At 45.1% G+C, this 72,089-nt stretch overlaps 1 protein-coding gene and 1 pseudogene across 1 annotated transcript; both read left to right on the top strand.

The window, feature by feature from the left end:
• Positions 1 to 29,746: 29,746 nt before the first annotated feature.
• LOC133885594 (ubiquitin-like-conjugating enzyme ATG10) lies at positions 29,747 to 33,657 on the top strand (annotated as a pseudogene).
• A 31,122-nt stretch (positions 33,658 to 64,779) lies between these two features.
• Positions 64,780 to 66,149, top strand: LOC133884903 (expansin-A33-like). The gene is made up of 3 exons (XM_062324495.1): positions 64,780 to 64,950; positions 65,061 to 65,379; positions 65,517 to 66,149. The coding sequence occupies exons 1-3, from the start codon at positions 64,821 to 64,823 to the stop codon at positions 65,824 to 65,826; spliced, it is 759 nt and encodes a 252-aa protein (XP_062180479.1). The 5' UTR covers positions 64,780 to 64,820; the 3' UTR covers positions 65,827 to 66,149.
• The last annotated feature ends 5,940 nt before the right edge of the window (positions 66,150 to 72,089 follow it).

Raw genomic sequence — 72,089 nt, 5'->3', positions numbered from 1 at the left:
ATTTAATTATCTCTATATCTTGTTGAACTTCGCCTGCTCTTTCTAAAGACATAACCTTTTGAATCTCTTTTTAAGCGACTTGCTGCGGTACCTTGTGTACTGGTTCGCGCCCAAGTGTCTCATGCACCATCTTGTCTCCACATCAAGCCATGCAATAGAGTACTTTGTGCTATCATATAGCACGTCCAACACATGCAGAAGCCCCTTGTTGTGGTCTGAGATGATGCAAACTTGTTCCCTATTTCCCATGACATGTGTCCTCACCAAGGTGAGGAACAACAACCAGCTATCATTGTTCTCACTCTCAACCATTGCAAAGGCGAGAGGAATGATCTGATTACTTGCATCCACCACCTTCGCTATCATAAGGGTACCATGGAACTTGCCGCTCAGAAATGTAGCATCCACGCATACAACTGGCCTAAAAAGCCTTAATGCTTTGATGCATTGTACAAAGGACCAGAATACCTAATGAGGAATCAGTTAGTGGTACTGTAAGACCCATCATCTAGCTTGATCGGCTCATCTTCCATGGCCCATTGAGTCCCTGAATTCATCATGGCAATCTTCTACACCAACCTCGGAGCATAGTTGTAAGACTCTTTGAAGCTTCCAAATAGCATCTTCAATGCTTTCTGCTTCACTCACCACATGGTGTGGTAATTGATCAGCATACCAGTCTTAGTTTGCACCTCTCCCATAATCGATTTTGGCAAAAAACAAATATCCGTAACAACAAGGGTGATGAGGAGTTGGGCTATGAACCTCGCATCAACGACATGGCTCATATTCCTAATAGCCTCTTCACTACATGTATGTGGGGTGTGTATACTGATCACAAAATAGTTCTCATATTTTGGCTTATGTGTTCATACGAAGTAAGGACAATTCGGGTGTTTGGTACATCTGACCTCATACTCTATAGGGTTAGACCGGGCGCACTTGTGGTCCCTTCTTGTCATTATAACATAGTTGCTAATAAAGTGGATGACCTCCCCCCATTCACGAAACTATTGCCTGACCTGGATGTCGCTATTCTGGTATCCCTAGATAGATAAGGTGTTTATACTCAACGACGGCACAATCCAACAGCCCAGCACCATAAAAGTATTAGATTGTCGGTACTAGGTCATCATTGTCAACATCTTCTTCATCCCCACTACCACCGGCTTCATCATCCATACATCCTGCATCTACCTCAGAAGGGTCCACTTTAGCTTCTTCTCTATCGGAACTACCCTCCCCGACATGCCCTCCATCCTCTTCATGCATCACCTGCTGGCCTGAGGCGTCCATGGTAGTAATTGTATCACTTTGCACCAGTCGTGGCACTATGTTCATGTACACCCCTATATCAAAGTTCTCCTTCAATCTCATTTGTTGTTCCTACTCATCTCGAACAACGTATGGACAACGGCCAAGCTGTTTGGAACAAGCTGTGGCCGTATACCCTCCAGGATAACAGTATGAGATTGCTGGTTCACACAAAAAATGCTCATAACATGTGATTTCAGGCCATCTAGGTTAATAGGCACCTTAATCGAACTCTCTATGTGCTAGCAATTTTGAATTGTTACGAGCATCCGTTGCAAAACTAGAAGACATTCTGCATAATAAATATGGAAAGTCATACCATATATGGTAAACAAATGTACATGTAATAAAATAACTATTTAGATATATGTATGATACACAACTAATTATGCCCCGCGATAAATAATAAGAAAATTAACAATGCTAATTAAATAGTACAATACTTAACAATGCTACATCTTTAAGTAATTAACAATGCTAATTAAATCATAAATATTGAATTCAAATGTAATAATTAATTTTTAAGATCAAATTATATTATTAATTAATCAATACCTAGGAACTATTATACAACTATTGTGATTAAATATTTAATACGTACTAATGCTTTTTGCTAGATTTCACTTTGCAAAATTTTAATTTGACATTTTTTCACACCATGCAGCTGCTAAGGTAAGCAATACATCATTTCCTTGCTACAAAGATGATACTCAATTTACTATCGCTTTATTAAGTCAATTTTATACATCTCTTCCTTTTTTCCTTTCTTTTTCTCCATTTACTCTCATTGCATCGACACCCTACTTACATCTATAAAGAGTATGCATGCACTAGGCTATAACTCTATGCCACTGACTTGCACAAAGTGCCACCATGAGGGGAGGTGCTGATGGGCATGTGGGGCCACCACCATGCATCTATACTAGTGCACACCATGCATTGACTCTACTTCACGGTTCCACTAAACCTAAGTAATTAAGATAATTAATCAAATTACTTCAATAAAACTAATTAATACGATTAATCTAATAACTCTAATTAAATTATGTAATTACTATAATTATACTAGTTAATGATATTCAAATAATTATACTAACGAAATAATCTAATTACACTGATGAATAAATTCATGTTTTAAACTAAGTAAATAATTTAGTTACACTGACTATAAAAATTCATATAATCTAACTGAGCAAATAATATAAGTACTATAATTTATCAAATTAGTATACTTCAACAAATATAATTGAATGGATTAAACAATCTACTTTGAAGGAACTAATCTACTTCTGAACGGACCAACCAAATAATCTAATTACTCTAGTATTACTAACCTAAGTATTAACTATGTAATATAAGTACTTACCTGAAGGAAAGTGGGTACTCTTGAAGTGTTCAACTTGTGCTTTTGCTGCACGTGTTGCTCCTCTCCTACTGCTTCCTCTACTCGAGCTGCTGCTACTCGTGTTGCTCCTCCGCTGATGCTACTTGTGTTCCTCCTCCGCTGATGCTACTCGTGTTCCTCCTCTGCTGCTCCCTTCTCTCCTCTCCTTCTTGCTTCTCCTGAGCCAGCAAGCTCATTTTATTCGGTACAAAAGTAACACCAGACCCCGCACATGTCATAACTGCACCGAAAGCACGGACAAGATGAGACATGACGCGATGAAAGGAGCACGCGTGACTCAGCCGGTGTGATTTTGCTAGCTCAGGTGCCGAATATGACACTGTACGCTGTATTCGATAGCTCAGTTGCCGAATACAAAGAGCTTTCAGCACCTGAGGTGTCGAATACAATGAACAGTACCGTATTCGGCACCTGAGTTGCCAAAATCTTTGGGCCTGGGCTGCTTTCGGAATTTGAGGGACCAAAATTGGGTTTTTGGATTTTGAGGTGCCGAATATAGGAGCTAGATTTCTAAATACGACGATATGTTGTCTATTTTTCTATTTTTGCCATACATTTTGTACAATCATTTCACTAAAAGGTAATAGTTTATGCTAGGAATAATGAAGTGTTAATATATTAGCTCGGGTGGCAAGGTACCACGATGGTATCGAGCTAGCCGTGGTTTGAACCCCAGTCTCGCATGGGGCTAAACATTTGCTCGGTTGGTCAAACCTCAAGTAGAGATGGAGCCGACTGGTCAGGATTCGAGCATTTGAGTAGACCTTGATTCGTCTCTAATTATGTGGCCTCCAGGTGAGGCCGAGAGGAATTATACTTCCTACCCCTTTATTATCCTCAAAATAAAAGGTAAAACTTGTGACCTTCATTCTCAGCTCTGTTAACAGAGCTAGGCCAGACCTAGCTGAGCATTTTCATGAGCAAGTTGATGGGTCAGCCACAATTTGAACAGGTCTGACGGGGCTATTGGCCACCGTATGGCTGGTGGGAAGCCGCACAACCTCCTATAGCTTCCCTGGCATGGCCCACCAAGCGTTCCCCACCACTCGTGCCAGCCCACTTGAGATATGAAGTACACTGTAACACTCCGGCCCTAAAATCCGCTTACAACCTAATCCCCACATGGAGCGGATCCAAGCATGCATAGCACATTTCTTATATTTTCGTCCTCACTTGTTAATCCAAATATGCTATGTTTGTTGCGCAACACTTATATACTGATCCTCACCCACCTAAACACCAGAGGAGCTAATCCTACCATACTAACACTTGGGTCACATGGGCTAACACAACTACTACTATGCTGCTGCTAACAACCTAGGGTGTTACACATGCCTGGATCGATCCGAAGGCCAATGCTTCTTGACTGCTTTTTAACAATTAGGATAGCTATATCTCAATCACATCCATGTGGGCCTTGTTGGGGCCGATTTAACAGATATTACAAGGACACCATAAAAAACCTAAAAGGTTTTAGGCCCTATTTGTTTCTGCTTATAGTAGCTTTTGCTTATTAGAAAAATTAATAAGCTGAAACAAACACCAAACTTATTGCTTGCTTATGGATTTTCTAATAAGCTGGCTTATGGTGAAATGAACTAAAAAGCTGATAAGCTAGCTGAGTCTAGCTTTTCTGAAAAGCTGGTGTGATGAGATCCAAAAAATTAAACCATAAACTAACAGCTTTTCTAAAAGCCATTAAGCAACTTTTTAGATAAGCAGCTTTTCAGAAAAACATATAAAACAAGGCCTTAATCATTTGTGCCAAAGACAATAAATTTTAAGCAGCAACCATTCAAAGTATTCCCTAAAAAATATTCAAAGTATTCCACAAGAACCATTTGAAATAATAAATCACAAGAACATTTACAGGTATGAGAGGAACAATCCAATTGTACTACTAGAATAGTGCAAAAGTAGCACAGGAAACACCAAAAAAGATATACCATGAAAATATTTCAAAAATACTAAAATAAAATATATCAGAAAAGTGAACAATTTTTCATAAAAAATGCAAGAACTACATAATAAAGAAAAGAAGAACAAAAATATGAAAGTATTCATAGTATTCTAAGAGAATCATTAAAATACATCACGAGAACCACAACTACAAAAACTATTTTTCGAGCCATCTACATTTTATTTTCACAGGCGGTTCATATAACAATCTACCTGAGTAGTAGGCTGCAGCCCCGTGCGGTTGTGGACTGCCTGTAGAAATTCCATAGGCGGTTCCTTATGTGAACCATATTTCTACATGTGGTTTTTTATGTTAACCGCTTGTGATAATGGAGTCCATTTTCACAAACAATTTGTAAAAGGAACCACCTGTAAAAATACAATATTTCCATAGGTAATTCCTTATGTAAACTGCCTATACAAATTGAGAATATACATAGGCGGTTCACATAATGAGCCTCCTCTAAAAATTTGTTTTCATAGATGATTTCTTATGTAAACCGTATGTAATAATATCTCCATAAACAGTAGCTATCCGCGGGGGAGCTTCATTCAGACAGAGCTTGCTGTCCGAACAGAGCAGGTCAGAGGCGGTAGCGAGATTTGAAAACAGAGGGGAAAAAGGTTTTGTTTTTGAATTCTTTAGAGGAGCCATCTAAGGTAAGGATATCTGATCCCTAGCTAGCATCGTTTTGAAGTCTAGATTTAGATTTAAGGTTTAATTAGGGTTTGGATGTGATCTAGAGATGTTCATGATTCTAGCCATGTAGATCCTCGAATTAGCTAAAATTTGTGGCCAATGTGGATTAAATTGTGTAGATTCACATGATTCGAGCATTATATTTCAAAAATGTAGCTTAAATTGTATGGTTTATATACTCTAGGAGGTTTTATCATGAATAGGGATTTTTTGGATAGATCTAGATGTAGCGGGATAGAGAGAGAGTAATGAATCCATATTGTTTTGAGTCAATTTTTCCCATTGTAGATTCAATTCCTTAGACATATTATAATCATAACAAGTCCAAATTTTCCTTTTTAATTTTTTTATTATGATTTTATTATTAATTAATTTATGTATCTAATTTTGTGGTTGATGTTAAAGATGGACAGAGCATGGATGTACGATGCACCAAGATATGGAGAAATAAACATCAAAAGACTCTCTGCTTTTATTGAATCTGCCGAGAAGGATGCTTTGACTAAGAAGACAAAGAAAATGTATTATCTATGTTTTGACTGCAAGACCCAGAAATTATGGGACAAATCAAGTATAATCAACTCACACTTGATCTTGAGAGGTTTTGTCGAGGATTACACATGTTTGTCCAAACAGGTCAAACAACGTACATGTGAACCAAACAATGACATCGCTACTGATAAAGTGGATGGTGATGATGAGGGTGTCGAAGGTGACACTGATGTTATGATGGATGATGATGATGATTTTGATATGGAGGAAATGTTGTGTCATGCAAAACCGCTTGTTTTAAGGGATATGAGGGATTTAGATAATTTTGAGGCGTTACAGAAAGCATCAAAGGAACTTTTGTATGAAGAATTGGAGGGTTGTGATAAGGAGTTCATGGTGTTACACTCGGTGCTTGAACTTCTAAGGTCTAAGGCCAGCAATGGATTGTCCAACAAGAATTTTTCGAATTTATTGAGTCTCTTGGTAAACATGCTTCCTGTCAAAGATTAGTTCCCAATAATATGTCCGTAAATTTACTAGGTACCTTTGAGTGCAGGGATTAATCATGAAATGAGACACATAATGTATACATATTCAGGCCTCTGATTGGTGTAATACCCTACATCCTATGGGGGTATTCCTGTTGTATATTGATGATCTCGAGTACAAGCGATGTAGCTAAGACTATTACAAGGAGTAGATCGAATTTAATCTAAGCTAGAGCTAAAGTTGCCGAATAGCTCCTCTGCTGCGGTCTTGATGCTTGCCTCTCTTCTCCTCTTCGTCCCCCCCCCCCCCGCCTCCGCAGCCTTTCCGCAATATATAGAGGTGAGGTACCGACTCCTATCCAGTTGCGGTCGATAGGGAATTGTCTTCCTTGACATCCAAATAGATTTATCTGTTTTGGATACTGATCGTTCCGAGTTGGGTAACCAATCTAAACCTTCCTAGTATGTACTTTCTTGATTCCGGGTGTATCAGGTACCTCTGATTTGGTTTCGTGATATCTGGAGCTGCCTAATATGTGTTGTACATACCCTCTGTATGTATGATATACTCCTTATGCGCATATACCCCATAGTTAGATATTCGACACTAGCCCCCTAACTCTACCCAGGAGGAAGGGTTTCCATAAGTGCCCACTTCAGTGTCACCAAGATTAAGCTTGGTCGAGTAAAGTGGATCAAACTTATAGTCGAAAGAATTGAGTATGGATGGATCCTTCCTCGAGTATCGAGTGGAAGCTCAGTTGGGTACAGCGCCCTACGGCTAACCGCACTCGAGACTTGAACAAAAAGATGAAAGAACTCAACTGATCGACACCTGACTCCAAGTAGAGTTAAAAAACCTTTCAAGATTTGAAACAACGGGCATAGACGCATTTAATGCGAGAAGAAGGGCATGCAGAGACTTGTACATCATCATCATTCCTCTTCCACGCCGGTCGAAGCGTTGTAAAGATGGGAGTGGTCGAAGAGATGGTAATTTTTTATTATTTACCCGTATGACCCAGACTTGTAGCGGCCATTCCTCGCCACTGCCACCAGTCTTCCTGCACAAGCCCCTCGACTTTCTCCGCCCCAGCACGCACCACTACCAAAAGAAATTCAAATACACGGATCCTAGTTCTTCTTCGAAGATCTCAGCTCCCTCTTCGCTGGAGAAGCGATCACACGCAGAAGCTGCCGGTGTCTCAGTGGTGCAAGAGTCTCGGCTGGCAGAACTTGAAGCAGAAGGAGTGGTGCCGCCATGCAGCCTAGTTCAATGGAGGATGGCATCCAGTGAGAGATTCCCTTCCTGCAAGATCAAGCACGAGTTTGTAGTTTTTGAATCATTCTTCCGTTGCGGATTCAACATCCCTCCTTCCAAATTTCTTCTCAATGTGCTCGATCGGTACCAAATTGAGCTTCACCACCTGAACTCCAACTCTATCACCATGCTGAGTGTCTTTGTCCATCTGTGTTAGGCTTTCCTTAGCATCGAGCCAAGTTTAAATCTTTTTTAGTACTTTTATAAACTAAAGAGGATTACAGTGAATAAATGTGTTGGGGGTGTGGTTTCCAATTTAGGAATGGAATGAAGAATTCCTGTATCTTGGTTCCCTAACCTCGTCCTGGTCGAAGTATTGGAAAAAACTTTTGTTTTACGTCTCTAATCCCGACCCAATTGGTTTTCCTTTAGTGTATAGAGGCCTTTTCCCCATCCAAAATCTATCTTGGGCACAAGAGCACCGAGAGTCCAACCACACCACCTATTACGCCAACAAAATTGGCATGCTGAGGCAATTTGTCCTAACCGGCTAGCGTGTGGCCATAGATTTTATTAGTAAGAGATTGAGCCCCTTGAAGGCACGGACATGCTTGGCTTGGGAATACAATGGGGATGAGGATGCCTCTAGGGACGTGGCCGGATGTAAGGCTTAGTTAGCACTTTGCCCTTTTCTTTTTGCTATGACCGTCGAGCTTTATCGAATAATCTTTCTTCTTTTTTCAGCCCTGATTGCACAGGATGTCACAGCCCGGTTGAACAAGCTCTTCTCTTCCAAAGCACCGGAATGTGGAATTCTGCCTTATTCCTTCCTAAATCTTCGACCAGATGTAAGGATCTTCTTAATGGAAACGCAGGACCAATCATTGTTTATTTGATCTGACATGTCTATATGACTGTAGGCTCTAGTCTTCCGCTAAGAGCACATCCTTTCGAGTGAGGTCTTTGATCTCGACGGCACTTCTTATGCTGATGCTGTCGACAAGGGGAAAAGATCAGCCAATGAGGAGGCTGAGGGGTCCCTTCAATCGAAAAGATCGTCCTCATCATCTCACCAACTGCATGACCTAAGCCCTCTCAAGCGCAAGCGAAGGAGCCCATGGGTAGTGAAATCAAAATTCTCATTATCTTCTTATTTCCTTTCAAATTATCAAGTGGATACTTGAATACGTTCGGTTTTGATGGGTGACCTTTTGTTAGGGGACGACCAGCGTACCCCCCGATCACCTCCTCGAGCAACCGCCACACTCGACAACTCAGCCGAAAAGGTAAATCTTCTCGAGTTATTGATTTTCTCTCGGTCATTCTACTAATGACAAATCTGCGTGGGTGGCTTTTCTAGGTGACGTCTAGCTCATCCTCACAATCACCAACTCAAGAGATCATCATGCCTGATGACTTGACCAAAGAGGTAATTTCAATTGAATTATCGCTCTTTAGTTGGTCATACTTTCACTCGATAAACTTAAGATAATAATAAATTTTTATCATCTGGTTCTTTGTAGGCTACAGATGCCTTGACTTTGCCTAACCCATGTGTAACTCCTCCATCGGCTCCATCTGTCGGTCCAAGAACAAAGAAGGTGACCACCAAAAGGCCAAAGTCAAGCATCATTGTGCACTTCCTAATTTCAAAGAGGTTTTACCTCGATCCTAATCTCGACTGGCAGTTTTTTCTTTTCCTCTTCCCTTATTCTATTGATTGCAGACTATCAACATAGGCGAAAACTAAGGCTGCCAGCGTCTCGACCAGTCATCCTGGACTGACTTCCCCGGTTGACTCAGCCTTGACTCCAACTCCTCAGACTAAAGATCCTACCTCGAGCACGCCCAAAGAAGACCTGCAGCTCAAGGGAAATGAAACCTCAATATCAATCCCAACCAATGACCCACCAAGGCCAACCACCAAAAGAAGCTTAAAGTCACGAGAGAGAAAATAGAACGTAAGTCTATCCATGATCACAAGTGCGTGATTCGATTATTGGGTGACTAACAAAAGTTACTTTTTGGTTTACCTTCTTCAGGCCTTGAGTCCACTTGTAACAACAAGGAAAAACTTCTTTCTGACGCAATGAAGAAAATCAACAATGATGCCAAGTATCAGGAGAAACTTAGGGATCAAGTGAAACTGCGAGAGCCAAAAGGAGGGCCATGATGACTAAACGAGATCCTGCCATTGCTCAACGGGATGCTGTGGTTCTTGCTCTTCAAGAGCTGAAGGAGCAGACATTCGACCTCATGTCCCAATCAGCCTCTGCAAGCGCCGCCACATTGCTCGGTATCCTCAAGAGTTACAATCCCGCGCTTGATACCTCATTGGTGACAGTCGGGTTCAACTGTACTAGCGAGGAGGCCTCAAAGCTTGTTTAAAGCATTCAGCCGGTGGTCCTAGCCTTCGTCGAGTCATTAAGGCCTAGCCTACATAATGATGATAGTGAGGGGAGTCCCTTGCACTGATGATCCATTCAGCTCTGACACTTTTCAAACATATTTTATGATCTACATTTTACCAGTCTATTATGCTTTTGTCTACTTTTCTTTGTCAATGAAATAGGATTAGCATAAGTAGATGCAATAACTGATAGGTACATGTTGTCATCATTCTCAATACCATACGGTCACACATCTGTCAAGACCTAAAATCTTGACTAGATAGGCCATTAGATGTGCGGCCCTCGAATACTAGAGAAGACTGTAATAATGAGGAAAAGACTAATACAGAACTAGAAAAAGGAAGAGCATATCCAATTTTCTGCGAACTTTTATCAACTTGCACATTCGATCAGCATACGAACATGAACTCGATACAGAGCACACGCAACACAGACTAGAACTTCTGAACCCTTTTGGCTGTTAGGCGTGAGATGTCTGACAATCTCTGTACCGTTATGGCTCCTGAGGTATAGTTGTCCGTCATCGACCCAACACATGTCTCTGTTGGTTCTATTCAATGTGATTGACGCAGAGCCCGATAAAATTTTGCAAAAAACATATAAAAGAACTATTGTATTGCGATGTAGCCCCAGACTCTATGGTCGAGGAAGAAATTACTCTATCGGAGTGTAAAAAAGGACATACATGTACCATTGATTGGAGAGTAGTGTTATAGCTCTCGACTATGTACTCGATGATGGAGTTGGACAAAGAGTAAAACTCATTCTTGACTAAATACTTGAGAGTGCAAGCCCCCGAGCGTTATCGAGTAAACTCGAACAGTCGGGTAGGTAGGAATTAAAAAATCCCACTCCCATTTGTGCTCATTTTCACCACAACCTTGATTTGACGCGTCGTAATGGCCACCCATCCCTCTTTGCAGAGATGAGACAAGCCATAATGCCATCATGATGTCTCAACTTCCATTGCATGTGCTACGCGCCCGAGGTGATGCCATCATTTCGGATCTTGACGGCTACGCTTACACAGTACGACCCATTTCCCCTGCTATAAATAGAGGGGACTCAAAGCCGTTCACCGTCTCCTTTGTTTTCTTTACCCATTGCCTCCTAGGACTCGTAGAGCTTGAAGCCATGGCCTCCACTCAATTTCGGTCTCTTGATCCAATCCCAGAAGTCCTCTCCCCTAGGCCTCTCGCCATGGTACTTCCTGAGGTCATCATCGTCACTTCCTCCGATGACGAGGACTCGAGTGGCAGGCCTAAGGGAACAAACACCCACCGTAGATCATTACATCAAGACCTATGCTACAGGACAAACGGTGCAACGTTCCACACTGGAGAGGAATGAGGATGGTGGTGATCTCGACTGGATCATCAACCAAGCTGCCATCGAGGTCTTTGATGGTGGAGCCCCCGAGTCATTGCCGGCTAAGGAGGTGTGGTCGCCTTCTCCATCGACAACCACCAGATCACCTTTGTGCCACGCAGAAGACCACTCGGCATCACCGGTGCCGGTCAACAGCTCCAGCAAAGTCTTCGCCTCGGTCACTTTTTCTGGCCCTTATGCTAGTCGACGGCCAGTTCCTAGAGTGATCAGTTGCCACCCGAGGGAGGAGTATAAAAGGTTCCTCAACTCTTTCAAGGGCAAATGATGGTCCATACGCTTCCAAACTTTTGGAGGTTGTGGATCTTCATTATTTGCAAGAGCTAGACGGATCCTTTCTGCCAATTTTGTAGTAGCCAAACGGATTAGAGGGAAAAAGAAAAGATTATGTAATCGAGTAGCTAACCAAGTTGAATGTGATAGACTTACCTATAACCTAGCTTTTCTATGAAAAAAACTTTCGGAGTTCGTCGATGTTCCATGAGTGCTTGAGTATCTCACTGTTTGGAGTAGATACCCATATTGATCTAGGTCAAGTGACTTCGACTACTATGTAAGGTCCTTCCCACTTAGGTAATAACTTGTGGTGTTGGGCCTGTTTCTGCACCTTTCGTAGGACGAGATCCCCAGCAGCGAGTTTCCTGGGCTGGATTCTCTGGCTTTGATATCTACGCAACACCTGCTAATACTTAGCTGCTCAAATAGATGCTCAATCTCAGTTTTCCTTGAGTTAATTTATGTTGTCCACTCGTAATTGCTCCTTCCCTTCTTTAGAGTAATTTTCCACTCAAGGTGATCTGAACTACAACTCAGTTAGGAGCACCACGTCCGCTCCATAAACCAAGAAGAATGGAGTTTCACCGGTGGCCCTATTGGTTGAAGTACGAATGACCCATAGTACCAAGGGAAGTTCTTTTACCTAGCATTTCGAGTAGGCTTTTAGCCTATCAAAGACCCGAGTTTTGATGCCCTGTAAGACTTAACCATTAGCACGCTCAACTTGACCGTTACTCTGCGGGTGAGCTACTGAAGAGAAACATTTTTTGAAATCAAATTCATCGCAGAACACAATAAAGGTCCCACTTCTGAACTGGCTACCGTTATCCATAATTATCCAATGCGAAATACCAAAATGAGTAATTATACTCCTCATGTACTTCTCGGCCACTTCTACGATTATTTTTCCTACAGGTTCGGCCTCTATCCACTTGGTGAACGTGTCGATAGCCATGAATAGGAACTTGTAACCACCTTGATCCCTAGGGAACGGTCCCAGGATATCCAAGCCCGGACGGAGAAAGGCCAAGAAAGAGGAACTATTTACAGAGCTTGGGCTGGTCGAGTAGTCTACCTTCCAAAAAATTGGCAACTCTCACACTTTTTGACTAGCTCGTAAGCATCCTAGAGGGCAGTCAGCCAATTGAATCCCTGGCGGAAAACTTTTCCGACCAAGGTGTGAGAAGACATATGATTACCACACATGCCTTCATGGATATTGAGCAATATTTTACTGCCCTCTTCCTGAGTCATGCACTTCATCAAGATCTCGTTACTCCTCTTTCAGTAGAGCTTGTCGTTTACCAAAATGTAGAGCTTGGATTTATGAGCAATTTTCTCTGCAAACGCATCATCATCAGGGATGTCTCGACCCTCGAGATAGGCTTGATATGGAGTCATCCAAGTTGGGTTGCGTTCGAGTAGTGCAGCATCCATGTCTGCGGGTTCTACGTCACTGACTTGGCCAAATTTTTGGTTGGGTTGGGCAGCATCTGCTCACCGAACTACTGGGATAGATGGTTTAAGGATTTTCTCAACGAAGAACCCTATGGGTACCGGTGCTCGATAATTATCACTCCTTCTAATGTGCATTATTTCTAGCCCTTTGAACTTCTGCTCGAGCTTTCGTACATCAAGTAAGTAAGCTGTCATGTTGTCGTCCAAGCACTGGTACTCCTTTTGAACTTAGTTTACGACTAGAGGTGAGTCCCCTTTCACAAGAAGTCATTTAATCCAAGCGATGTAGCTATGCGGAGCCCGTTTACCAGTCCTTCATATTCTGCAACATTGTTGGAAGCTTTAAAGTCTAATTGAACAAGGTACCTAAGTTCATCACCCATTGGAGATTTGAGTACAATGCTAGCTCCTGAGCCCTGGAGCGTGAGCAATACATCAAAGAAGAGCATCCAATGATCTTTGACCATGTTTGGCCTTATTTCTTCAATGCTTGTCCAATCGGCGATGAAATCTGCTAACACTCCAGATTTCACGCTTGTGCGTGGTGCGTAGTTTACATTGAACTCATTTAGCTGTACTGCCCATTGCGCGATTCGTCCAGTAGCTTTCTGATTGCGTATTACATCCTTCAGCGGGTACGTCATCATGACAGTGATCCTATGCGCTTGAAAGTAGTGCCGTAATTTCTGGGAAGACATCAAGACTGCATATATGAGCTTCTGTACTTGCTCATATAGTAAACAGGTTTCTAGACCTTGGCCTTTTTCTCACGACATTCATGTTCAACCGCTAGAACCGTTCTTACAACTTGTTGGGTAGCTACAATATACAAAAAGAGCTCCTCTTTTTTGTTAGGCGGCGTAAGGATTAACGGAGATGATAACTACCTTTTTAAGTCCTGGAATGCGCGCTCCACTTCTTCTGTCCACTCGAACCAGTCTTGTTTCTTCAATAGCTTGAAGAAAGGCATCCCTTGCTCGCCCATCCTGGAAATGAATTAACTAAAAGAAACAATGCAACATGTCAGTTTCTGGACCTCCTTCTGGGTTCGAGGCAACCGCGTTTGGTCGAGAGCCTCAATTTTGCGTGGGTTGGCCTCAATTCCGCGACTTGACACAAGGAAGCCGAGAAGCTTGCCAGACGGCACACCAAACATGAAATTTTTAGGGTTGAGCATCATGTGATACTTCCTCAGGTTATCGAACGTTTCCTTGAGATTGTCAACAAATGTGTTTTTTGGTTTTTGATTTGACTACAACATCATCAACGTATGCTTCTACATTGCGTCCGATTTGGGGTTGCAAACAGTTTTGAATACACCTTTGATACATAACACTAGCATTTTTTAAACCAAAAGGCATCTTTACATAGCAAAATACATTGAAGGGAGTAGTAAAATCCGTTTTATCCTCATCCTCTAATCCCATGCTAATTTGGTGATACCCTGCATAGGCATCTAGTAAACATAGCAACGCGCATCCTACCATAGAGTTGACGATCTGGTCGATGTGCGGGATAGGAAAAGGATACTTGGGACAAGCCTTGTTGAGGTCAGTGAAGTTGACGCACATTCTCCATCTACCATTGGCTTTCTTGACGAGGATGGGATTTGTGAGCCATGTAGGATGATGCACTTCTCGGATGAAGCCCACCTTTAGGAGCTTATCGACTTCGTCCTGGATGACCTGCTTCCTATCTTCCGTAAATCTTTGCTGCTTCTGCACCACAGGTTTAGCATCGGGTTTAATAGCTACTCGATGCTCAATCACCTCCCTAGGGACCCCAGGCATATCAGACGGTTACCATGCGAACACATCTTGGTTTGCCTAGAGGAAAGTGATAAGCTTAAGTTCCTATTTGGAGTCAAGATTGGCCCCAATTTTGACGATCTTGGATGGTTCAGACGGGTTGAGGTGCACTTCCTTGATGCAACCATCAGTCTTTTTGTTACTGGCGCGTCATTGGTCTTGCCTTTGGTGTCGTCAGATTTAGAAGTGCCAGCAGGACTTACAATCCTGGAATCTTTGGCCTCGATGACACCTTGGTGCCTTTGACGCTTAGAATTTGCGTCCTTAGGAGTGGTAGCCGCTTGACTGAAGTGTTCGACAATATCCAGGCATTGCTTGTCGCATTTGACTATTGTCTGCTGATCTCCTTTAACCATAATGGCCCCATTGGGTCCCAGGATCTTGAGTGTTTGGTAGGTATAGTGAACCACCGCCATGAACTTGCTTAGCATTGGGCAGCCTAGGATCACATTGTACGTCATCTCAAAGTTCGCGACATCAAAGGTCAGCTTTGGTGTACAGAAGTTGTCAGGCGCGCAAAATTTGACCGGTAGCTCGATCTGGCCGAGAGGCATGGCCGATGAGTTTGGAGTTATGCTGTGGAAAGTCTCAACTCCTGTCCTAAGCTCTGATCACTAAATTCTCATCTTGTCTAAGGTTTTGGAGAAGATGAGGTTGAGTGAATTACCATCATCGACCAGAGTTCTAGAAACTTTGATGTTGAGTATAGTCGGTTGAACCACGACCAGGTATCGACCAGGATGTGGTACCACGGCTGAATGGTCGGTTTGATCAAAGGTAATCGGCTATTCCGACCACTTGAGATACCGAGTGGGCCCAGTTAGGGCCAGGTTGACTTCTCGTTCGACCGCCTTGTACTACCTTTCGGACTCATACATGGTAGATCCTCCGAAGATATGCGCCAAGCTATGGTCAGCCTCGTGGAACAGGGGCTCATCACCCTCAACATTTTGGTCAACGTGCTTATTGCCATGCTCAGGATTTACCTTGATCTTTTCATAAAGTTTCTTCTTGAACACATAGCACTCGTCGAAGTCATGCTGGTTGCTCCGATGAATGGGACACCACTTTCCACCACCTCAACTGAGGCCTTTGTTGTCACAAATGTTGCATGATTTGCTCCTATCGATCGCAGCTATAATCGTATCGGGACCCTTGCGCTTGTCATCGGATTTATTCTTCTTTCCTCCGCTCTTCAAGGACTCGGGTTTGTCTTTGACAGATTGAAGGTTTTTAGCATGCACCTAAGCTTCTGCTCATTTTGCGCACTTATCGGCCAACTTGAAAAGCTCTTTGATCGTATGAATCTTCCAAGTAGCCATCTTTCCATGCAGATCTTGAACACCTCATTGGAAGGCAATGATTACCGACTCATTAGAGATGTCTGGGATCGTGTTATGCTTATCACTGAACCGGTGGATAAAATCTTGAAGGGATTTGTTGTCACCTTGGTGTAGCTTATGGAGGTCGTTCTCCGTTCTTGGGCGCTCAATGTGCCATGAAAATTGGCTATGAACTGAGCCTTAAGTTCTGCAAATGAACGAATCGAGTTGGGCGGCAAGTTTAGCAACCAGGACCTTGTGGGTCCATCAAGGGTGGTTAACAGGTAGTTGGCCATTACTTGGTTGTCACCACCGGCTGCTCGAATGACAGTGGTGTAGATCTGCAACCACTCATTGGGATTGATCTTCCCATCGTACTTTTGGATTGGGCCTGCTTTGAACTTCTCGGGCCACAAAATTGACCGAAGTTCACGTACAAAAGCCTCGCAGCCCCCGTCGAACTCTTCAGGAGGAGGTGGGGGGGGGGACTATCACGCCTATCTCTTTGAGCAGGGGAGTCATGTCGACCATCTTGTCCTGTAGATGTGCGGACGTAGTAGTGGCGATCGTCTTCACGGGATTCCTCATGGCGGTTTTTGATCACCATACATAAATCATGCCGTTTGTGAGGATACGGTTCCTTATGTCTTCATGATTTCTGTGCCTATGGATAGAGCAGCTACAGTTTGGCCCATAGTGTCATGTTGGGACTCGACCACCTGAGCTTCCCATCTGAGATTCCTCTACTCGAGAGCATTACTACCAGTGGCTCCTCGAGCCAGGACAGTACTGACTGAGGGGCCTAGAGTTGCGGGGATTGTTTGCTCGAACAACTTGGATCTAAGCTACACGAGTATGATCTTGACTTGATTGACCATAAGAGTTAGCGGATTCACTGGATCCAATTCTGGAAGGGATCTAAGAATCAGATGAGCTCCTTGCACATTAGTATCTGGAGCACTGAATACATCACTACTGAGGCTCAGTTGCAGTCGAGCTGTCATGATGACTATTCAGAGGGAGCTTGTCCCTTGAGCCGTGGGCTGTCACAGGTAGAGGGCTATGTCAAGTGCAGGTAAGGCTCCAGCTACGAATTTTTTGGGTGGTAACTCGGTGTTGGTACTGTTGGCAGCGATGGCAGTCGCCGGATCTTCAAGAATTTCCACGTGTTGCCATTGGGTTAGCTGGTGGGGGGTCATCGTGAATTGATCTGTTTGGCCGCTTTGGCTAGTGTTGGAGTCACTGTCACCACCCTTGTCGCTGTCGATGTTCATGCAGTGGAGAACATTAGGTTTCGCAGGGTCCCACTCGAGATGCCCCACCTCGCGATACGCATCCAATGGTCTAGACTCGAGGGTACCGGTGTGGATCAGTCCACCTTGATCGTCCCAAGGGAAATCCATAGTTCTGAGATGATCTCAGAGTCAACGGGAGGGGACTCAAAAATGTCCGCAGTTGACTTGAAGTGGTCGTAGAAGCCGGTGTTGGAGAATCCGATGCAAAAGTGAGCCTGAGACATGATTAAACCTATAAAACAGAACAAGGCCCCTACCTGGCGCGCAAACTGTCGAAGATTAGTTCCTGGCAATATGTCTGTAAATTGATTGGGTACATTCGATTGCAGGGATTAATCACAAAATGAGACACACGATGTATACAGGTTCGGGCCTTCGATTGGAGTAATACTCTACGTCATGTGGGGGTATTGCTATTGTATATTGATGATCTCGAGTACAAGCAATGTGGCTAAGACTATTACAAGGAGTAGATCGGATCTAATCTAACCTAGGGCTAAAGTTGCCGAGTAGCTCCTCTACTGGGGTCTTGATGCTTGCCTCTCTTCTCCTCATCCTTCCCCCCAGCCTTTCCGCCTTATATAGGGGTGAGGCACCGACTCCTATCTAGCCATAGTTGATGGGAGTTGTCTTCCTTAACGTCCAAGTAGATAGATCTGTTTTGGATACTGATCGTTCCAAGTCGGGTAACCAATCTAGACCTTCCTAGTGTGTACTTCCTTGATTCTGGGTGTATCAGGTACCGCTGGTTTGGTTCCGTTATATCTGGAGCTGCCTAATATGTGTTGTACAACCCTGTTTGTGTATGATATACCCCTTTTGCGCATATATCCCATAGTTAGATATTTGACACTTTCAAAGCCTAACTCCTTGTCCACCACCACTTATCAGTCGAAGAAGCTTATTTGCCCATTGTCATTGGATGTGCAAAAAATAAACGTGTTTCTGAACCATTGTATCCTACACGATAAAGATTACGAAGCCTTGGATAGATGTCCAGTGTGCAATGCAAGTTGATACGAGAGGAATGTTGATTGTGAGGATTAAGATGCTTCCGCCAATGTGAAGAAGAAGAAGAGTAATGCTAGTCATGACAAAGAATACACTTCATCCAACACGAAAAAGAAGAGAAAAAGTCCTGCCATGGTGATATGGTACATGCCAATGATCTCCCATTTGCAGCGTTTGTACTCGAACCCTAGGGACTCTGAACTGATGCATTGGCATTCTGATAAGCTCAAGAAGGATGGAACTAAGCTTTGACACCCCACTGATGCTAGCCAATGGAGAAATTTCGATGCCATGTATCTAGATTTCGTTGAAGAATCAAGGAATGTAAGGTTTGCGTTGAGTACCAATGGAATGAATCCTTTTGGTGACACGAGCACCTCACATAGCAGTTGGCCAGTGGTCCTAGCCATCTACAATCTTCCTTTATGGTTATGCATGAAGCAGAAGTATCTTATTCTATCCATTCTTATCGATGGACTGAAATAACCTGGCACCAATATAGATGTGTTTCTGGAACCATTGATGGAAGATATGGTGAAACTGTGGAACAATGGGGTCCGGGTGTGGGATGAGTTCCGATGATAGTACTTCACACTGAAAGCCATGATTTTTGTTACCATCAGTGATTATTTCGCCCTTTTTTCCCTATCGAGACAGGTTAAAGGGAAGTAAGGATGTGTAATGTGCTTGGATGAAACAACATCTGTGTACCTTTTGTACTCATAGAAGGTAGCGTACACATGACATTGATGGTTCTTACTCAAAACTCACAAATACCACAAGATGAAGAAACATTTTGACAACACGATTGAGCAAGGTACTAGCCCAAAACCTAGCGGTGGGGCACTAGTGTTTGAAATGGTCAAAAGCATCAAGATTGTTTTTGGGAAGCCGCCGAAGGGTAAAAAGAGGAAGAAAAGTAAGACATCGACCGGCATGCTATGGGAGAAGATGCTGATTTTCTTTAAGTACTTACCCTACTGGAAGGACTTGGATATTCGCCATAGCATCGATGTCATGCGCGTTGAAGAAAATGTGTGTGATAGCATTATTGGCCTCTTATTGGACATACTGGGCAAGACAAAAGATAGAATCAAGTCACGTAAGGACTTGGTGCATTTAAAAATCACGCCAGAGCTACACCCTAAAGACAGACCAAATGAGAAATATTATCTTCCCCCGGCTATCTATTCTCTGATACCTGAGGAAAAAAACACTGTGCAAGTGCTTACATGGGGTGAGTGTACCGACTGGTTACTCATCCAACATCAACAAACTAGTCTCGATGGAAGATTTGAAGCTAATCGGTATGAAGTCTCAAGATTGTCATGTGATGACAACGCAGATGCTTCCTATTGCAATCAGAGGTATCAAACCAGGATACATAAAGGTGGTCATCACATGGTATTGTCACTTCTTCAACGCAATTGCTCAAAAGGTGATCGATGCTGAAAAACTAGGTGCTCTACATAGTTATTTGGTAGAGACTCTGTGCCAACTTGAGATGTGCTTCCCTCCATCCTTTTTCTATGTCATGGTACACCTCTTGGTTCACATCATGAATAAGATAATTGCACTGGACCCTATATTCTTACATCAAATGTATGTGTTTCAGTGCTACATGGGCATTCTCAAGGGCTATGTATGGAATCGTGCTCACCTAGAGAGTTTCATGATTGAGGGCTAGACTACCGAGGAAGTCTTTGAGTGTTGCATCGATTACATAAAAGATGCTAAAATGATTGGTGTACCTGTATCTCGACATAAGTTGACGTTGTTTGGGAGAGGGACCAAAGGAAAGAAAAGATTCATCGATCATGATTACAAAGTAGTTTAAGAAGCACATTTCACCATCTTGCAATAGCTCCAGATAGTAGCGTCATACAACGACCAACACCTGAATGGGCTTCGCACAGAAAATCAAGGCTGCTCATATGATTGGATCATGAAAGCGCACAAGCGTTGCTTCACCCCATGGTGCAAGAACCAAAACCTTCCAGAAGGTGAATCCATAGATAAAAAAATGTGAAAATGTTGGCTTGTAGACCATCAAGTTTAGTTACGTCATGGCAAGCGTATGACATTAATGTGTACACATTTTATACCAAAGCAAAGGACAAGAAGCACACGGCTCAAAACAACGGCATTCGGATAGAAGCCTATGACACAACAGAGGAAAAGATCACCTATTATGGGTTCATAGATGAAATATGAGAACTCGACTATGGAGTGAATCTGCATATCCCTATCTTTGGGTGCAAATGGGTCAAACACCCAAATGGCATGGCTATGGACAACTATGGGTTCACAACTGTCGAGCTTAGCATTGTAGGCTACAAAGATGACCCGTGGGTACTCGCTGATCACATCGCACGAATTTTCTATATAATCGATCCCGTGAATGAAAAGAAGCATGTAGTTGTTCCTAGAAAACAAAGAATTGTCAAAGTTGAGAATGTGGAGGATGAGGAAGAATACAATCAGTTCGTTGATGTGCCGCCTTTTGGAGATCTATAAAATATCAAACTTGTAGAAGAAACCCTCGATAGATCTGTGATGGTATAGGAATAACAGTTCAAGGAAAATAGTGCCATGTCATGTAACTTAGTTTCCAATATGACATTCATGTTATGTAAATTAATTTCCAATGTGACATTTCATGTTATGTAACTTAATTTCCAATGTGCTTATTGATTCCCAAAAGTGACAAACAAATGATAACGTCCAATAGACCTGTCAAAAACACATTTAAAATGACTGTATACGCATTGCCATGTAACAGAATTAAGCTATACAACAATATGATATATTGTTTTATATATATGCATATAGAATTTGTAATAGAATAATATTTCTAGTGAAATAATAAAAATAAAAATAAAAAGTAAATGCATTTTCACAGGCGGTTTATTACATCAACTGCCTGTGGAAATGAACTTTCATATATAGCACGCGTGATCCCCCCAGAACCCTAGACTCCACTGACTGCCTCTCCTTCGCGCCATCAGGCTGCCTCTTCTCCATGCCAGCGAAGCCCTGACTCCGGCCGCGCTCCTCCTCGACCAGTGCTCCTCCCTGGCTGTCGAAGCCCCTACCCCGGCCCTCACTTCTCCCAACTCTGGCCACCTCCTTTATGGCCCACTCAAATCCCCAGCCCACGCTCCGTCATGTCTCCGGCTGCCTCCTCCCTGACTCTGGCTACCTCCCCCCTCCTCAGCCACCAAAGCCCTGACTTCAGCCACCTCCTCCCCAACAACGACAGCCAAAGCCGTGGTGAGTAGCGCCATCTCCCTCCCAACCGAACCATCGTAGCCAGTGCTCCGGCTGAGTCGTTTGATGTCCCTTCCTTCTTGTATATGTGAAGTTGGCCATGGTGCCATTGTGATTCCCGACCATCATGTCGTTGTGATGCCCGACCATCATGCCGCTGTGATGTTGTTGTAACAATTTAGTGGCAAAATTTGTTAGAACATCCAAACCAATTTTACATGTGCAATGCGAGCCCGAACCTTAGATAATTGTCATGTAATGTGTAATACATCATTGCCGACTATCTCTTAGAGCTAGCATGTCTTTGTTATTCTCATATTGTAGGTTTAGACTAATTTTGTGAAACAAAGAGAGTTAATAATTATGTCACGCATATACAAGATCGACTCGGTTTTAAGCTTTAAGTTAGCAAGGCATTTTCCATATGATTAGGTTGCACTTTTTCATGCGAGGTCATCATATAACTCTTGCAATGTTTTGAATAAGATAGAGAGATTATACACATTATTGTTGAGTCCTATATATTTCTTTGTATGCAGACATAAACTTTCATCACAAATATAATTGGTTATCCACATATATGAAGAGAGAAGGTGGATGTGGGGATAACAAGAACACAAGCTTCTGGCACACATGAATGCTAGCACATATAGTAGTTAACTCACTATATATCCAAGAGCTAGCTAGTAATATACATGATCCTTGCTACTCAATCCAAAGTTCCAATTTTCCATGCATGCATGCAGATATTATTACAGTTTTGCAGGAGCGACCAATCGAGAGCACCTAGATCCACATTTTCTTAATTATTATTCTCAGACCTGTACCTATATATCTATAGTATAGTTTGCCTACATATATTATACTCCTTCCGTTTACTTTTACTTATCACTGTCTTTTTACTGTAGCAAATTTGATCATAAGTTTTTTCTAAAAAAGATTCATGAATACTTAAAACTGCATTTTGACGTACAGTGCTTGTCGGTGTATCAGGAACCGGGGGTCCCTGAGTCCCGAGGCCAGGCCAGCTGTTCGCCACGTGTCACCACCCCGCGAGGTCCTTCCTGTGAGGTGAGGAAAGTCTAAGTTCCAGGAGAAGGTGCTCGGGGCCACAGTCCCTGGTCCCCGAGCACCCCAGTTCCCCGATGACCTGCAGAGTCTAAGTACCGGGAAGAAAGTGCTCGGGGAGGTGCCCGGTCACCCCCGAGCACCCTAGTCCCCCGACGATCAAATGAGCTAAGTTCCGGGAGAGAGTGCTCGGGGACTACGCGCAGCAGTCCCCGAGCGCACGGTTCCCCGAGGGCCAGTGTGAGAATGCTCGGGAGAGAGTGCTCGGGGCTGCGCGTGGCAGCTCCCGGGCTCTCGGTTTCCCGAAAGGTCTGTGCAAAAGTGCTCGGGAGAGAGTGCTCGGGGTTGCTCGTGGCAACCCCCGAGCACTCGGTTCCCCGAAGGTTCGTGCACGAGTGCTCAGGAAAGAGTCCTCGGGGAGGTAACCAGTGCCCCCGAGCACCCGGTGCCCCGAGGGCAAGGATAAGCATTCTCGGGAGAGAGTGCTCGGGGAGGTGAACAGTACCCCCGAGCGCTCGGTGCCCCGAGGGGCCCGCCAATGAGGTGTCAATCAGTCATAGGCCTGAGGCCGCATTTAATGAGCTGCGCGGCCTGACATTCCCAACTGCTCCCGCCGCAGTGTCAGTTCCTGCCACGTTTTGGCAGAGAGGCATGGGGCTATTAATTGCACGGGTCCCGTCCCGTATCATCCGGTGTGTCTCGGGATAACATCGTCAGGATCAAGGCATTCCGCCTGCCGCCCTGCTGTGGCAGAGAAACAAGACAGGGCGGGCACGCGGGGTAGTTCTGTGGCTGCCCGGTGGGACCTCTCAACGACGCCCGTTGCCAAGGTGTTTATGGTGACAAGTGACTGGGCATGCGCCGCATTTTCCACCTCCCCGGTCACTTCACTCAGAGGAAATGATGACGCCTTTCCCAGTCATGGCGTCTTGAAACTTGTGCCCCCTCCTTCCCGTTCGGGGCATGTCGCAGCCGGCGAGTGCATAAAAGAGTCGGCACACAGAAGAGAACGATCGGAGCAATAAAAAAAAAGCCCAAGCAGTCAACCGTGCCGCGACCAACGAAGAAGAGACCGTAAGCATCGAGCACAGAAGCACCAAGAACAAAACCGTAGTCCCTGCCCAAGAAAAAGGAGCCTCAAGCTCTTAGTTAGACACAATATTCTTGTAACCAGCTACATCCTTGAGGGATCTCCCTCAGGACAGTTATTGCATCCATACAGGAGTAGGGTATTACGCCCCCGTGCGGCCCGAACCTGTCTAAACTCCGGTGCATTTACTTCCCTTTGCGCTAGGTCGATCATCCCCCACCACCGGCCGTTGCATTTACTTCCACTTCCATTTATTTCTCCGACGAACTTATTCAGGATCATCCCCGCGGCCGAATCTCTAAAAAGGGGTCTCTCGGGATCCCTGCGACAGGAGTTAATCCTCCGACAGTGCTCGTTTCACAGCTATTATGTTCTGAGTGCATATGCGGGCGTATATACATATCGTATATATACCTACATATGTGTAAAAAAAGGAGAGAGAGAGCCTGGGCTGTCATTCCCCCCCCCCCCCCCTTTGTCTTTGTATTGCAGTTCTATAGAACAATTTCATGTATTTCACATAAGCAAAACTTGGAGCTATTTTTATCGAAATCAACAACCATCCTATCCTATTGAGATGAAATATACGACAAATGCCATTATTATTAGATCAACAACGAACTTGATTATATAAACTTGAACAAAGTTATAAAGATTGATTGTTGGGTTTAGTTAGTGGATCTCCATTTAGATGTGCTCACGAAAAGGTTAAAACACATACCTTGATTCCTTTTATTCCCTCTAAAATTAAATTACCCATTGCAATTTTATCTTTATTGCATCTTGCTTCACAATGGTATATTGGAACGAGAAATTTCATTGTTGAACCATTGCATACTTGTAAGTTTTTTCTAGGAAATAAAAATCCAGTGGTCTATTAAATACCATGGGGCAAAAGAGGACAGTAACCCCTAAGAAACCAGAAGCAAATAGGAGGTCAGACAGGAGCCCAAGCCCCCTTAAGAAACCAGAAGCACAGAGGATCCTCGCAATAGAGGTTTCCTCGGCACAGAGGATCCTCGTAATATAGGGCTCTCCGGCAAAGAGGATCCTCGCAACAGAGGGCTCCCCAGCACAGAGAATCCTCGTAATAGAGGGTGACCCAGCACAAGATGGGGCAGATGCAAGCAAGAGGTCGGATAGGAGCCTAAGCGCGCATTAGCCATCCTCCTCCGATAGCAGCAAAAGCTCGGGCTCGTATCATAGCCCGAGCCATGTTCCATGCGATCGAGAGAGCCGACATCAGGAAAGTGACAATGACTATGATCCTGCTGAAAAAGTATTTAGTTGAGTCAACACATTTTATACTTCTTAAATAGAGGAATATTTTTTGTTTATGTTAACTTTCCTTTTTTTTCTCTATAGAGGGTGAGGCCGCAAAGATCTTCACGTCGATCATTTGTGCCACAACCTTCGATGCCCTCTGTGCCCGAAATTTCGAGTCCCTCTGGGGGTACATTGAAATGAAGACGGGGAGAGCGAAGCAGGAACAAGTTGACGTCCGACACTTATACAATAACGCAAGTTGGTGTTGAAGGGGAGCCTATTGCACCTCGTGAGGTTTGCACCAAATTCCACAACAGTTATGGAGTTCTTGTCAAGGAGTACGTCCCAATCACTATAACTAATTGGCGGTTGCTACCAGATGAGACGAAGGAGTTCCTGTGGGAAACATTACCAAGAACCATCCGATTCCCCTCGGGAGCAAAGGAAGCCGCCAATCAGAATGCATTGGAAGGTATGGGAAAGAGCTTCCGAGGGTGAAAGAGTGAGCTTAGTAAGGACTTCGTGAAGAAGAACTTAGTACCCTTTAATAAATACGAAAAGACTATGCCAGATCAATGGGTGGAGTTTTTCTGGAAGAAGACCACACCTGAGGCCATCAAACTGGGTGAATCATTCAAGAACCTTGCAAATAAGAACAAGTACCACCATCACCTGTGCTCGTCTGGGTACGCCTCCAAAATTTCTGAATGGAGGAGGCAAGAAGAAGAGGCTACCTGGGCTGGGAAACCCAACCGTTTGGAAAATTGTGATGAGCAAAGTAGGAACTAGGTCTACGCTCGGTCGAAACAAACCGAGTCTGGGGACTTATCCTTCAAAAGCCCATATACCATGAAAGTGACCCAGACAATTCAAGAGATTGTTAACTAAGGGTAGAGCCTGACAGGGAGAATGACCTTCTTACCAAGACCCTGGGAAACAAGGAACACCCAGGTCGCACTTGAGGCATCGGATCAAAATTGGACTGGTAGCATGGGTTCCTTAGACGCCGCGGGCTAGTATAAAACCCGTAATAGATATAAGAAGACCCTAGCAGAAGAGATACAAGAATAATTTAAGGTCTAGTTCATGAAAATTTAGAATGAAAAAGGAGAAGGAAAGGGCGACATTAATGATGATAGAGCAACCAACTAGCCCAGGCTTTCGGAGCAGCTTCAGATCCACGTAGGCTTGATAACCTGAGATATCGTGTGGGTGATATCACAAAGGCCACCCCTTGCATTCTACGTGTTCCGGTCAGCAAGGGAGACTTCACTGTTGAGGCTGCCACGGGCCAGGCCATTCCAGGCCGTATGTTTTATAATCAAGACATTCTAGCCAGTTATGCCAAGGTACAAGTAGACTCAGAACATCCACTTTTCATGAAGTACAAGCTAGACATCAGCACCCATGAGGGTATCGAGATTCTTGATGAGGCTATTGGCAACTTCGTTCTGTGGCTCAAATGGGATATCATCTTCATCCATCAGCAATCACAATCGCCAGCGTCACGGCTGCCCTACGCCCAGCATCTCTGCCTCAGGCACCTTTGCCCTAGCACCATGCCTCTCCACCTCAGGCATGTTCATTGCAGCGCCTAGTCTCTCTACCTCGGGCACCTTTACCCAAGCGCCAAGTCTCTCCGCCTTAGACACCTTCGCCCATGCCCCCAGTCTCTCCACCTCAGGCATCTTTGCATTACGCTTCACCGTCTGCGACTCCAGCACCTCTGCCTCCAGCGTTTGCGACTTTGGCATCTACGCCTCCATCGGCTACGACTCCGGCACCTTCACCTGAGCATCGGAGAGTCCCTATCATGGTTACCCCATATGAAAAGACTCTAACATCTCTGGTGAAGAGGTGGTTTCTGTCCTCCAAAGCAAAGGCATCATCCGCTCCGGAATCTCCAGTGAAGGGCGATCTCGCGAAAGAGACCGACAACACATTAAGTACCTGTCAGTTAAATTTCTTGCTTACACTAGATTTTCCTGAGAAATATGAGAATAGAAAGCCATTTCTGCCATTGTTTCAACTCCAAGAAGGCCCATGGAAATGAGGAGATTCCACGAATGGTACATGAGGGCATGTCGCATGGGGTTCTCCATAATCACTGTTTCTGTGTCCACTAACATTTTTCTAAGCGGGGACTCCTATCTCATGGTGGATTTTAAGAACATGTGTGTGGTGCCTGTAAGTTCCTACAATCTACCCCTACGTTCATATATCTACCAATGTATGCTATAGAAGCTAAAGAATACTGACTTGTTCTGTACAATGTAATTTAACGATGCGGAAAAGTTGAAGTTATCGATCAGATTCATTAATCCACAATGAATTTCCATCATGAAGTGGAGGACTGATAACCCCCAGATTAAGGGGAAGAGCAACAAGGATAAAACAAGGGTCATAAGACAAATGACCAAATCATGTAGGCTTGAAATGTTAACCTACATAGGAAGGGCTATGCTAGAAATGCAAAACAAGGACTAATCATGGATCCCTACAACTTTAAGTAAGTGTGATATGTCAAGAACCTAATATAAGTATTCAACTTAATTGCTCGATCAAGAATCTAACATAAAGATTCATATAACGACCACTTTATTTGTATAATGCTGATACCGAAGTCAAGCAGACTTGTGGTCCTTGACCCAGCCGATCTCCACCAAAATCCTACCAAGATCTCATCGACGTTATACAGAGGAAAAGATAGTCATTTATGAATTGATAATTACTTATTGGCATAGGAGTAAGGCCTACAAGTGCTATGTAACGAAAGGTGGGATACACGATACGACCAAGCCGGATGCGATGATGGTCCGTACACACTTTTCGGTAATAACACACTTCTAATGCTTGTATCTCACTATTTATGACGAAGAGTCTTAGTGAACTAACGAATATATTGTGTTTTTATTTGAAGTGCCACAAGCAAGGTTTTGATACCTTTCTTTGTGAATACTATGTTTACCAGTTTCTTAGGGTAAACGGGAAGTACACAACGAACCCTGAGGACGTAAGTCTTCATTGCACTTGCACATTCTTTTTCGGTTCTATTTTCATTATTAGTAGTGAAAACTCTTTTAATTGTGTTTTCATTCCAGACATGGATGATCGAACGTACCCACACCTCTCTCAAAGACAAAGATATCCAAAACGTCCAACGTGACATGGCCGGTTCATCATGTACGAAGTCATGTTCTTTGATCTCGGAGGCGAATTGGCTAGCCATCCGAGGTTTTGTAAGTGGGAGAGGAAAGACTCTTAGCAATGTTGGCTTCTGATGTAAATTGTGATAATATATGTACTTGTGAATGTTATTGTACTTGTATTGATTCAAATGCTGTTAAAATCTATGATGTTTGAAATCTATCTTGAAAATATGTTGAAATATGGAAAGAATAAATATATGCTTTTTTTTAATAAAATCTATTTCCACAGGCAGTTCCTTAAAGGAACCACCTATGAAAATCTATCTATCTACAGACAAATGCTAAAATGCGCCTGTGAATACCAGTTACGAACCGTCTAAACAAATAGTTTCTGTAGTAGTGAATATTTTTAAGATATGGGAGGAACAATCCAACTGTACTACAAGAACAATGCAACAGCAGTACAGGAACAATTGAAAACATGTATTGGGAACATATGAAAAATATATTGAGGAACAAACAAATACTACAAGTTTAATTGCAATTTTCCCATGGAGACACTTAAAAGATATACCATGAAAAATACCTCAAGAATACTAAAATAAAAATATATGAGAAAAATGAACAAATTTCATTAAAAAGGTCAGGAACTACATTATAAAGAAGAGAAGAAAAAAATACTAAGGAAGAAACAATGAAGAAATAAAAAATATTCAGAAAAAAAGGAAAAAGAACTAATAGGATAAACATCCTCTTTTAAAAAACGATTAGCAATAAGATTTCAATTGGGTCTACTAATCAAGAACATGGAAGAACAAGAAAACAAAACGAATATCACAAAAAAATATAACACTGAGGCATGATATTTATAATGAGGTTGAGGCAAAAAAAAAAAAAAGAAGCCTATTTCCCGAGGCACAAACTATGGGTAGTTTCTCCCAAACATACACCAACATCGACAATCCAGGGTCGGTTGGTCTGACCATTGCCCTAACCCCCATCTGCCACCAAGTTGTTGCTATAACAGGTTGTGCCCTCATATTTATGGGCCTAGATTTACAAAGTCCCACTCAAACTTAACCAAAACCTCCTAATACAACTCAAGCTTAATTATTATTATTATTATTATTATTATTATCATCATCTATCTAAACGCGGGTGGGTTTGAGGCCTCTGGAACTATCCACGTCGGCTATTTCTTCTAAGCTGTTCGATTAGACCAGCAGTAGATCAGCGTCGTCCGATTTCGTCTGTTCCCTCGTAGCTTCAAGGATGTTCTTCGCTCGCCTAGTTGTAGCTTCGATCCCATACCCAGGCACCTGGCAGCCTCGCTCCACCTCCCCAGGCCACACCCGCCACCTCCTCAGCACCTGTCCTCCTCTCCCACACAAGAAGGGCGCGGTTGCTGCTGCCTTCCCCTCCCGCCGCTGCCACCTCACCTCTCCCCTGATCCCATACTGTGTGTGGTTCCCACCTCTCAACCTCCGTTCCACTTTTCCCCACCCCCAGCTCCCATCCGCCCCCACCCCCAGCCATGTCTGCCCCTGCCTCGCGATGGGAGTCTCCCCTGTTTGGGATGGGACTCTGTCTCTAGACGGCTTCAACGCCTCCACAGCGGCACTGATTAAGAGGTGGAAGGAGATTGAGGTTGACGATTCTCTTCCTGATTGGACACGGAAGCCCTGCTGGCAATTGATGGTGCCATCTGAGGTTTCTGCTCAGTGCATTCTCCCTCTCTTGTTACATTAATTTTTAGATTTCTGTCACTGGTGATTTTGCTTGTATTCTTGCACAGGAAGATACTTGGATACATTTTCAGTATACATTCTTCAATTTATGGTTTCCGTGACTTGCTTAATTGGTACATTAGCTTGCTCTGAACTTCCACCATTCATATATTCAAAATCCTTTCTTATAGACATCGATTTTACCAAAGAGCGTATATAATGGTAGCAGCAACTCAAATGGATTGTGGTTCGGTCACTCAGGGTCTTGTGCTGAAGGCAATTATGAGCACATGTACTCAATTTGAACTCCACTTCTTAAGTAACTTGTATACTCCATTCATGATGTGCTTCCCTTTGCAGGTCCAGAGCTCTAGCAATGTTGCTCATGCTTATAATTTCCATATTGTCTACAGCTACTCTTACAAGGTTCCAATGCTATACTTTCAGGGCCATCTGTCTGGTATGTAATTCAATAACATAAGTGAATATTTAGTTCCTTTTTTTGTCCTGATTGACAACAACTTGTGCGTAGGTGGGCAGCTGCCATAAAAAAAAAAAGCCATCCGAGCTGGATCATTAGTATTGGCTAGGATAGAACTGCATTGATAAAGTATCAGTGCCGGTTCATAACATTCCACGATCAATAAGTGATCACTACGTGAAAAAAGCTCAAAAATTACGGATCATAATTGTTATGGGTGATAGGTGACACACCTGTTACCTTTAACGCGTCATTGTTAACTAGTCATAAGTGATGGGTAAGGACCCGTCACCAATAAGATCATTGATGACGGGACAAAACTTGACCCATCACTTATTAAGGTCATAAGTGACGGGTCATAATGTGATCCGTCATTTTAGACTGATTTACGTTTTTCATATTTTTTTGATAGAAAAAGTCAAAAAAAATATTTTTTCACCCGAGCCATCCCAACACCCTAACACCACTGGACAAGGGTCACTTCTATTTTTTCAGCACTATTTTCTGTCTTTGCATCAAGCAGGAATCGAACCCGCCACCTCCCCTCACGCATGCGTGTTACCACCTCAGCTGTCGCGTGTCTGTGATGGACATTAGATATTTTATTCTTGTACCTTCTTTATAAAAGGTCATAAGTGACGGGTTATAACCGAGACCTGTCACTTATGAAGGTTATAGGTGATGGGTCGTAATGTTGACCCGTCACTGATGACTGATTTTTTATTTTACATATAAAATTTGTATTAATATTTACATATAAATTTGATAAGTGACTGGTTATAATTTATTTTTGCATACAAACTCGGATTTCGAATTTTTTTGACTCTACAAACATCTATAAAAAAAAGTTACATCTGTTTCTCCCCCACTTTGTTGGATTCAGTGAACTTTTCAAGGTCAAAGATAGCTTGGAAGATTGATTTATCTTTTCGCCCCTTGAAGTTTCTGCACTATTTTCGGAACATGCGTTTAGGTTGATAACCGCCACCCCTTATATCAAACTTGAACAAAAATTATATATATTTCATATTCTAACACTGCTTAGGTGATAAAAAATAAGAAAAATAAAAGAAAAATAAAAAACATTAGTGAACTTAGGTCATAATCGTCACTTATGATGTCCACAGTGACCCGTCACTTATTATTTATCATAAGTGATAGGTCACCATATGCCAGTCATAAATGACGGGTCAAAGTGTGACCCGTCACTTATTACTCGTCATAAGTGAGGGGTCACCTTGCACCACTCATAAGTGACGGGTCAAGTTGTTACCTGTCACTTATTATCTGACATAAGTGATATGTCATATTATGACCCGTCACTACTATTATAAGTGAGGATCATGTTACAATTCGTCACTAATTTCGTGTCACCTTCGTCTGTTTTTCACGTAGTGGGATCAGTGCTAGTTCATAACTTAGTATCAGTACCGGTTCTAGTTACCAGCCAACATAGATACTCAGTATCAGTGCCGGTTCGTGTAACAGGCTGGCACTGATAATTTGAACGGACCCAAAATTTTGTATAGAGACAAAGTGAATAAACATCCATATCCGTTAGCCTTATCTCTCACCTCACCTTGTCATATCTCACTCTATCTTTGATCTACTCTTTCTCTCTAACCTTTCTCTCTCTCACTCACTCTCTCTCTCTCTCATCGATGTCCTCCCTCGCGGTTGTGGCGGCAGCCTCCTTCACCTGTGCCTCCTCCTAATGATGGCCTCTTCATCGCCACACCCCTCTGCTGCTCTGCCATGGCAGCCTCCTCTGCGGCCATGGCACTGATGCTCGCGTGGATCTGGCCGGGCGAAGCGAGTGGAGGCCCGCGGTGGCACAGGACCTATGGTGTAGCGACGGTGGAGGAAAGGGGCACAGCATCGCAGTTTGTGGATCCTTTGCCACACAACAAGTCATACAGCTCCTCCGTGTCATCCTCCCTGTTCGCATTAAGTGGGTTCTTCTTGGTCGTCTCCCCTTTCCTTTCTCCTAATAAAATCGTTTCTAACCCTTCTTTCTTTGGGATAAGTCTGTACAGTGCAGTGTACATCCGTGTGATTGGGGATTGAAATCCAATGGGTTCTTAGCTATAAATTTTGATGAATTGGAAAGAAAAAATTGTTTTTTGGGCAAGGATAGGGATGAAAACAAAGATTTTTTTTGTGTTGCTATTTGCTTGATGTCTTGTTGAGTGCGATGCAGTCTACAGATCTGTGACTAGTAGGTAAACACAGCAAGAATTTGGTCGTGTGCCCTGGAATTTCTCTGTTGTATTGTTGGATTGACTTTGTTTCTCTGATACTTGTATCATATAAATGCTGTGAGCAAACTACATACGTGCTGAAATCGTTTTTATTTAAAAAAATTGAGCTGTTTTTTTGGCCCTATAATGTGTATTAGTGCCAACCGGTACTGATAGTGCCAATATCAATAACGGTAGAGAACCGGTACTGATAATAGATTATCAGTGCCGAGTAATCAGTGTCGGTTCAAAAACCGTCACTGATAGTGTTTTTGAGTCGGTACAGATGACTATTTTTGTAGTAGTGTGCTAACTCTAGATGAGATAAAACAAGAACTCCTAACTCATTTGAAGTATTAAGCAATTCAAAATGGACGTTTATTACTCGAGAGGTATGGACTGTTAATGCATGATTCTTAATGATGATTTATATAGAAAAAATGTATCTTTGGTCGCTCATTCACTAATGATTGAACTGTCCTTGCAGTACTCCTACAGGAGCATCCCCACTTAAGCAGGCCATGGTTCACCTTCCACCCCTGTGCAACCAATGATTGGATGAAGCTACATCTTGAAAATACTAAAGAACAATCACTGCAATATTTACCAGCATGGTTATCCGTGGTTGGCCAGGCAGTGGGACTGAAAATCCCTCTGGAGCTTCATTGCAACTCATAGGTTCACCCTTTTACATTTTCAGTACATATGGTGATTCAAGGGGAAAGTTCTCACCTCGTGTTTGGTGATGCATAGATATGGGGGGTCTTTCCCCGTACTGAGATGCTACTTTGCTCCTTCGTATGGACCTTCCTAACGTCAGCATATAAATAATGTTTTGGATTACAGACTATATGTTATAGGATGTTATCAAATATGGATTTTGATAAAAGAAAGTTAGACTTTTACTTCCTGTATGGTGGATCCAATATTTTTTACGCTTCATGATGTTACATGGAAGTCATTTTTTTCATTGAACACCAATTTTTATTTCAAGCACAGATTGTAACTTGGATGAGAAGATGAAATTGAAAATGCCTTCAAAAGAACATTATAATTTCTGCGGTTTGAAAGATATTTGCCAGGCAATTCTGGTCCTATTGTCAGCTTTATATTCACCATGCGTCTCTTTCTATCATATCCTACCAAGTGATTCCACATGCACTACAAAGATCTGCCAATAAATTTCTGTTATGTAATGTTGACCGTAAATAGAAACAAGCAGATTGGTTCATTTGCATGATACCTATAACAAGCTTAACTTATGTTCATGTATTTACTCCTGCATTAGAATACATACCTTGCTGAAAGAAACTGTTGGTTCCAGCACATCTGTGACTATACCCTCAGTGAGGTATATAGGTTGTAATATACTACCAAATAGTTTCCATATCTTTAAGTTATACTTGACTTTCCAGTCGATAGTAAACCATTTTTCAACAATATGATTTGTCATTATTCTATACACTAAGGCTAACATGGTGGGGCAAAACATTTGTTTTGCATCCTAATTAAAGTGTTGTTTCACAACTCTATTTGGCCTGTGAAATCAAGGTATGCTACTAATTCCTGATTATCAGAAGGTTACAATATATTCCTGATTATCATGCATGTTGCTCTAGGGGTTGCTCACTGAATTCTGCAGAAGTTACCAGTCTAAACAACAATATGGGAAAGCCTTGCAACAAATTGAAGAAAGAAGATTAATATTCTCATTTAAATCATCCCAGGAATAATAAAAAGTGTCTTTCTACAAGATTCTAAAGGCAGATTTCCATAAAAAATTGGTAAGCAACTTTCACCTTTTTTAATTATTATAACTTTCCTATACTAAAATGATAGGTACGCAACAATTCACTCAAATTTAAATAGTCTTGACTTTTAGCAAATTACAATTATACTAAATTTATATAGTCTTGACCAATGCAAATTCTAGAAGACAAACAATTAGTAATTCATAATAGAAATTCAAATATAGTAGTTGTATTTTTGCTTCAGCATCTTTACCACCAAAGCACGTAACAAAATGAGACTTTACTGACATAATGTAGTTGTGAGGGAGATGGTAATTAACTTTGAACTGTTCAAATAGTATCATACAGAGACAGCAACGAGCGAAGGGCAATGTGTGACCTAAATAATGCAATGCTTATCATTATATCAATGAACAATATTTCTTTTAGTTGATCAAGAAACAAAAGGTTTTACATGTCACAACAATTTATGTTGCTGAAAGAAAAACTCTTCCATGAACAAATGTGGCAAGAGCCTCTTCTAGAGAGGAGACTTAAGCTTAGAGAAGAAGTGAATAGGAAGGAATATCAAATATGTTGTTGATATTGATCAGAAAGATTTCTCTCTTGGCCTAATGGCCAAGGGTCTATACTTATAGTGATATAAGGGTGCAAGTATACAAGTTTGCCCTTACAGAGATAGGGATACTAGCCATCGCTATACCATATGAACCTAGGGCTGGTTGAATCACATAGCCTGAGTCTAGGAAAAATACTTTTACCTCTACTTAGAAGATTTTATCCACTATGGCAAATACAATAGTGCAAGTGATCCTAAGGGCGATGCACTAGGCCGACCGCCTATTATGGCGCCACACTATCTAAGGTGTCAGGTCAGCCACCACTTGTGCTAGGATGTCAGGATAGCCTCCACTTGCATGGGTATTAAATACCAGTCACTTCCTTGCTGGCGGAGGACATCTAGCGGGCCCCCTCTACCTGATCTTTTTGCCAAACCTGATGGCTCACCCTTCGGGCTCCGGGGAGGCTGCTCTATCCTTCGGAGGACAGGGGCTTCAGAGAGCCCACCCAGGTTTTGGAGGGCAAGGGCTCCAAGACCTCCAGAGCCTGGAGACCTGAAGGGCCTTCATAGATCCATGATCCACAGGCATAGGATGGCAGGGCCAGGGGTGCTGAGGGTCAATAATGACGATCGCTAACATTAGCCCCTCGCAAGGGCGACCAGTGGAGCGGCCGGTCTCGTGGTTTTTGGAGAAGGGCCTTTGGCAGTCCATGGCTCCGCGGCTAACAGCCTGCAGTCCTTCATGTTGCTCAAGTTGTTTTGGAAAGTCTAGACCAATCAATTTGAACTGACCGTCTGGTAATGCCTGTGAAGGGGCATTCAATGCGTTCTGCGTTTAGCAGTGTGGTCATGCCTTATCGAGTGGTAGTGGGACACATGATGCCTCGTCATTGGAGGGTCATGGGGGGCGGTTTTGCTCCCCATGTTCGTGACCTCATGGGCGAAAGGACGAGGCATGCACGCAAATTCATAGGAGGAAATAACTCCCCCTTAGTTTATAAGGTGGGGTCCCAGCCTACTTGAGGCCCTATTTGATGGCTCTAGTTCCATCTGCATCAGCCTTAGCTGACACGCGCGACCGACAATAGCACCCCCATCTTGCACTATCGTCCAGCGCTTCTTGTTGCCTTTCAGGGACCACCATGGTTAGCTCTGGTGCTCAAGGCAAGGCCATCGATGTGCACAAGGTGGCGGATGCTCAAGTGATAGCTATTCCTTTGTTGCTGCCCGGGCCACCGCTGGGTGTGGAGCTCTACCGTGCCAGTAGGAAGTATCCCCAGCAAACCAGTGCGCTTGGAGAATCCGCCATCTAGTCAAGGAGGGGAAGATCCCCTCTAAGTCCGTCGTCTGGGCACCGTGGGATGAAGCAATTTCGGAGCCTTAGGGCCACGAGACCATGGTGTTCGAGGCCTTTTTCGATGCAGGCCTTAGCTTCCCAGAAGTATCGCTTCTTGAGGGGGTGCTCTACGACATAGAGCTGCCACATCTCATGATCAACGCAATTGCCCACCTAGCCATCTTCAAATGGCCATGCGGGCAGGGAAGGATGCGAGGGGAGAGCGGAACTTTTCGCCTCCATCAATGAGGCGAGTTGCCAGTCGAAGACCCAAACGGAGGATGGAGTGATGAAGGCCCTCAACTTTGGTAACATGAACTTCCAGCTCCAGCCGGAATATCAGGATGCATTTCTGGCGAAGGCCATCAACAACTAGTGGTACTCTGGGTAGCCAACGTGGTGGTTCTACTATGATGTTGGTGTCAGGTCCCCCTCCATTTTACAAATCAGGACATTGAGTATGTTTGGACCCTGGTAGCAGAGATCTCCAATGCCCAGCTCGCTTCCTGATTGGTGCTTCTCCAGAGGGTGGCTCGGAGGATGAACATGCATGATCGCATGGAGGAGTTCACGATGCTACGTATCCGGGCCCTTCGGGCAGACTAGGAGCACGTCTTTGCACAAGGTGGGGACGATAAGCTGAACGTGTACTCTGGGCCCACCATCAGTTCTGGTGAGTCTTCCTTTGTTGTATAGCTTTGACTTCACAGAAGTGACACGTCTTTTTCTTTCAGAGGATTCCCTTTCACTAGAGGAAGTGATCGGAGTCATGGAGGAGTGTTTGGGCCCACCAACTGCCATAGAGCGGGACCAACATATGGATCTAGTTGGGAGCTGGGAGTGGTACAACCTCATCTGCTTCCACCTTAGGGTAGTGGCTTCGGCATGGCCAGATCTGGTAGAGCCCAAGGTCATCGAGAAACGAGGGAACGGGGTTTCTAGTGTCGTGGCCTCTGTGATCCCTGCGAGCCCTCTCTGGGCACAGCTCCCTCCTGCTTCTGAAGGTTTGTGGTCCAACTCGGCGGTTGAGTCGTTTGATGTAGAGATGGACGAGACAAAGTGCCAGAGGCAGGCCACGGATGTTGATGTTGCTTGCAGCGTGTACAGAGGTGAGACCCGACTCAGAAGAAGCGATCGTGGGAAGGGTCTGGCCCCTCCAAACCTATCCACCCATGACCAGAGCCGAAGAGGGGGAGAGGCCTCCTTGGATTTTGATATGGATTAGGGGTTCGTTTATTCACACGGCAAGGATGTCATGGGCCCCTCTAATGAATGGACCAATGGCCCTGGTGAGACATTACTTTGTTGGTTTATATCCTACTTTAGCAATGTGCCAGGATCCTGACTTGCGTTCTTGGGGTGTTTTAGTGGTCACTGAGATAGACCCATCTGTGGCCCCCGCTCGAGAGGTTTCGAAGCCCCAACAGAACATGATGACCCCTTCGGAGGTGGCTGCTTTGATGCCCTGGGACGTTGCACCAGTTCATGCTTTGGCCCTCATGGTCAATACTGGGGGAGCTGGTCCCTCCGTGGCGGCTTGTCACACTCAGTTTTAACGGCCAAAACCAGATACGGTTTATGTGTGCCCAGGATGTTCAACACACATAAAGACGTCACAGGTGAAGTAACAAAAGCAATACTTTTATTAAATAAACGTTAACTCTTACAGCAATTGACATATATTATCTTCTATGAAGATATCTGCAGCGGAATAGAAGCACTGATGCCCAACAACACCACAGGCAACCGACCGGGAGACACGCGCCTAGAACGTCACAACCTCACTTGATAGTCTTCAACATCTTCACTCACTGAGCAGCCCACACATGTTGCGTGGCATAGGGAAAATAGCAAGTGTGAGCACATGACGCGCTCAGCAAGTATATAGGAGAATAATGATATGCAAGCTTATAACAATGATAGGCTAACACAAGGGTTTATTTGCATAAATGCAAGTAAAGAAAACAATTGAACTTTAAAAGCATTGAAAAATTATGAATTGAATATAACCAAATTAATCCAACCTTTATCCCACACCCAAGGCTACCCAACTTGTAAACCATAACCATAACCATAACCAACTAATCATGTGAGGATCTAAGTCTCTCATGACCGTGAGTATGACTGATATGTCAGATTTTACACTTTGCAGAGGTTGTCCAGCTTTCCCCACAAGTTGTGATTTTCGTGTTGCCGTGTTTGCAAGACACTTAACACAAGCCAGTGTTGTACCGCCAGGAGATCACTACAAAGCATTGTCCATTGATTAGGTCCTGGTACTCCAACGAATACCAGCCAGGTGTCTAATCAATATGCTAAGCCTTACCGATATCGGCCTCATGGTTGGTACGGTAATTCTTGGGTTGTCGCTCCACGAACCGGTCCTTATATGTGACACTTGGGCAATGACTCTCCAACTATCCAACATCCAACTAGGAAATAACCAACCTAACATCTCTGCCTGGAATGTATCCACAAGCCCACCACCTGAATCATCATCACAAAACCCATTCTTTGCCCAAGTCCTAGGGTTCCATGTTACTATACCAAATTTATCATTACCATTGCATAACTCCATTAATCATGTATATCGCACTTCCCAACATTCTGACAACATGGCTAAGCAACTCTACCCACAGGACACCTAACCATAAACCACATAGGCTTTAAGGAATGATAAGGGAATATCTAGGTAAAACCCTAACATAGATGACTACTCATCAAATTGACAGAAGTTGTATGCAATTTGTAAAACAAAACATTTAAAAAATAGGTTCAAGATGATCAAGGAGTACACTTGCCTTATTCCCAATGCTACTTAGTGTTGTCGAAACCTTTGTCTTGAAGTCCCTCAAACTGATCCAAAGCGTTGTTGACTAATCGCGAATTCTTGAGTGGTTTGGCATCGGGGCGGACCAGTGGTGGTGAGGGAGGTAGTGGCTGATGAGACCTCATTGGTGGAGGGGTTCCAGCGGCTGGGAAGCGAAGATAAAGGCACTGGCAAGCTCAATGGTCAACGGGGAAGCTTCCCGGTGGCTCGGTTGAGGCAATTTCAGCTCGGGGTGGCGGATCGACGAGCTCCGCCGAGATTCAACACTGGCAGCGGTGGCGGGTCTAGGCTTTCAGCGTCTCGGCGGATTAAGGCATGAAAGTGGCGGACGGGGGAAGACGTATGGGGAACGGAGTTCCGAGGCAGCGGAGCGGTCGGCTCCGAGTTGGAGTCCAGGAGGAAGATGACACCGATGCGGGCCCACGTGGCGGCGGCATGCGACAAAGACGGAATGGCGTTGGGCGCCTTCGGGGGAGCGGCTGGTGAGCGGGCTGGGCCGGGAGCACGGGCGCGGCCCAGGCGGGGAGGAACGGTAGGGTGGAGGGAACAGGTCGGCTGGGCCAGGCTGAAAGAGAGGGAGGAGCGGGCTGACTCAGACTGGGCTGAAAGGGAGAGAAGGGAGGGAGGGGCGGCCCGGGTTAGAAAAATAGGTTTTCCATTTTCTTTTTTTCTTTCCTTTTTAAATTCAAATCAAAGCAAATCAAATTCAAACAAAAACAAATATAGTCTAAGAATTCTAGAAAAACTCCACCAAGTTTTTGAAATCATTTAGAAACCAAATAAAATATTTTGAGCTTATGAAAACATTTGAAACTTTGGAAATTAATTTTTAACTCAAATAAATTCTAATAAACTCCAAAAGAGCTCAAATAAAATCCAATAAAAAAACCAAAGAAAACCTATATGCCTATTTTTAGCATGAATGCATAAAAAAAACAATAAACCTTAATTCAAATTTGAATTTGAATTTAGAAAATAAGCTTTTTCCTACTCTAATTATTCAACATACAATCTAATCTTGGAAAATTGTAGAAATTTGAGAAATCTGAAAATTAGGGTGTGACACGGCAACTACCGCACTGGCAGAGGGGGGCCTTGGCTTCGAGGCCTTGATTTTGGAAGACTTTGCGCTTTGCTCGAAGGCGCTCAAAGCTTTCACCTCCGCCCTATATTTCTTTAGGAGCAGAGAGATCGAGCTGTCTATGGCTCGAAGCCCTCCGGAGGAAGTGGAGGCGCACCAGGAGGTGGCGGCCTGGTAGGTATGCTCTTGCCCAAGGTTTCCTTGGCCGTGGTTTTTTGGGCTGCTCACCTTATCTTTCCTGTGTTGTGTTCTGCAACAACTACTTTTGACAAGGGCGCTAGGATGTGCACGGCGCTAGGCTCTCGCTGTGGCCTGTGATGTGACCCAAGACGAAGCAGCAAGGCTCTGTAGCGCCTTGGAGGAGGCCAAGTGGCGAGCGGAGTCTGCAGAGGGTCGTCTGCAAGAAGAGGTGGCATGGTAGGAGCATGAGGAGGCTGAGGAATGGAAGACTACCGAAGCTCTTTGGGAAGCGGAGGTGTCCATTGAAGCTGTTGTTATAGCCCGCGTGTCAGTAGAGGGTGATGCCCAAGTCCTCCGGTTTATAATGGTTGAAGTCCACCGGGAGCTGGGGCAGGCTCACAAGATGAAAGAGACACTACGCGTAGAGCGCCATGGGCTAGCTGAGCGTGCATCGAAGGCAGCCTGAGCCACCCATGATGCCTTGAGTGGACTTGGGGCTAAAGGCTCACCAATACCTTTCGTCTCGAAGGCTCTAGTCCTGACACTCGAGGGTTTCTAGCTAGAGGCGCCCTCGACGAAGACTCGTGTGGCCTTGGTCAACTTCTGTCAGGGTCTATAGCTAAAGCATGGCCAAACTGTGATGTTGCGTTTCATGTGAAACCGAGTGGCAGAGGGGCTCCTTACTCGGGCTCTTCTACACGGGGCCAGGCTCCTCGTCAGGAGCTCATAGATGTATCGCTGCCATCTGGACATCCTTCGCACCCGGTCGTCACTCCGAGGTAATATACTCCATGCGGGATGATGCTTTTCAAGACCTTCCTCTGAAGGTGTAGCTCTAAGTAGGCTGCTATTTTTGTTTTTCTTCTCTCCTGGGGAGGGGGTTGGAGTCCTAGTATTTTGACCCCCTCCCTCTCTTATGTAATTTGACTTCATTCACCAAATGGGGCAATGTCTGTCTCCTGCTAGGTAAATATCTATGTTTGTACTATTCTAGAATGCTCGCGCCATGTAGCTAACTTGAGTAGGATTATACGCCTATAGGTGTGGCGACCGAAGGCCAAATGGGGCCTCACCTGTGCTCGGGATGCCGCTTTCAAGGAGGGGTCTAGTGTGTCCCAACCATCCGGGGCCACCCTACCTTTTTGGAGGCGGCGGTGGGATTGCCTCATGCTGCCTCCCGATTCTCAAGGGCGTGTGGATCTGAAGGTGGGCACGGGTATCTTGGTTAAGAGGGAGCCGAAGGACTCCATCACATTTGATTATGCTCCTACCTCGGTTCTTCCACGGGGTTCTGATTGAAGGGTGATGTCAGATATCCTCGAGGCCATCATAGCCGAGATCAAGGCGGAGAAAGTTGAGGCTATGGAGGTGTCACTAAAAGAAGAGGATGCAGAGGCTACAGAGGTGCCGCTAGAGGAAGAGCTGGATTTTTCAGCCTTCAATACGTACCCCTTCCAGGTGGAGCCTTCACCTACCCAGGCTCAGGGGGATTCCATTTTAGGCGGAATATTTTTGTGCCGGGGGTATCCATGTCGCCACTCCGTGCACCACTATTGGAGCTGATCATCCGCTTCTTGTGGCACTTCGGGGAGGAGTGGCCATCTAGCGCCTTCTACATCCTGTAGTACTTTGGCGAGGTGTGGTAGGTTAGTGCGTTTGTTAGGCCTGGATTCAATGTATGGCAGCTAGTCGGGCATAATGTTTGTATATGTCATGTATGAATAAAATTGCACTGTGTTGTTTTCACTCCTTGCCTTTTTATTTTTGATTGCGTCGATGCTTCGTTTGTCTCCCCTTCCTAGCGCCGCATTCTGCGCCCGTTAGAGGCCGAAAGATATGATTATTTCAGGGTGCTTAGTTGCGTTGGGTGGGAGAGGATCTAAATTCTTTTTGGCTAGTGGTTTGATGCGACCCTTCTAGCACTTAGGCGAGGCCTTCAAGATGCTAGAGGGTACAGACCGCTCTAGCATGGAGGCAAGGCCTTCAATATACCGAAGGGTACATGCCTCTCTGGTACGGAGGCGAGGCCTTCAAGATGCCAGAGGGTACATTCCTCTTGGGCATGAAGGCGAGGCCTTCGGTATGTCAAAGGGTACAGCTCTCTCCAGAATGGAGGCAAGGCCTTCAAGATGTCGGAGGGTACATGCCTCTCCAGAAAGGAGGCGAGGCCTTCAAGATGACGGAGGGTACATGCCTCTCCGGCACGTATGTGAGGCTTTCTAGATGCCAGAGGGTACAAACCTCTCCGGCATGGAGGCGAGCCCTTCAAGATGTCGGAGGGTGCAGGCCCTTTCGGCATAGAGGCGAATCCTTCAAGATGCCAGAGGGTAGGGCCCCTCCAGTACAGAGGCGAGATACCGGAGGTTACGAGCCCCTCTAGCATGGAGGCAAGGCCTTCAAGATGTCAAAGGGTATAGGCCCCTCCGGCATGGAAGCGAGGCCTTCACGATGTCGAAGGGTACATGCCTCTCTGGAACGGAGGCGAGGCCTTCAAAATCCTGGAGGGTAGAGGCCTCTCCGGTACAGAGGCAAGGCCTTCAAGATGCTAGAGGGTACTTTGAGGAATGATACATCTCTTGCTAAGTTTTGTATGTACTATTATGAGCAAATTGCTAATTGCAGTAGATATTATCCCTAGCTCGGTTGGCTATTCTTAGCATATGTCAACTCAAAAGTTATTGGTAAGCCATGTAATTGTCGAAAGTGAACTGCAATGCTGAATTAGAGGAGTAATTGATAGGGTGTGCCATATACAGATTTGGCCATTCCAGGAGGCCCTATCCTGGGGAGCCTCCTACACATAGTACTTGTAGAAGGTCTCTATGTTCCAACTATGCTCCAGAGGGGTCCCTTCTGTGTCTGTTAATCGATAGGAGCCTTGCCTATTGGACTTGAGGATTAGGTACAAACCTCCCATTTGTTGTGCAGTTTCCCCAGAGCTAGAGCACGCCAAAGCACTAGGTCTTTGGATTTGAAGCTTCGAGGCACAACCTTGGGATTGTACCAGGCCATGGTTTTGGTGATATAGTGGTCGAGATTCTAGATGACGTGGAGTTGCGTCCCTTTAGCAAGGTCAAGGGAGAGCTCTCTTTCTCTGGCAGTCTGTGGCAGTTGAACCCAGAGTAAGCGTCCTTTGATCTCAGTTGGAATCATAGCTTCATCACCGTATAGGAGGCTCTGGATCCTGTGTACCAGTTACCGATGGTGCTTGGTGGTAACAAGGCGTTGGGATGCCAAAGTTCCCATCGCCCCCTGGAGCCTTTGCCAGCATAACGTTGGCCGTTACGGGTGCAGCCACGGTCAATCCCGTGGGTTGTTACTATGCAACCCGCAGGGCTACCAGCAACTCCTCTAGCTGAGCCTGAAGGGCCACCACATGCGACTACTAGTCAGTCATGGCGACATTCGTGGCGACGGCTCCAGTTGTGGCCCCTAGGGGCGCAGCAGGGTTCTTGCTACACTGCTGCCAAAGGGCCATCAGGGCAGCTAGCCCTCTAGCGCCAGCCACAGCCTAGGTCGTGGTGGCTCTTGCAGCCACGATTTCAGCCACAACCCCTAGGGACGCAGTGGGGGCCCTATTGTGCTACTACTGGAGGGTCTCCAAGATGGCAGGCCCCCTAGCGTCAGGCACAGATGGTCAAACAGAAAGGGTCACGATGGACACGAAGTTGAATTTTAGTGCTGCCTATCATCCTCAAACAGATGGTCAAACAGAAAGGGTAAATCAAATATTGGAAGATATGTTGAGAGCGTGTGCTCTTAAGTATGGAAAAAGTTGGGACAAAAGTTTACCTTATGCAGAGTTCTCGTATAACAACAGCTACCAAACAAGCCTCCAAATGTCTCCCTTTCAAGCCTTGTATGGAAGGAAATGTAGAATACCATTGTTCTAGAATGAGACGGGAGGGAGTCAGGTTTTTGGCCCAGAGGTTCTACGAGATGCAGAAAAACAAGTTCAGGTGATTCTAGAAAATCTGAGGATTGCACAATCCAGACAGAAAAGTTATGCTGATAATAGGCGAAGAGAATTGGTTTTCGAAATTGGAGATTTCGTCTATCTTAAGGTCTCGCCTATAAGGGGTCTCCGTAGATTTAAGGTTAAAGGAAAGTTGTCACCAAGATTCATTGGACCCTTCAAGATATTGGATAAAAGGGGAGAAGTGGCTTATCAGTTGGAATTACCACCTCAGCTGTCAGATGTGCATGATGTTTTCCATGTCTCCCAGTTGAAGAAGTGTCTTCGAGTACCGGAAGAGCAATTAGCTATGGAGGAACTAGATGTTCAAGAAGATCTCTCCTATGTAGAATATCCTGAGAAGATTCTTGAGAGATCAGAAAGAGTAACCAAAACCAAGATAATACCAATGTGCAAAGTGCAATGGAGTCACCACTCGGAAGATGAAGCAACTTGGGAAAGGGAAGAAGATCTGAAAGCGGAGTTTCCTCATCTGTTCTCTGCTCCAGGTGAATCTCGAGGGAGAGATTCATTCCAAGGGGGGTAGGTTTGTAACACCCTAATTTTTTCAATTCTAAAATTTCTCAATATTTGATAAGTTCAAAATGAGTTTAAATATTTTAAAAGAGAGAAAATCCTATTTTATATGAAAGAAGATATAAATGACATAGGTTATAAGTGAATATTTTGCATTCATGCTGAATTAGGCAAGTAGTATTTTATTTGATTTTTGATGAATTTATTTGAAGAGTTTTTGCCTGGATTTTGAATTTGAATTTGGATTTTGAATTCATAGGAAAAAGAAAAAGAATAAAACCTCTCACGGGCTGCCTTTTCCCTTTTCGGCCCAGCCTCTCCTCGACTTCGGCCCAGCCACCGCCGACCTCCCCTCCCACCCTGGCCGCCTGCCTCGGCCCATCTCCGCGCGCCAGCCCATGCGCCGAGTTGCCTCACCCGAGCGGTTGACATGCGGGTCCCGCATGTCAGAACCTTCTTCCTCCTTAGTCGGACTCCGACGCAGACATGGGAACGCGCCGGCCGCCGTCTTTCAATCGAATCCGAACCCAAACCGAACCCGAGAACTTCTAGAAAGCCGCCAAATCAAATCCCCAGGATCCCCTTTATCTTTGGCCAGCCTTATCTCTAAGGAAATCGCGGAATTGAGCTCGGATACAACTCCCCGCCGCCGTGTCCGAGTTGATCTCGCTGCGCCGTCGCCCTGGACACCCCGAGATGCCTATATAAGTAGAGCCTCCCTCCCCGAACGCATCTCAACCAAAAATCGCCCAAAACCCGAGCCTTAGACACCGAGTTCAGAGCTTGCCGAGCTACCCTCGCCGCCGCTTCGACCGAGCTCGCCGCCGCACCGATCCAGAGCCTTGCAGCGCATCCTGAGCCCACCATCGCGAGTGCCTGTCACCGCAGAAGCTTTTCCTGTCGTCGATTTGATCTCTGCACCGCCGGAGAGCCTTCTCCGACGAGTTCCCGAAGCAGCCGCCGCCCCCTTCCGTCGCCGACCACCTTCCCGTGCCACGCCGCCCTCGGTAAGCTCCAAAACGAGATCGCCGTTTCCTTCTTGTCTTGTTCCGCCGCTTGTCGTCATGATCCGAGGCCAGCGACGAGGCTAGCGCTTGTCGCCGGCGAGCCGCCGCCACCGAGCTCGGCTCCGCTGAGAACCACCCTGCCGACCGCCCAAACCTTCCCCAGCCGTCGGATCCGAAGCCCTCGGCCCAGATTAGATCTGTTCTTACCCCTTCGGTCAACCAACCAGAACCTGCCACGTGTTGCCACTTAATCTAGTCAGCAGCTATGCCATGTCACCCATCCACCTTAGCCGCCACCTCAACCTTTCTGCTGATGTGTCACCCCTATCACCATGCCACGTTAGCCAGAGCTACCTAGTCAGTAATTCAAACCTTTTTCATTATAAAAATAAATCTGATAATTTCTTTAATTGGTAATTTTACAATTTAGCCCTAAACTTTTCTGAAATAACAAAAAGAGCACTATCTTTTTACAGTTAGGTCCCTATACTTTTTCATATTTACATTTAGGTCCCTCTATTTTTACAAAAAGGTCCCTGAACTTTCTGTTAATTCAATTTAGGCCCTTTTCTTTTTCCAGATGTAACCCTAGACTTGTTTTAGCCTTAACTTTTTCATCGTAACTCCGATTTAAGCGATTCTTGCGCCGATGGATTCATTTTTCAGTGTTCTTTCTTTTTAACTAGTTTTTATCTCGTTGTTCTTTTGTTTTGTGCTCTATTCTTAGTGTATCTTGTTTGTTTATTTGCCGGTGATTGTGCAATTAGCCGATAACGTCCCGGATCATTTTGAAGAACATAAAGATCAGGAGCAAGAATACACTGAGCAGCAACAAGGAGAAGGCAAGTGTCCTTGATCATATTGAACCTATATTTTTAAATGTTTTTTTTTATAAAACTGCATGCAATATCTGTCAATATGATGGGTAGTCACCTATGTTAGGGTTTTTCCCTAGATATTCCCTTATCATCCCTTGGAACCTAGAGGGGTTATGGTTAGGAGTCTTTTATGGATAGATTGCTTAGCCTTGCTTTTGGGACGTTGGGAAGTGTCATGATTTTGACTAATGAACATATGCAGTAATGATGGTTAATATGATGATGTTTTAGCAACATGGAACATTAGGTCTTGAGCATAGGGATGTTGGTGATAGTTGTCATGGTTATGACGTTGGATTAGTGTTTGCTCAAGTAACCTAAGTAAGGACCAGTTCATGGAGCGACAACCCAAGAAGTAACATACGAACCACGAGGCTGATATGGGTAAGGTGTGACATACTGATTAGAGTCTGTCCAGTGTGTGTTGGGTCAGCACAAAAGGGGGCTTCTGGGTAGGAGCTTTGCTTGCGTAAAGCCTGGCGGTGAAACCTAGTGGGCAGACACACACTGGATTAGTCTCTGGTTAGTGGAAAGTGTCATACAGTGATTCTTGGCGGCACACCACTGGCGTGTGTTAAGTGTCTTGCAAACACGGCAACATGGAATTCACTGACTCGTGGGTAAAGTTGGACAACATCTGCAGAGTGTAAAACCGTTATAACAGCCGTGCTCACGGATATGAGAGACTTGGATCCTCACATGATTAGATGGTGATTTGGTTTGGTTCTGGTACAGGGACTACTAGATGGTGTGGTTTTGTCTTAGTACAGGGAGTACTAGACGGTTGTGGTATACAGGGTGGGGAACCTTGTATGCTAGATGATGGATTGTTGGGTTACATTCATTTGATACTTATCTAATGCTTTTGAGTCCAAATGTGTTTTCATTACTCGCATTTACGCAAATAATACCTTGTGTCAGCCTATTCTTGATATAAGCCTGCATGTCATTATTTTCCCACACTTGCTGAGTACATTATGTGCTTACCCTTGCTTTCTCCTACAAAAACATATGCTGTTCAGTGGAAGACTTTGAGGATTTCCAAGACGACGACTTGGTGTTCTAAGGAGCGTGTCTTCCAGTCAGTGCCTATGGAGTATTGGTCGCCAATGCTTTCATCCCGCTGCCGTCGTTTAGATGATGTCATTTAGGTTAATTTTGAGGTTGCTTAGGTGAAGTCTTTTATTGTAAGAAGTGAACGTTTAATTGAATAAAGTATTGCTTTTGTTACTTCACCTATGACATCCTTATGTGTATTAAACTTCCTGGGCACACATAAGCCGCACTTGGTTTTGGCCGTTAAAACCGGGTGTGACAGTTAAAAAGTGGTCAAAACAGCATATTGGGGAAGCGTGATTTTGGAGTAGTTTACATATTGTTCGGAGGATAAAAAATCAATATTTATGAACAAATTATATATGTGAAGCACTCGCAGCATATTACGCGGTAATGAGGTTGCAAACGGCGACAAACATAAGATTATAGTATGGTGGAAAACATTACATGGGAGTGTAACCACGACGACACGGCAAGAAAAAAAAGGTGGAATATACGGTTCACACAAAGACCTACTTTATAGTGCGTCACTCCTAATCATAACATGCCTTAGGGAGTGAAAACACGTTAGGTTACATTAGATACTCTCTACTGAGTGCACCTAGGATATTTGCCCTTTTGCAGGGCAACGGGACCTACCGCCTTAGTGTGACGGGCCCTCTCCCGCTTCCTTACCTTCTCAACTTCCCGAGCCTGAGCCGTGGTATGGTCCTGCGTTGCCTTCCTCATGCACTCTTCTTCCTGCCGCTTCAGGCGTAGTTCCTCTTGATGTTGCTCGTACTCCTGACATGCGTAAGCTTTCCTCCTCCACCGCATGGTCATGTCGATCCACCGCTTCTGGTCTTCACTTTTCTCAATGTTGAGCCATTGAATAAAGTCACAGATCGGTGGAGGGGACTGGACAAATAGAATAAGATGAGAGATTAGTAAAACAGGGTGTGAAATCAGGAAAGATTTTGCTGATCTTTGTTGCTATACCAGTGGATGCTCATACGATCCATGTTGAGGCTTGTCGTATTGGTAGTTGGCACACATGAAGAAGCGCAGCACATAGGTGTATGAGATGTCTTGGGACTCATGAAGCCTACAACGGTCACAATAGAAGCACATCGGTGGTTTGATCCCCTGAGGGATGAAAATCCCCCAATGTTTCTTGGGTGGGCTTGGTGGAGCTAAGGAAGACATTGCAGTTGAGAGAATTGAGAAATGAGTGGTGTATCCATGTATGAAGGTTGGGTTATTATGGTGGGGGAAGGCAGGAGCATTGGATTCCCTCTTGAAGAAAGGAGTGGGTGGAAGGGCCTAGAGGATGGCAGGAGCATTGGATTCCCTCTTGAAGAATGGGAAAGTTGTGGCATTGATGTTGGACAGAGATTCCATGTTTCAAGGTACATGTGTTGTCATTTAATTTATTGGTAAAAGCTGTCCCGTGTTGTCACTTCTTGTCTATAGCCTGCGCAAGGAAAAATGTGTTGTCATTTCATGGTTAAAGTTGAGTGATGCGGTCAATTCATTTCTGCAGATTACGCCAGGAGAGAAGTGATGTCGTTTAATGGTTAAAGTTCAGTTGTGTGGTCACTTCGTGACTAAAGTTTATACTCCCGATAGAGTTTTCAATCGATCACTTCGTGCATAAGTAGCTTTGTAAGAAATACTTTTCTAGGTCTGTCATGAACAGTTCATACATGGCCGAGGATGATAGAAAGTAGCATGTGGTCACGTTGAATTAAGAAATGCAACTAGCGTGCGATCACATTGGAATAAGAAATGTAGTTACAACATGGTAAGTGGACCATAAAAATTACACGCGTCCGAATACGTAAGAATAGATCGCAAATCGAATATGCATATGTAAGTTACAAAAACAAATGTACAATCCTACCACTGTCTTCCCCGCTGCCGTCGGTCGTTCCCCCCCATCATGGTCCCGCTGCCACTACCGCTGGTTGGCCCTCATGTGGCCCCTAGAGTAGGTCAGGGGGTCGGGTGAACCAACCTGCCTGGTAGGCCTAGTAGGGAACTCCGGTGTCGAGGCCTCCTCCTGGGTGTGCTGTGTCCGAAGTGGAGCACTGGGTATCTGGGACTGCTGGAGGACTTTGTAGTCTGGTGTGCCCCTGAAGAAGTCCCGCACGAGGTCGTACGGGGGGTCTGGCTCAGGCTCATCCTCCTGACTCGGGTATGAAGACTGAGAAGGATTTGCGGGCGTCCATGTGTACTAGCTGGAGGGGCCTATGAACAGATAAATGTATTAGATATGGAAAATGTGGAAATGAAAGTAGTTGTACAGAATGCGCTATTGTACCTGTGTGGTATGCCGGTGCAGTAACAGATGGCCACGCGTGCATGCCGTAGTAGGGGTCGAATGGTGGTTGTGGGATTGGTCACGGGGCAGCTGAAGACGGCCCGACCTCATCACCGAAATAACCTGTGGATAATATTAGATATACTATTGAATATATTGAATACAGTAATGTAGTGGCGCCCAGTACATAAGTGGCCTACGAGTGGTGAGGGTGTCGGCACTGGTCTCGGTCTAGGTGGTAGCGTCGAGACGTGTGTAGGTGCACCTAATATTTGTTTAAAATCAATGCACCAGTAAGGAATGAATATATTTAAACATCGTGCGTATGACAAATCCGTACCTATTGGGTCCGGGCCTGCAGGTCGTGGTATAGAGGGCCGTGTGGGTGCCGACACCGATCAACGATGGTGCACATCAGACCTCCTGGATGACTCAGCGTGGACCCCACTCGACCTGGGAGGCACTCCTGTGACATCTGCGGTGGACCGGCAAGAGGTAAGCTTCAAGGCCCACACGGTCTTATCGAAAACCCGCTTGACAAACCCCGCTACATCCGCCGCACTGAGGAGCACCCCGTACCGGAGGCGGTCCATGGTACCAGCTGCGACTCTATGGATATCATAAATGATATCGGCCTGTGAAAACAAACAAAAATAACAATTTCAATTTATAGTCGTTGTTACACGAGTATATGGTACTGAAATGAGATGTAAATTACACATACTGCCAATGTAGCGTCCTCGTCCCAATGGCCCGGGTAGGCCTCTGTAGTCGACGCAACATGAGGCTGGACACCCTCTAGGGTGTAGGTGACCCATGTACGTGTACATGGCACAGACCACCGTAGGTACTCCTCAAAGCTCTGCTTGTCGAACGGACGTGCCTCCTCCATGACATCCTAAAGTGCTTGGGCCCATGCTGAGATGTACGGGGCCAAACGATCTGCCCAGAAACTATCCCTAGCGTGTATACCTACAAGTGAACCACGTTAAATAGAATGACAGTAAGACAAATGTTACGAATTATTCACTTCATTATAAGTACCCGTGGACGTGCACTGGAACAGTGCGAATGTGGACGAGAGGGAAAGACTAATGGCGGCCAAACTGTCGCATGACACGGTGAGGTGAGTACTCCTCGACGTAGATGTCTAAGACAAGCGGTGTCTTCATAAGCCAGTACTCCTCATCATGGGTACACAATGGAGACAGGCTCAAACCCGCAAGGCCTTGGATGGCCAAGAAGCTGTATGGCATCCATACCACGTCGTTCGAATGTAGTCGGTCAAACTGCGACCGAAAAGCTCATAAGCGTTGTGAGCATGCTCATGTGCCCAGTGTGGCTGTATGACAAACATAGTCAGAATTCATAACAAATACATGTGAGAAACATGATCTACATCCATAACAATAACATGTTACAATTAAAGTATTTAAAAAAAGTACGTACCCGGCGTCGACACCAAAGCGAGGCCATGGTAGGCACGTCCTCCTCGGGCTCACCGTACCATTCCTCAAGGTACGGGAGTGGTCCACCACTGGCCGGCCTATGGCGAACCGCTCGTAGGACTATAGCTGCAGTAGTAGTGGGCACCCAGCAAAAGTGGCAAGTGGCTCCTTCTTCGTGCACACATCGCACAGCACCCGATATGTCACAGCAAGGACAGCAAATGCCCAACCGAACTATGGTACCTCCTCGCCAACAGCATCTGCTATCAATCTCACATACGGAACAAGGGTCCTCGCCACCGGCTTTGGCCGCTGGTGAACATAACCCAGCCAAACAGCTAAAGCAGATAGGCCTCCAAATGCCTGGACACCGAGTACACGTCCGCCTCCGGGTGCATGTACATCGGCTGCAAGTATGGCAAGTGATAATAAGGAAAAAAACTAGAAACGGTACCTGGAACTGTAGGATCCACTTCTTCATGGGCCCTCGTGGATCGAACAAAAACTCAAGCACGTAGGGGGGTGCATCGTCTGTCCGCTGAACCGAGCCAAAGCACTAATGCATGACGTTCATCCAGTCAGCATCCATGTCGATGACTCCAACCGCAGCTCCCGCGCAAGGTAAGCCTAAGAGGTAGGCTGCGTCCTGCAAGGTCAGAGTCATCTCGCCTCAGGGGAGGTGGAAAGTATGTGTCTTAGGCCTCCATCGATCAACCAAGGCTGCTATCAGCGAGCGATCAAAATAGAATCGACACGCTGCGGCCTCAGTGTTCTCCGTCGATCAGGCCTCCACCAAACAACAAAGCGGTAGGAGTCCCGCTGCTGCCAACCTGCACCATTGTGAAAATAAATAAACTGGGGGACGCAAAACATAAATGAATTGGCACATGCGTATAAAAGTATCAACTTACCGGTGCTTTCACTGATTGTCAACCGTAAGTAACTCTCCAGGGCCGCATGGTTAGAATACTTCTAACTCCGTCTGGTGCACGGCGGACAAGCTGCGTTGCCTCTTGTCCACTATAGGGTCGAGAAGCTCGGGGGTCGGAGGGTGCGCCATATCTGCATTAAAACCACATGTACATGAATATATTGCAACATGTAGACAAGAATAATATATATTGAATGGAATTTTACATTGCAACTGTATGTAACATAAATATATTGCAACATGTATTTACAAATGTAAGGTTAAAATGCTAGAGAGCGAAGTACAAATATAACAGCAAGGTACACTAAATACAATTACACTAGAACACGCTGCAATACTCACCTACACAACAGGTGCATTTTTAGGATAATACTTGTACGTGTGACCTGTTTCATTGCACTCGCTGCATCGCTTGACCCTTGGACCGGCCTCAGATTCACCCATATCGTTGCGAATCCGGCCAGTTTATCAATGACCCGGTGCGTTCTTCATCTTTTCCAAATCAGGCACATAGATTCGTAAAGGGCCTGGATTACTTGTAAAAGTATCAACAATGCCGTAACCATACAACTCATGATCCCAGGTGTTCAGTATCTAATCCTTCATGAAATACTTTGAAACATATTGCCTGGGAAGCATATTGTGCTCCGCACACGCAGCTATGACGTGTGTACAAGGTTTGTGAAGTAATTGTGGCTTCTGGCAAGTACAAATCCATATCCCACTCCTAAGCACGCACTCTTGCACATGCCGCTCACGTATTCCACCCCTACGATCCTTATCCCGACACAGGACACTGAACCTGTGCTCCGTAGTCCCCTCTTGATTAGCGCGATGCATGTGTGCCTTCTTTGTGGACTTCTTCATATATTCACATAGTATCCATCCATAAAGCATACGATTATCTTCCATTACCTTGGAAGTAGCTGCGTACCGATCAATAAAGTATTTACAAGTCCCATGCAAAATACCTTCTACAATTCCAACGAGTGGGAGGGATCTCATTCCTCGCATGACCCAGTTATAAACCTCAGCAAGATTTGTTTTCATTATTCCATACCTTACCCCACCACTATCGTACAGCAAAGCCCTTTTTCATTTCGCTCATTACACATCCACTGTGAAAAGCTCCTAATAGCTGACCTTGATCTCCTTACTATCTGATGAGTATCTGTTGGGAGAGGTCCAAGAGCTATCAGTTCATCACCTGTGGCTGCAACCTCAACTGTTTGTTTCAGAGTTAGTTCATCTAGTCTTGCGCATAGAGCATTGAACTTCCGTTGCTGGTTTTGACTGCATAATTTTTTGAAAAGCTTCATCAACTCTTTGTTTTTAAACTATCTGTAGAAGTTTGCACCCATATGGCACATGCACCACCTGCTCTTCAAGTCGGGCCACTTTGCTGCAACACCCCGTTGAACTCTCCCATATTGCATATCCAGCAAAGTCTGCAACAACCCTGCATCTCTATCATGAATCAGACACACATCTGGCCGGTCCAGAACAATAGCATGCTCCACCCGCTAAAGAAACCAATATCAGCTATCCCCATTCTCACTCTCAGCGAAGGCAAACCCCAGTGGCCAAACTTGGCTGTTATCGTCGACCCCAATTGCAGACAATATCTGTCATTTGTACTCCCCAGTCAAGAATGTCCCGTCCAGGCAAATGATGGGTCGATAGTACCGAAATGCTTTGATGGTTGCAGCGAATGCAATGAAAGCACGCTGCAATACTTGTTCCCTGCTGTACTCCACATCAGTTGAGGGGTAATGCTTGATATCATAGTAACTGTCTGGGTTCCTTCCACATATTGTGGCTAATTGACGAGGTAGATTGTGATATGAATCTTCATATTTTCCGAACCTCATCTCAATAGCCTTCTGTTTCACCCTCTATGCCTTCGCATAATTTATTGTATACTGAAAACTTTGCTCAATAGCATGGATTATTAATGGTGGCTCATACTTCAGGTTGTCCACAATTTCCCCATACATAACATTTGTAATAACAACCTTGAACTGCCTCCGAAGAGACAGTGACCAGAATTTAACTGCATCAATAATAGCCTTCTTTGTAGGGTACATAGCACCCTGAGACACCTCGTTCTCATGATACTCCCACGGTGTCCGATCATCCTCACTAACCACCAGCTTTGAAAATTCCTGATCTCTCCACTATGCAGGCACTGAAGCATTACCCTCCTCGTCAGATGAATCCTCATCGACAACGGCTTCCTCTAGCTCTTGATCCTCCAACTCCATCTCTTCAATTATGCTAGGGATGTACTCCCCCTCATCGGCTACACTCATCGGTTGCATCTCAGGAATATCCCCAACATCTGTTCTGGCCCCGATATTTACTGGGTCTGATTCATCTTCCACTGCCTCACTTGGTCCCGCTACTGCTTCCACATAGTTTACCTCTGTTTGATCCTTCTGGTACGCCTCAGCTAACAAAATCAGAGGTAGCCCACGTTCTGTGAGGAACTGTCCAAATAATATTCTAATTAATCATCAGGAGGATCATTATTCATAATCACAACCTTGATGATTAACCAGCATATCATCCCGGTTGTCCCGGCACATGCTTTTGCCCAAGATCGGAACACATGCCTTTTCAACATGTACATCACAACAAAACTTAAGAAAGAGTGAGTAATTAATATTATATTACAAGTTCTTAAGCATGCAACAAGTTATCACAATTTACAGCAAAAGAGAGTTAGGAGGAGACTAAGGGCCTGTTTGGTAGAGCTCTGATTCTGTGGTGAGAGTGATTCTGTGGTGGAAGTAGAGTGGGAGTGATTCTGTGATGGAAGTGTTTCTGTTTGTAAAATCGTTTGGTATGCTAGTGGTGGAAGTGATTCCTGAGAGAATATTGTATTGAAACCGAGGAGAATCAGTCGGGTTTCAGGTGGAAGCTAGTTTTTTCAGCTCCCACCTCTCTATACAAAACGGGAAGTGATTCCCGCGCGGAATCACTCCCCGACCAGCCCGTTTGGTAGCACTGGGAGCAATTCCGGCGCGGAATCAGCTCCCAGAGCTCTACCAAACGAGGTCTAAAACCTGCTCAACTCCTAACCAGCAAAAGAACTAAGCAGTGGAAGACTAAAAGCTATACAACAAAAGGGGGATGGAGCCATATGCCCTTAGGCTCCATCACAAAAGCACGACCACCCAGAGTAGGATGCACTACTCTTGCCCACCACCTGCATCGGCGGGCACGAAGTAGCCAAACACCGCCTCTCCCTCAGCAACAGGAGTACCTAAAAGCTCAGGCATGAGTATGAAGGTACTCGCAAGACTTAAACCATATAGAGCACATATACATAGCTCGACTCGAAAGGATTATGCATTGATCATTAGCAAAGATGAACCACAGGTTAAGTAAAACATATGCACTAAGCATCGTAGACATATGTATGAGCGACTGAAACTGTACCAAACATATGAAAACTGCCCTGCATCTAACAAGTGTAACTGTAACAACATATATATCAATAAGTAACAACTGCCCACATCACCATCTCCCACATACCGAACCACAAATCATACTCGAAACTCTACGACCGGGTGCAAATGAAACAATAGCATGCTCATGACCGAGAGCATGGCAGTTTGAATTGTTTATACACCCTGCAGGGGGATACTCCTGGACCCACACGATATGAGGACCATACGGCTTGTGCCACCCACTAAAGTGCACACAAGGGGTACCCGTAACAACCTTTCCCAACCAGCCCCAACCGTGTGGGGCATGCATCACTCAGAGCGGCGATACTAAAACTATGACGGAGCAAACTAGTACCACTTACAAGCCCGTCCGCTCACACCATCAACGTTCACGCCCACAAAGCCATAGCTACGAAGTTATTCAGCTCACCTTACCATTAGATCGGCATGTGGTGAGTAAGGTAAGTGCTAAAGCCAACTACCCCGATGATCGGCCTTAAACGATGCAAGCGACCCACGGTGTCCGATTTTCCTCTACCAACCTACCCAGGGGAACTCCACATCCAGGCAGGACAAAACACCATCCTAGCACCGCCCATATCTCGTCTCATTCTCACCACTCATACAACCATCTCAACCTCAACAAGTGTATGTAACCATAAGGAGATCCTATGCTTGCAAACAGCGGAATGCGCCGTCGTTCGACTTCTACCGAATGACCTAAGCATGGCTAAGCATATAAGTCGAACTCATACCTAGACATTGACAACCTCTCCAGGCTACAAGGAAAGTAAATACACAAGTATTCACGGAAGAAGAATGCAATCGGTATAGGTTCTACCCATTGGTACCTAATATTGACTCACTAAATATGCATACATACATCAGCATATTTCATCAATTTTAGACTTATCCAATTACACAAGAGGAATCAATATGCTTAGTTGCTTGCCTTGCTGCCCTGGATCAGAAAGGTGGGGTACCTCCGGACCGCCCTCACTCGTCGGGATCATCGGATCGATGTTCTCTAAAAAGAAATAACGTGTGCAATGCCATGAGTATGGACGAAATGCAACAATGCCTGCCATAAGATGCACAAAACATGTTAAAAGTACAAACATGCGAGCTAGAACAAAATTGGGATTTAAACTAATTTGAAAAGTTGCCGAATGTGTGGAACCTCCAGACATATGCGGACTATCCGCGAAATTATGCGGAACATCCGGACATTGCGCAACTCAGGGATTCTCCGAACTATCCGGAGATTTCTTCGGACCTTTCGCATTTTTGCGGACCTTCCAGACATTTTTCCAGACACTCCGGACATTGACAGGAAATGTGTTTTCACCGATTCGTTGATTGATTCAACTTAAACACACTCTACCTAAACATGGTCATACACTATATAAGGGGTTTAGATTCAATTAATTATGAAATGTTAATGATTGAAACTATTTCAATGACAAATTAAACCTCAGCTCGTATTTCACTAACCAACGGAATTCAAACACTCATCTCATGGCTCATAGTATTTTTAATGTGTAGAGAATGTTAATACAATGCTAACAAAAGTGGTTTCATAATTTTAGAATATAGCAACAACTAACCGTGACCTAAACAAGCCGAAACACATTTAATTAACTCACTAATTCTCAAAATTATTTTCTGGAGTTTCAACATTTTTAACATGTAGTTCACACTCATACGACGCTAACGTAACTGGTCTCACATAGTTTAGAATTCGGATAAATTAATTATAAATTTTACAAGCCTCAACGTGCTTGATAAATAGTAACTACGGACCCTCCGCACTTTTATCCGGAACCTCCACATTTTTGCAGACTATCCGCGGAGGTTCTGGACTTTCCAGAACCGCTCCTATTTTAGGGGGAACTTTGCCAAATCGATTTGCGATCTTTTTCACTCCAAAGGGGGATATGTTTGGGAGAGTTAGGGAGTCTAGAACTTAACTAACCACCTAGCAACTCAATTCCTAAATCAAATCTCATCTAAATCCTCATTTTGGTCTAAAACCTCAAAAACTGATGAACTTTGCTAAAACTCGATATCGACCAACCAAACCACGAATTCTTGCCATGGGGAGCCTAAGAGACTTACTCAAGATGCTTGTGGAGTTGGGTGACCACCGGGAAGTGGAGGAAAATCGAAGAACTCCGGTGTTCCTTGTGCTTCAACCAAGAACACCAAAAGGCATGAAATCCGGTAATCTTTCGAGAGAACGAAAATGAATTGGATGGTTTAGTAGCTTATGAGCTCTGGAATGCAATGGTAATACATGCATACCTTCAATCCTTCCTAGAGCTCGGATTTTAGAATAAATGGATAGAGGGCTTGAGAGAAAGAGAGGGAGAGCTCCCAGCTGCTGCTACACATGTGGGAGTGAGAGAGGAGAGAGAGGGAGCAGGTGAGCTGCTCCTTTTGGAGTGGAGAAGGTGTGGGGCCGGGTGGGTCCCACATGTTAGAAAGAAAGAGATCTGTTTTAACTACGACTTTAATTCTTTTCTCTCCCGAATTTCTTTCTCTCATCCGAATGACTTTAAACGAATCGCTCTAGAGTCACAAAACTATTTACACAAAATTAAACATAATACTTAAGAAACATAATTATGCTTAATTACGTGATTATGGAATTTGGGACGTGATAATATCTACATACTGCCTCCAAGTAGATGTGGCTTTGATCAGGACAAGCTCGCCAAAGTATCCCTGACTAGCACGACTGAGGACAACTTTCAGCTTAAGCTCATGTTGCTGCGGATCCAGTTGAAAAATCGCATCAGCCACTTGCACACACCCGCAATGGTCCTCTCATTGGCTTTACTAAGACCCTTGATTACATAACGAAACCTAGATAGATCTACACCATTAGGACTATAACTAATTTCACCCTCATCATAATATATCTAAAAAATAATTTATTTGTCATCCCTGGAAACATCCGCAAATATAACCAATGTTAAGACTGGCAAACTATATTTCTGAGTATCGGAACTAAAAAAATTACCGACACCGATTAATGCCTAACAATAGGTTCTTCAATAATACCCCTAACCAAACTAACCTACAATTATTACTCTGTACAATCTACATATTCGAAACTACTATACTACAAATACTACTATGTATTTAATAGCTATCCTAACATGTCGAAATTAATATTGATAATATACTAGCATTTTCTAACCCTTAAAACCTAAGTCATACCGCTAAACCCTAGTCATACAATGCTAAACTCTATGTCATACAATGCTACCATAACCAAACTAACATATAATTATTACTCAGTACAGTCTACATATTCAAAACTACCATACTAAAAATACTACTATGTATTTAATGACTATCCTACCATATCGTAATTAATATTGACAATATTGTACTAAATACAGCATTTTCTAAACCCTAAACCCTAGGTCATACCGCTAAACCCTATGTCATACACTGCTAAACCCTATGTCATACAATGTTACGCTAACCAAACTAACCTACAATTATTACTCTGTACAATCTACATATTTGAAACTACCATACTACAAATACTACTATGTATTTAATTGTTAGCCTACCATGTCATAATTAATATTGACAATATTCTACTAAATACAACATTTTCTAAACCTAAACCCTAGGTCATACATGTCTAAACCTTATGTCATACAGTGCTACTTTATTTATTAACAACAATGTAAGTACAAAAGAAATTACCAGAAAGTGCTCTTCAAGTCCTCTCCTCACCTCTCTTCTCCACTCATCTCTTCTTCAGAGTTTTCTCTTTTTTCGGATTAAAATGAGAATTTATCCTCATTTTTCACCCTTTTATACAGAAGAGAAGAGAGGGGGGCACGGGGCTGCCTTCTTACCGCCCCTGAGAGGGCGGCAAGGGGCCTAACCGCCCTCTGAGGGGGCGGTAAGGGGACGTGCAAGCGGGAAGCCCGTACCCACCATTTGAGAGGGCAGTTAGGTCCCTTACCGCTCTTTTAGGGGGCGGTTAGGCCACCCGCCCTCTCAAGGAGCAGTTAGGATTTCTTACCGCCCTCTGAGAGGGCTGCAGGGAGCGTTAGGTGCCTACTTTTGCAATTCTTGCCACGAGAAATCTATTTATTTAAATTTTTAATGAAAAAATATAAAAGACGTTAGTGAATAGTGCATAATGGTGAGTGTTCCCTTAAAAAAAATACCGATAAATGCTAATTTTCAATCTTGTACTACTACAGCGGTATGGCATGAATGTCGAAATCCTGTGTGAACATGATCTGTCCGGTCGCAGCACACATTTCACGACCTGGTCAGGTGCTGTACGTTCGATAATAACACGATGTCGGCCATAAAGCTAGTATTAATCGGTTCATGTGATTCTGATCATGTTTATTGCGAAGGAAGTGCTAGATCTGAGATACCAAATACTGCTGCCAAATTTCAACTTTCTAAAACAATATATTAATACATAAAAATGGTCATCTTAGCTGGTGTCATGAGATGCAGAACTGAGCTTGTTATCTTTACTCTCCTCTCTCTCCTCAACTCACATGGAAGAATATAAGATTAATGCTCGATCATCAGAGCTTATCTTAGTTAGAAGCCATGTGCGTCGCGCATGAAGTCCAACTAATGCAGATGGAGGAGCAACAGATATCAGAAGAAAAAAAAAACAATCCTAACATGGCTATGCTCGTATACGGAATCTTAACAACCGTACTTACCAATCTCTAGATCTAAAATCAGCTCTTCTTGAATTCGCACGTTATTTTCTAATCTCACAATGATTGCAGTGCCTTCCGAAGTAGTAGCATGGCCGTGAGTTAGGCATATTACCTTCTCTTCGAGACCCTAAATTCACGGGCTCGACATGTTCGAACCAGTTAACCTACCGGCGACATCGTAGCACAATGCTAGAACCCAATATTTAGTTAATGCGGCCATGTACCACTGGAGCATGTTTGACTTGGAGGAGGTTTAATTTTGAGTTAACAATGACGTCCGGTTAATTTGTTGATAATCTGCCAGGAAGGTACAGTCGGTGCGTACGAGAGTATAATGGCCATGCAGAACATTACACTCGTAGGCTTTAGCTAGGCAGCTAGCTACCAGTCCAGGCAACTCATATATGCCAGTGTAAAACCTGACTGATGGCGATGGCGTGTGAACACGTCACACATGACTGTACCATCGATCAACCGTGTGTTGCGATGCCTTAAGTCTCATGGCCATAGAATGAAAACTAACATTTCCATGAACTAGATCGATATGGGCTAGAATATATTAACATTGAAATGGATAAATTTTGCATAAGGGAGGAATAATAGAACTAGATTAATATGGGTTTAGAATTCCATGTGCATGAAAATTTTTTGGTTTGCAAACAGATTTTGAAACAGATGTTATAATTCTAGCAGTGAGGCGATTTAGCTAGTTATGATTAATAATTCCTATAACGACTTAGAAAAAGAATTTTTTTAATAAAAATCAAACCCTTGAAACAAACTGCCGTACAATATTTTTATTGTGATGTCAAAAAATTGCATTACATTGTCCAACATTGTTAACAAAAAAACCCACGTTGTTAATCAAAAGAAAAACCTTTTGCTTTGAGCGATTTCTAACATATCCATCTAGGGCTTTTGTTAACGTGACAAGGACGAGGGAAAAATATAATAAGATGATAATAAATTGTTTTAGTATTTTCCTTAATTTTCATGGAATTCATAAACACTTTTACCATCTTCCAAAAAGTCCTCATAAATTTGGGAGTAGGGAAAATCCACTACATGAAAAAGCTCAAAAGTGATAGATCATAATGGTAATGGGTAATGTGTACTGCAACCGTCACCCCGAACGCGTCACTGATAACTAGTCATAAGTGACGGGTAAGGATCCGTCGTCAATGAGATCATTGGTGACTGGTCAAAAATTTAACCCATCACTTATTAAGTTTATAAGTGACAGGTCATAACTATGACCCGTCACTTATAAGAGATGGGTGACAGGTCACAGCACTTATGACTGACAAACATTTTTTGACATAAAAAAGCAAAAAAAAATATTTTTTTTCACCCGAGCTGTTGGAGGGTTAACTCCTGTCGTAGGGATCCTGAGGGACCCCTTTTTAGAGATTCGGTCAGGGGGATGATCCTGAATATATTCGCCAGAGAAATAAATGGGTATAAATGCGATGGCCAGCGGCGTGGAGTGATCTAGTGCGGAACGAAGTAAATGCACTGGTGTTTAGACATGTTCGGGCCGCACGGAGGCGTAACACCCTACTCTTATATGGATACTATAAATGCTCTGAGAATGTCCCCCAAGGATGTTGCTGGTTACAAGAATATTTGTCTATCCTAGAGGCTGCGGCTCCTTATTCTTCGGTCTGTGTGTATCTGTTGGCTTTTGGGTGCTCTTGGGCTTCTCTTCTCTTCTCTACTCAAAGCCTGTTCTGATATTCTTAGCCTGAGAGCTTGTCTACTTGTGAGCGATTGTTTTTCATCTGTTCTGATATTGAACCTGTCTTTGTCCGTGTTGCCGACTGCTTTAAATACCCGCCGGCAGTAGTGTGCCTCGAACGGTAGGGCACGAGTTCCAAGGCACCATAAATGAAAAGGGCGTCATCATAGCCTCTGCGCGAAGTGACCGGGGGTGGAAAATACGCCCCACGCCCGGTCATCCGTCACCATAAATGCACGGGCAGCAGGCGCCGTGGAGAGGGCCCACCGGGCAGCCGCAGAGCGGCCCGGCGTGCCCGCCCTGTCTAGTTCTCCTGCCACAGCAGCGCGGCAGACGGAACGCCTCGTCCTTCACGACGTTATCCCGAGACGGGCCGGATGGCATGGGATGGGACCCGTGCATTTAATGACCCCACGCCCTTCTGCCAGAATGTGGCAGGAACTGACACCGAGCGTGGCGGGAGCAGTTGGAGGTGACAGGCCACGCGCGCTCTTAAATGCAGCCTCGGGCCTTTGACTGGCTGAGACCACATCAGTGAGCCCCTGTGGGGGCTACTTGTCAGGGAGCTTCCTGGGTCGTCGAGGAACCGAGTGCTCGGGGGTCACTGTTCACCTCCCCGAGCATTCTCTTCTGAGAATGCCCTTCCTTGGTCCTCGGGGAACCGAGTGCTCGGGGGCTACTATTCACCTCCCCGAGCACTCTCTCCCGGGCACGCTTGTACGGATCCTCGGGGGACCGAGTGCTCGAGGGCCGCTGCACGCAACCCCGAGCACTCTCTCCCGGAACTTCCTTCAGTGGGTCCTCGGGATACTCAGGTACCCAGGGGGCCACCGCTTGTGGCCCCGGGCACACTTCTCCCGGTGCTAGGCTTTCCTGGTCGTCGGGGGACTTGGGTGCTCAGGGGTCACCGTATACCTCCCAGAGCACTTTCTTCCCGGCACTTAGACTTCGCAGATCATCGGGGAACTTGGGTACTCAGGGACCATTGACTGTGGCCCCGAGCGCCTTCTCCCGAGACTTAATCTTTTTTGCCTCGCGGAGGAGACCCCGCGGGATGGCGCCACGTGGCGGATTGCTGGCCTGGCCTCGGGATTCGGGGACCCGATTCCTGATTCACCAACACGAGCCATCCCAACGCAGGGTTATCACCACTCGCCACATGTCACAGGTGATTTTTCACATTGTCTTAATACTTTGCGTTCCAATGGAATCGAACCCGCGACCTAGCCTCGCACGCATAGAGCCCTTACCACCTCATCCTCGTGTGCGTTCTGAAGAAAGTAGGAGATGCTATCCTTTTATTTTTTTACCGAAGGTCATTGGTGACCCATCAATAATGACTAGCTAAGATGATCGTCATTGATAAATTAGTTATTGGTGACAGATCAAGTTGTGACCCGTCAGCAATGACTGGCTAGGATAACCTATCACTTATGAGTCGTAATAGGTGACGGGTCGCAACTACGACCCGCCACCTATAACTGATCCAGGATGATCCGTCACTTTTATTATCAGTGACAGATCATATTATGACCAGTCACTTATTTCGTGTCTCATTTGTCTGTTTTCATATAGTGGTCTATAATACAGTCATTATATATACGCTTTCACCACAGTTTACCACACGGCTCAGGTATGAGAATCACTAACTAGAATTACTGATGTGCAAATATTATATTTTCAGAATTTTGTCCATGATCTAGCTACCAGTTGTCTTTTGGGTTCCACTGACATTATATGTTAAGATAACTTTGCAGGATATAATTTTATGTCCACCGCGCCCTGGATGAAATTTTCAGCACTGCGGATTCCACCACAAGCATGCACTTGAGTTTGGATCGCTACGAATCTAGTTGAGGGCACATGGACACAGGAACTTCTCCAGACCAAGAAAAAAATTCTTACAACATCACGAACATGGAGAACACGTCAGAAATTTATTTTGTATTAATTAGTTTGAAAACTTGCCGTGTGTCAAAGTCAAAGAACGAAGCATAAAACTGAAACCATGTTACTAACACATCAAGATCAAACCATACAGTTAATTACTAACTACCACGTACGGTAACCGTCAGAGGCTCACAACCACTATAAATCCCAGGGTCAAGGAGTGACACTGAACAACACAGCCAAAAGTACCTTTCTAGCACCTAGCTAGATAGTACATCGATCCAAATGGTAAAACTAGCACTACCAGTTGTGCTTCTTGCTTTGCTGTGTAGATTGGCTTCCCATGCAGTAGACGCCCAGTGGACGAGCGCGACAGCGACATTCTATGGCGGAAGCGATGGCTCCGGCACCATGGGTTTGTTCCTTTCCCTCCATTTCTAAACCTTAGCTTCTTGTTCCAAGCAGCGCCCTCCTTGGTTTGATCGATCTAAACAAAAAATGTGACCAATTCTTGTGCGCATGCAGACGGCGCGTGCGGGTACGGCAACCTGTACAGCGCCGGGTACGGGCTGAACAATGCGGCGCTGAGCACGGCGCTGTTCAACAACGGCGCCATGTGCGGCTCGTGCTACACCATCGTCTGCGACAGCAGCAAGACTAACTGGTGCAAGCCGGGCACGTCTGTCACCGTCACGGCCACCAACTTCTGCCCGCCCAACTACGCGCTCCCCAGCGACAATGGCGGCTGGTGCAACCCGCCGCGCCGCCACTTCGACATGTCGCAGCCCGCCTGGACGAGCATCGCAATCTACCAAGCCGGGATCGTCCCGGTGCTTTACCGAAGGTACGTACACAGATCACAAAACAACATGATGCGCGAAACATCATTTATAGCTTGCTCCAGACATATATAAATCCACAGATCTTGTATGCGTACGATGTGACGGTTCATGGTTGTGACTTTTTGAGTGACTTCTGCAGGGTGCCGTGCAAGAAAAGTGGGGGCATCAGATTCACCATTAGCGGGAGGGATTACTTCGAGTTGGTGACGGTGACGAACGTCGGCGGCAGCGGCGTGGTGTCGCAGATGTGGATCAAGGGGTCAAACACAGACTGGCTGACGATGAGCAGGAACTGGGGCGCAAACTGGCAGAGCACCGCGTACCTGAACCGCCAGAGCCTGTCCTTCATGGTGAAGATCGATGACGGCCGCGTGCTGACGATGTGGAGTGTCGCTCCGTCGAACTGGTACTTCGGCGCTACCTACACGACCAACTGGGCGAACTTCTAGCTGAAAACATGGACGAGTGACATAATAATACGCAACTAGTGTGTGTGCATATATATATATATATATATATATATATATGACCTGTTACTATGAGCTCTACGACGATTGATTAATGCCGTACCCTCTTCGAAGTAGATAGGCGATGAGGTGATCATCAGTTTACAATTTTTTATTGTTCTAATTGATGTTTTTTGTGAGAACCCGCCTGTAATACCTGCATTTGTACTATAGTCAGCGGCTTGGGATCACGGAGCCCTCTAAGCAACAAATGCAGTACATATGTATGGACTAAAAGCTTATTCATTTGCGAAGCAGTTATTTAAGAGAAGCAAGGGAGTTCATATTTTTCGTTGGGAAATCTTTTTTTTTTTACACTCTAAAGATTGGACTAGTTGCATTGCAGATTTCACACTCCTACATGGTTCCATTGTTTTTCCTTTCTGGAATTTGCTAGAGCTCCCCGCTGAGAAAAAGTTTTTCTCTCGGGCCTTTACTGCAAACTTAGCCCAAAATGCTTAAACACGTCATTAAGCCTTCATGAGCATCATTAACATCATATTTAATTGTTTGAGAAATTAAGGCAGGCAATTAAAAATTAAACACAAATCGTTAAGTTTAATAATAAGTGATGTACCGTAAAGGAAGTCACAAATTTGCTATACAACATAGGGTTGAAAATGTTGGCACACAGCCACAGGATCGCAAGCTTCTGCAGCAAAGAGGACACAACAATAGCAGGAATCGACAAGAACAGAACGATCAAGTTTTTCTGGGTGGACAGAGCTACTTTCTTCTGTTAAATAGAATGTCAAAGAAAACGAAATACAACTGAATGTTACTTATACTAGCAGCTGAACCGGATCATGGAATCTCACGATCCACTAAAAACGGAAACAAACTCATGCACACCGCATGTTATTTTTGGCCACACACTCACGCATGCCCGGCGCTCTCGCCGTGGCCACTTCCTTAATGAACTCCTGACGACGCGCTCTCCCTGCTGACTCCACGCCAACGGGCCACATTCATGATTAAGTCCAACATACTCCCCCCTAATCCTGATGTGGCCCCAGATCACGAACACCAAGTAGATGTCGCATTGTTGCAAGCTTTACTGCTGACAATGCCTTTGTCAGGGCATCTGCTCTCTGCTCTTCAGTGCAAACACGATGGACCTCAATCTGCCCTCTTTCGATGCACTCCCTGATGAAATGATACTTGGTATCTATATGCTTGCTTCGACCATGGAACACCGGAATCTTCATTAGTGCAATGGCTGAATTATTGTCAACAAACAACTTCACTTTCCTTGGTTTGTCACCAGTAATCTCTCCCAGTAGGTTTCTGAGCCAAAGTGCTTGAACTGCAGCTGCTGTTGCTGCCATAAATTCAGCCTCACACGATGACAGTGCCACTGTTTTCTGTTTCTGAGAGCACCATGACACCAAACTTTTACTGAAATAGAAAGCCATTCCACCTGTGCTTTTCCTATCATCTAGATCCCCAGCTAGATCACTATCAGTGTAACTTGTCAGTACTTCCTCTCTTCCATCCCGGGCATAAACCAACCCAAGATTGATAGTACCTTTGAGGTACCGAAGGATTTGCTTCACTACCTTTGAGTGCATCAATGTTGGTCTCTCCATAAACCTGCTAGCAACTCCCATAGAAAAGGAGAGATCTGGGCGAGTATGGAGCAGGTACCTGAGGCAACCTATCACACGTCTGTATTCAGTGGTATCCACTGGCTCACCATCAAGGTCCTTGTGCAGCTGTACTCTTGGCTCCATGGGGGTATTTAGTGGGATTGCAATCCATCATCCCAAACTGTTGCAACACCTTCACTGCATAACCAGTCTGTTTGAGTGTGAGACAATTATCCTGCTGAGACACCTCAATGCCCAGATAGTATGACAATAGCCCCAAATAACTCATTTCAAATTCAGTTGTCATTTGATGCTTGAAAGACTGAATCTCCTTTGGATCACCTCCTGTGACGATGAGATCATCAACATATACCCCAATGACAACTGCAGCTACCCCTTCTCCTCTTGTGTACACTGCTTGCTCTTGCACACATCTTTTGAAATCAAGATTTTTCAAACTCTTGTCCAGTCTGATATTCCATGCCCGCGGCGCCTGCCGAAGGCCATATAGAGCCTTGCTCAACCTGAGCACAAGGTGCTCCTTGTTCTTCACAGTATACCCTTCCGGCTGTGACACATACACCTCCTCTTCAAGCTCTCCATTCAGAAAGGCCGACTTTACATCTAAATGATGAACTTCCCACCCACGGTTTGCAGCAACAGCAAGAATCAGGCGCACCGTATCTAGCCTGGCTACTGGTGCAAATACCTCCTCAAAATCAATCCCTTGCCTGTGTACATACCCTTTTGCCACTAACCTAGCTTTGTGCTTGATCACCTGTCCTTCTGAATTTTTCTTCAATTTGTACACCCATTTTAAGGTTTGTGTCCTGCAGGCAGCTTGGTCAATGTCCATGTTGCATTTTTCTCAATCGACTCGATTTCTTTATCCATGGCCTTCTCCCAATCTGGGTTCCCTGCTGCCTTGCTGTAGCAGGATGGCTCTTCTATTTCTGCAAGTAGGGCCTCACCATCAGAGTCAAAAGTGAGCTCTACCTCAGATGTATTCTGGTAAAGGTCATCCAGGCCACGGAAACGAAGTGGCCTTCCATCTGAACTGCAGGTGTTGGTCGACCCAGAAGCCTCTTGCTCCTCGGTCGGCTCATTTGTCGATGATCCGGGTGATGGCATCTGCACTGGAGTGGCTGGTGAAGTGGGTGACGCCATGAATGGTACACTCCCTGATCCTGCAATCTCTGTCAGGCTGTTGGGCTGAGGCACCATTGGCTCCTGCATGTTTGCTGGTTCCCCACTAGATGACCACACTGAAGGGTTTGAGTAAGGGTCTTCTTCAACGTGGAACTCTGCTGATTCTCCAACACCCACACCTGCACACAAGTTCCACTCCAAACTTTCTTCAAAAATTACATCGCGACTTACAACAATCTTGCCGCGACGTGGATCGAGCAGCCTGTGCGCCTTGCACCCGTCTTCGACGCCGAAATAGACCATCTGCTGGCTTCTGTCATCTAGTTTCTTCATGTGTGGCATCGCCGGCTTGACATGTGCCAAGCACCCAAACACACGCAAGTGCCCCAGGTGAGGCCTCCTCCCGTTCCAGGCCTCGAATGGGGTGCGCTCCCCCATTGCTTTCGTTGGGAGATGGTTCAACAGGTAGACGGCATGCCTCACCTCCTCCCCCCAGTACTTGCCAGGAACACTCATACTCTTCAACAGCGACCGCACCATCTCCATCACCATCCTATTCATGCGCTCTACAACACCATTCTACTGTGGTGTGCAGGGTGCAGTGAGGTGCCTCTGAATGCCTGCTTGCTCACATACATCCGCAAACGTCGCTGCCAAGAACTCGCTGCCGCGGTCAGAGCGCAGTGTTTTGACGCGGTGTCTAGATGTGTTCTCGACCTCCACCTTGTACTTGATAAATGCATCGCATGCTTGATCCTTGCTCTTCAGCATGTACACACACATCCACCTGGAATAGTCATCAACGAGCAGCATGAAGTATTTGTTGCCAGCCGCCGTCGATGAAGATATCGGCCCTCACAGGTCGATGTGCACCAGTCCGAGCGGCTCCTCCGCCCGGTATCATGCCACTCGAGGGAACGGCACACGCGCCTGCTTCGCCACCAGACACCCATGACATTCTGGGTGCACGATCTGTGGCACTCCCGCTGCCATGTTCTTCTCAACAAGCATCTTCATCGCCCGGAAGTTGGCATGGCCCAATCGCCCATGCCAGAGCCACGCCGGGTCCTCCAAGTTTGCCAGGAGGCAAACAGGACTTGCCAATCGCAAATCAATGCGGTAGAGCCGATTTGGTGAGCGTTTCACTTTCATTATCAACCTCAGGGGACTTTTGTCAAACACCTCGAGCTCACCCCCATCCATCACCACCCTGTAACCAATTTCAGTGAGTTGGCCGAGACTCACCAAATTGCTTCGGAGTTTGGGGATGTAGTAGACTTCCTGGAGCATCCATTGATCTCTGTTCTTGCAATCAAACAGGATTGAGCCCTTTCCCATGATCTGCACAGTGGATCCGTCCCCAAATTTCACCCTCCCGGTGACAGCCTCGTCCAGATCCTTGAATTTTCCTGGATCTCCCGTCATGTGGTTGCTCGCGCCATTGTCGAGGTACCAAGTGTCGTTGATGGATGCACCGTCTTCTGTGAGATGCAGCTCGGGGAAGACCTTCTCCTCAGTCAGGTACACAGCATCTCGCTGCCCCCCGTGCGCCCGCTCGAGCGGCGTCAGCACCTCTGACACCGCGAGCATAAGCGCTGGTTCGACATCTTCCGCCCGCGCATGGTGAGCTTCCTCCTCCTTCTTGGGCTCCTTGCATTGGCTGGCGTAGTGGCCATACTTGAGGCAACTGAAACACTGGATATGGCTTTTACCTTTGACGCCACCACCAGTGCCCTCCTTGACTAGCACATTCCTGCGCCCACCGCGCCCGCGGCCTCTACCGCGGCCACGTCCTCGGCCGCGCCCACCACTATCAGGTAATTTTCCTCTCCCTGAGGTGTCACCCGCTGCCTTCTTGTGGCACGCCTCCCACTCCGCCTGAGTGAGGAGGAGCTGCCCATTAGCTCTCGCGCCGCCACCTTCGCGGTGAGTGCGTTCCTCGTAGGCCTTCAACCGGCCCATGGCTTCCTCGAACGCCAAGGTACTGAGGTCGTAGAATTATTCAATGCCGGCGATGACATTGATGAAGCGCTCCGGCACGGTGTCAAACAATTTCTTCACCAGAGCAGCGTCAGTGAGGGTGCTTCCTAGGTTCACGTACCTGACCGCCATGCCGGTGAGCTTGTCGGCATACTGGTCCAGGGACTCATCCTCCTTCATGCGCAGGGCGTCGAATTCGCTCTTCAACGTCTGCAATCGTGCCGCCTTGACACGATCTGTGCCGACGAACCTCGTCTTGAGGCACTCCCAAACCTCCCTCGCCGTCCTCTTGTTCGCAACTTGCATGAGGATGTCCTCCGGGAGTGCTTGAAGAAGGTGCGCCCTTGCCTTCTTGTCCTTCCTCGGTTCGAAGGCCGTGCCAGCCGCCGGCTCAACAGCCTCCCAGAGCTCCTGATCCTCCATGATCGCTTGCACACGAATCACCCACGCGGTGTAGTTCGTTGCCATCAGCTGCGGGTACACGAACAGCCCGCCGCCGCTCACCCGCGACGACTCACCCTGAGTGACGATCGACATCGGCTTGAAACGGGGATACTTGGGCATGCAATTTAGACACCAGGCTCTGATACCAGATATTGGCACACAGCCACAGGATCGCAAGCTTCTACAGCAAAGAGGACACAACAATAGCAGGAATCGACAAGAACAGAACGATCAAGTTTTTCTGGGTGGACAGAGCTACTTTCTTCTATTAAATAGAATGTCAAAGAAAACGAAATACAACTGAATGCTACTTATACTAGCAGCTGAACTGGATCATGGAATCTCACGATCCACTAAAAACGGAAACAAACTCATGCACACCGCATGTTATTTTTGGCCACGCACTCACGCATGCCCGGCGCTCTCGCCGTGGCCACTTCCTGAATGAACTCCTGACAACGTGCTCTCCCTGCTGACTCCACGCCAAGGACTAGCACGCCAACGGGCCACATTCATGATTAAGTCCAACAGGAAACAATTTTACAAATTAGTCCATATTATAGGATGAATACTAGTGATTTTTTCCAAATTTTGGGGATTATTTTGAAGTCTTAAAAATCTATGTAATTTAGAAAAGGTTTCATCTTTGAAAAAATTTAATTCAAAATTGGCTCATGCTTTTTGGGTGAAACAAGTTAAAATGGGTTGCACATAAATTATAATTTCCAACAAATTTCTCCCACAATTTTTGGAGCTTAGAAAGATCTAACTTTGGTTCAGAGAGGAAGAAAGAAGATTTTGTTTCCTCTCTGCTACTGTTCATCCACCAACCTCCCTCTCTCTGCTCATTTGATGACCGCTGCTTTTGTTGACAAAGGAAGCCGGCCACTGAGCCTTCCCAGTGAATTTGGCCGCCGCCTATATCTCTCTCGCTCTCTCTCGATTTGCTCTCTCTCTCTCTCTCTCTGCCGCCCGCAAGCAGTAGAGCCGCAGAGCACAGCACAGAGCAGCCACCGCCAACTCAAATCTGAGTAGACCGCGCCA

The sequence above is a fragment of the Phragmites australis genome, chromosome 11 (genome assembly GCF_958298935.1).
Source record: "Phragmites australis chromosome 11, lpPhrAust1.1, whole genome shotgun sequence".
NCBI lineage: Eukaryota > Viridiplantae > Streptophyta > Magnoliopsida > Poales > Poaceae > Phragmites > Phragmites australis.
The sequence above is the reverse complement of the archived record's forward strand: the minus strand, read 5'-3'. Positions and strand labels throughout refer to the sequence as shown.

Bases quoted from the DNA above. Each gene is read 5' to 3' on its own strand.
- LOC133884903 (XM_062324495.1), top strand. From the start codon at position 64,821: ATGGTAAAACTAGCACTACCAGTTGTGCTTCTTGCTTTGCTGTGTAGA. The intron at 64,951-65,060 runs GTTTGTTCCTTT...GTGCGCATGCAG, and splicing joins CGATGGCTCCGGCACCATGG to ACGGCGCGTGCGGGTACGGC. The intron at 65,380-65,516 runs GTACGTACACAG...TGACTTCTGCAG, and splicing joins GTCCCGGTGCTTTACCGAAG to GGTGCCGTGCAAGAAAAGTG.